This window comes from Strongylocentrotus purpuratus, unplaced genomic scaffold, assembly GCF_000002235.5.
Source record: "Strongylocentrotus purpuratus isolate Spur 01 unplaced genomic scaffold, Spur_5.0 spur5_scaffold_1, whole genome shotgun sequence".
Taxonomy (NCBI): domain Eukaryota; kingdom Metazoa; phylum Echinodermata; class Echinoidea; order Camarodonta; family Strongylocentrotidae; genus Strongylocentrotus; species Strongylocentrotus purpuratus.
The window spans coordinates 5,796,502-5,867,979 of record NW_022145594.1 but is presented as its reverse complement, the minus strand read 5'-3'; the positions used below and the strand labels follow the sequence as shown (position 1 = coordinate 5,867,979).

Here is a 71,478-nt window from a genome sequence, read left to right as displayed (position 1 = left end):
CCTCCTAAAATAAGTTCGGTAAGGAAGTTTTCATCATTAAAATAATTACATGTTATTTCAAATACCACAAATAGAAGGCCTACCTGGAAAATATTCCTCAGCAAGACCTTCAAATCCCGCCATTATGAGTGCTGCCCTCAATGTTGAAACCTGCCGAGCCTTCGTTGTGTTCTTTTTCCAGTCAAAGAGGAGTTTCACCGTCCCTTTGGTGCCTACCCGGCCACCGCTATAGTTTGTCTCGATGTATAAACTTATCTGCGTCTGGTTAAATCCCAATTCTCGGCCTAACTTTGGAACATTATCGTGGTTTCCGAGACCTTCCTTGCCCAGCTTAGCTAGCAGCTTCTCATCAATACCGGCCATGTGTTCCACCTGAAAAAATAATTAAGCCACAGCACTAATAAATGCTGTGTGCATGGACATGCAAGGCACTCCAGCAAAGCATAGAGAGGCAATACTAATGCATATTGACCTCTAGACAGAAATAACCGTCTGGTATGGGCCATTCTTTAATAAAAACTGATATTTGTCGTCATTCCATAATCGGAGGTCTAGTGGAGCCAGACGTAGTCTCAGTGGAACAACCGACGATATAGAGAGACTGAATCTTTTGGTCTAATTAACCTCTAGCGCTGCACTACGTGTTACCAGGCAACATTTGAATACCCGGTACATGAATAGTCAATACGCTCATACAGGCGCGTACACAGGGGGGGGGGGGGGGGGGGGGGGGCGAGGTTGAACCCCCCCCCCCCTTCATTTTTTTGTATGTGTGTATTTTGGAGCAAAACCCCACCCTTTGATTTTTTTATTTTTTTTTACTGCACTCATAACACACAGATGCACACAACCATGCCGATGCGGCTGAATGGCAAGTTTGACTTAGAGTAGACTCACAATTTGAATTTTTGAATTATTCTTTCTAGCTAACATCGGAAAGGTGAAAAATTGTATTTTAATGCTCTTTAGGTACGTGTCATCAATCGTCACTAAAGTAGTCTAGGTCTACTAATTTTTAGTGAAATCGGTTGATTTTTGTATAGTTGTACATGTGTTTGAAATGTTGAGAATCAATAGCACAGCTAATTAATACACAGTTAGGATTGTACTGTAATGCACATATGTGTGGGACAATTAAGGCAGCAATTAAATACTTCTCCTGGCGCTGGCTTCACACCTTTCAAATATGTGAGAAGCCAGGAGAAGGTGATCGAATGTGACGTGGTATCATAAGGTTCACTCTCACAAACACACGACAATCGACATAATGTGAGAGAATGAATTGATAGACTATGTGTAGACTCTATCACTCTATATCATATGGTTATTTCCAGAGAAACTAAGTCAAACATTTTTAAAGTGGACAACAAAATGAACACTAATAATCAGAGAATGAATGTTATTGTTTGCCCTTACCCCCGCCATAACTCTTCAGCGTCAGAAAATGATTCACATTCAGGATCGACGGATTAGCAAGAAAAACGTACACGGTAAAATTCAACTGTACAAAATCTAGAGTAGAGAAGTTGATTATATTACCTCGATCGCCTCGCGTACTCGTGTCTAGTCTGCACGGCCCACTGATCATTTCAATCGCGGTCGGGGAATTCCCTTTCGTTGAGCCTCCTTCTGTTGACGCTGGTGGCGCTATTCATTGACCGATTTTATCTAGATCTCTATGAAAATGTATGCCTATATATCATGAATATTATTAGAACAAACCTTGCACATAAAATGACCAACATTTCCTCCTATAAAAAATATGATTGGATTTGTTCTTAATTTTCAAACAGTAGGAGGGGGAGCTCCTCTAAATTCTCATGCGCAACCAGATCTTTTTCCTATAATGCTTGCCATATGATCCGGGGCCATGATCAAACTGGGGAAGTCAAATGCCCCCCCCCCCCCCCAAAAAAAGGGAAATTAAAAATAAAATATACTATACCGTTTAAATAGCTAAAACTACAACACATGCTTATGGCTCTATATTTCCCTATAATCCAAAGGTTTTCTTGTTCGGTCGATTATATGCTCCCTCGTTATTATAATTATAATATTTACCACACCGCGGCTAACGAGACAAGTTCTGGGTTACTTATTCAACGCGAGTGTGTACATTGTTGACATGCATCAATAATATTTATATCAAAGCAAATACATGTGCACATATATACTCAAAGTTATCATGTATGTATGTATGTGTCTTTTTTGTTTAGAATGGGTTGAGATGTGCAGATCGATCGAAATGGAAAAAAAGGTAAAATAATAAATTGACTTATATACACAAAGGCATGTATGAAGAATGTGAAAGGAGAGCTGACAAAATATAATAGAGATAGAAGATCAAGAGATTCAAGAGGGGAATGCTACATTACATGCGAGACGAGATGGGTAATGAAAGTGTAAAACTAGAGAATTATGTGATTTAATGGAACTAAAGAAAAAGGATGATGAATAAATATCACTCATGTCAAACGTCCTCAACATTTAAGAATCTGTTTTCTTGACACACATCTCTTCCTCTCTTCTATAGATTTGCTCGACAGGATCTCTTACATCACTCTCTTCTATACGTTGCTCAACAAGTCACAATTGTGAATCAATTCAAAGTTTCTCTCCAAAACACCACTCATTTCAATAGCTTCATCTTTAATCTTGGAATTGGTAACGAGTAATTGAGACATTTTCTCTCCTATTTTTCCTCTTCCTCCTGCTTCTCTTCCACGATTTACAAAAATGTCCTAGACAACAGAAATAAAAAGATACAAGAACATACTTTTAAAGATTGTATAAGATCTGATTTCCTTGTGTTATTTTCTCACACAACTATGGAAAGCAATGAATCATTTGAACAATTTACATATCATTAAAAAAAAATTCTTGGTATTGCCATCAGTAAGATGTAGTTATTCAACCTATACATGTATAGTTTACAATCAATTAATCAATGTCAATAGAGAGACTAGATGAGACAATCAAGAGTTAGAAGACTAGCAATATAGCCATCAATGAGCATGGATCTTGTTTTTTCAATGAAAAAAATGTCTTCTTTTTAAAATTTAAACAATTTCTAGCTCACAACGATTATTAAAACTCTTAAAATCCAATCAAGAAAGACTACTGTTCAGCTGGCAAGCAATCAATGCACATAATTCAGTTACTTTGTATTACAATGAAACAAGGCTTCTTTAAACAATGAAGATAATTTCTATAGTTTGAATGACTAAAGACCCTTTCTAATCAGGACAGAGTACTCTTTAGCTGTACAAGAAAATATATGGGGGGTGTCTGACACTTAACAAACATAAAGCCTTCTCATTCGCCTATGGATTGAATATTCATCAAATGGCACTTACTATCATGAATATTTTTCTCGTTTAATATTGTGAAGTTGTCCAACATAAGTCTTAGACGATTTATGAAATAATGTTTGTAAACTTCTTCAAATTGCTGTTTTATTGCAATAAAAATTGTGATAAAAGAAATATTGAAGAGTTAATAATATTGTGTTGTACATTAAAAACAGTTTCAAGCCACGCCTAAAAAAAAAGCCTGGAGGCGTGCTGTCCTTTTGGAGGAAAAAAGGGGGCAAGCTATGATCTCTTTAGTTTAAAAAGTTGCAGCAAATACAGGATTCCATTAATTATGAAATAATTATAAAATAAAAGCAGCAATCACAACTTGCAAATACATTTATATACATGTACCTGTGTAGATACCATCATATAGCAAATTCAACATGAATTCCCTTGTATAAACATTGACAGGAATGTGAACTTTGGTTTGGTCAAAAGGCACATTAGATTTACATGTATTAATATTGAATTCTAGTACTTCAGTTAAAAGTATGATCGCAAAAACTTTCAGATAATCAACATAAGACAATTTTATTATTCTTGTCCATCGGATTGAAGTGTGTGAACATTTGAATGACATATTACATAATATGAAAATGGCTGTTTCTATGGGCAATAGAAGGGGTGTTAAAGTTGCTCTTGAGTTAATTTCTACCGAGTTGATTTCTCCAAATTATTTGTGATCATGTTTTAAGTACTAACAAGTGAATTATATCATCTTAGATCGGGCTTATTAAAGTACAGAAGCATGCATGATACTTTTGAAGCCAATGCAATTACTCATGACTTCACTTCAAAGTGCAGCAATGTTTAATTTCATATTAATAATTCATATTTCAGAAGAAAAAACGTATAAACACATGTATATATAAAAATATCTATAAAGCATCATGTTGAAAATATTTTCCTACAAATAATACACTACATACAAATTTATGCAAAACAAAATATCATTAGAATAGCAATCGAAATAAACAAACATATTAATTCATGAGCAACATGTAAATCATCGTCTACTGGAACCAAGTGGTCCCTGTGTTAAGCGTATGGGAGGCAGTGAATTTCAGTGAATTTCAGTGAAAATCAGTAGTTAACGGGTAACTGCATAGGTTTGAAAGAATGTACCGGTACTGAATATAATGTAAAGGGTAGATATTTAAAGTTTGATGTGCTATTTTAGATCCTAGAAATGTTACTTTGTACATCAAGGCACCAATGGGGAACTTTGATTAAGCTACACAGACATTATACTTTCATATATGTTAAAGCATATAATTATATTTTTATGTATATGGAATTATTTTTACCTTGTAAATTCACTTGTATCAGCCTCCAGCTGTATTGTTGAATATTCGAATAAAACCTTATCAAATCAAATCAAATATGTATATATATCATTGGAACAATGTAGTCCTCAATAAAGAAGCATAATTCACATCTCATAAAGTACAAAATAGCTCATCAGCGAGACGAATTTGACCAACCTTCCTTAGAATATCCTTCAAGGCTTCACACTCTGTTGCCTTGGTTTGCTTCTTTCTCCAGTCATGGAGCATTGACAGTGTACCCATGTATGATATATGTTGATTCTTCACGTTTGTGTCGACATAACGTTCAATATCTTCTGGTTCAAAGCCGAGACCCTTCCCGAGTTTATATATCTCTACATGCTTGACAACTTTTCGAGCAACAGTGGTCAGCTTTTCGTCAAAGTCTTCCTGTCTACCTGAAATGTTTCTTAAATAAATCATATTAAAACAAAAACATTTAAGTATAATACATGTACTGACAACAGGAAGGGAGGGTGTTATGGAAAAAATTGTAGCCAATTGCTATACACGTGATATCTGTAGTGCTTGGAGATGTTTTTTGTATTAATTATTAGCACTATATGAATCCAAATTATTATTGTTACATTTTCTTGCCCAATTTGAAATGTTAGGATTTCGATTTTTGATGTGTTATCACGTGCACCATTAGCAAAAGCGATATCCAATTATGGTTTTAATTCATAGCATACTGACAGATTTCAATTATCTCTATTTGGCTTTAAATACGATATGTGAGCCCAGTTTTCACCCTTCTCTTCATTTATTCATATTTTGTTATTAATTGCAAACTTACATTGCAACCGAGCAAAAAATATTTAATAACATAATGTCAACACTCTAGGCATGCAGTGTTTGCAGCAATTTGATTATCCTTTACCTTGCAATAATTTATATATGTAATATAGCTGATTATTATTCTTTCTTTTTTTCAAATTTGTTGGGGGCCAAACTGCCCCTTGCCCGTCCCTCCTCCAAATACATTAGTGATTTCAGGTTTACACCTGCACATGTTCTGATCTCAGTCTGAGTCTCCTAACCATGCTGATAGTATTACAGGTGAAAGAAATTATCATAACTTACTCTAGAGTTTCCACAGTACTTTGATGTGATGCTTGCTGTGGCTGTGAAGTTGATGCACCCTGCAATGGTTCTGCAATTTTTCAAATCAGGAAAAGAGTACCAGTCAAATAACAAATTGCTGTATAAGGAACTTGAAAGTGATTCTTACTATCAAAAAGGTGATCATATTTTACAGTGCATATAAAATTAGATTATGACAAATAATGCTCCTTGGCTTTTTATCTCGCAAACATTATGAAGTTTCATAAGGATGGAAGAAATTTCCTTGAAAATTTTTCAAGCCTGGTTTAACTCCCATATTTAACATAGATTGAACACCTTCATGGCTCCAGACAAAATACATGTATCTGATGTAAAGGCTGATTTGCTTTATACAAAAATATATGAAGGACGAAAACAGCTTAAATTGATTGAAACTAATCTTGAACTCTGGTATGGGCATCTTATGTTGAGAGAACATGGCTATAATTCATTCTGGTTTGTTTATCCTGCAGTAGATTGATTGTTTGAATCAGTAACATAAAAAGTAACCTCACAAAAACTTGTTGGAAATGACCTTCAATAAAAATCACAACTCTCATTTGCACATATAGTGACATGTGGTGACGGACCTTCTTAATTACCTTGATTCCAATATCTTCTTATGCTCTGTTCGACACATGTAATTTATTTGTAATCTTGAACATTCAGTGTAAGTTTTGTTGGATTTTGTATGAATATATTTTCCAGCATTATCAGTGTGGTATTGGACCATCTAGATGTACTGAGGAATTTTTCCTCCCCAAATCTATGATGAACAAATCACAAATCACCTTTCATAGCCAAAGAGAACAGAATCCATTACATACAATAATATTGCACTGGGGGAATATGACTACATATTGCATTAATAGCTATTGTTAAAAATCATACCAGCTTTGTCACACAAATATGAATACCTAGGCCATGAGTTGGAAGACTGGTCGATCTGTGAGGAGTTGGAAACTTTAACAAACAAAGTAGTTCTTTCAGTGATCGTTCTTTCTGACCTACTTGCAGGGGCACTACTACCTCTACATCTGTCTGGCTTCTCAGGTTCAAGATAAAGGACTTTATCCAACGGTGTCCTCTGCGTATATCGTCATACTTGACAGTCTGGACAGTCTTGAAAGAGCAAAGAATTACAAAAGTTTTTTTCTCCTTTTATATATTAAATTGAATTGATTTATTTCCACATTTCCATACAAAATAACAAAACACTATACACGATACACATGGTAATTATTCAATACATTAATTATATATGTGGGGGGTAATAAAAGGTGAGGAATTGACAACATAACCCTATATTTGTATTAATAAATGTATAATTCATATAGGAAAGGAAAACAAAACAAATTAATAAATAATAACAACAATTCAATATAGGTAAATTAATTAATGGAAGTATTAAATATTGGGTAGAAGGTAATTTTTAAGTTTGGATTGGAATATATTAAAGGATTAAGAATTTTAAATATTTTCCAGTGAATTATTCCAGAATACAGGGCCATTGTGAGATAGTGATTTCCGAGACAAGGAGGATTTCCACATCCAATAGGATAATCAGATTTATCCTTGTATTATTATTGTGAATGTAGAAATTTCTACTAAACAAAAAGTGAAAGCTAAATGGTAATAATTTTGTATACGGTAATATGAATACATAAAACTACCTGGATTATAATCATATAGTTCATATATTAAATTTTGAAATAGTGTGGTAATATGTGCCCTTAAATCAGGATGAGAAATCATTCTAATTCGTCTTTCCTATAAGATAATAATTCTGTTTAATACAAATTTATTAGAAGATCCCCAAAATTTGAGGCAAATATGGTAATTTTAAGGTGTTATAAAACTGTAGCAATGTATTTTAGGGGTACAAATTCATGTAGCCTATTTAATACACCAATGTTTTTAGAAATATGGGAAATTATTTTATTGACTTGGCTTTTCCATTTTATATTATCATCTCTATAAATTCCAAGAAATTAAATAGTTTCAGCTTTCTGTACCTCAGTATTATCAATTAATACACTTAAAAGATTTGTTGTCAATATTATTTCTCCTGATAATCATAGTTTGTTTTCTGAATATTTAAAGCTAAATTATAAACAGAGAACGACTCCTGGACTTTACTAACTTCAATGTTTGTATTGCAATGCAAATAACCTAAATCTTTGTTACAAATAAATATATTTGTATCATCGGCAAAAATACCAAATTTTGAATTATTCGAACATAGACAGAGATTTGCAGACGATATTGTCATCATATCTCACAACTTAAACGACCTCGAAATAATGCTGCAAGAACTGGACGATGCAAGCCGACTAACAGGCCTCAAAATGAACATGAAGAAGACTAAAGTCATGGCAGGATCAGCCAAAGATCCAAAACAAATCCAAGTGAACGGTACCAAAATGGAGCAAGTAGAGGAGTATATACTTAGGGCAACGTTTCTCCCTCCAAGACAAAAATCAAGACAACAAAATAAGAAGAAGAATCAAAGCTGGATGGCGAGCCTTTGGCAGGTACAGCACCCTTATGAAAGGCAAACTCCCATTATGCCTGAAAAAGAAAGTATATAACCAGTGCATCATCCCAGCAATCTCATATGCTGCAGAAACATGGACGCTAACTTCAAAAAGGGAAAGAAAGCTAGCAGCCTCGCAACACAACATGGAAAGAAGTATTCTAAGCATCACATACAAAGACAGAAAAACAAACAAATGGATCAGGGAACAGACAAAAGTCCAGGACATCCTTGAAACAGTGAAGAGAAGGAAATGGAATTGGGCGGGCCACATCAGCCGTAGGAATGACAATCGCTGGAGCTCAGCAATCACTCACTGGACACCATATGAGGGAAAACAAAACAGGGGACGTCAAAGAAAAAGATGGCGAGACGAGCTGCAACGGTTCTGGGGACAGACAAATTGGCACCAACAGGCGCTGAACAGAGGCATTTGGAAACATCATGCTGAGGCCTTCATCCTGCAGTGAATTGACAACGGCTGATAAAGAGAAAGAGAGACGGAGATCATTAATAATTTTTTTTTTTAAAGAGGGCCAAGTAGGGATCCCTAAGGCACTCTACAGAACACTGTTTCAAACCCAGAATTGCATGAATTATATAAATATCATTGTATAAAAAGATTCATGTGTTGTACTTGTATGAGGACCAGAATAAGAGTATCATTGTTACATCTATCCAGTACTTATGTATGGTAGTGAAACATGGACTTTAGCCTCTGATACTAAAAAGCGTTTGGAAAGTTGTGAAATGTGGTTTTTAAGAAGAATGATGAAAATCCCCTGGACTGACAAATTTAGTAATGAGGAAGTTCTTACACGAGGTGGAGTGCAAAGGAAAATGAAACATGAGATGTTGATTAGGCAGTTGAAGTTCATGGGTCACATTATACGTAAAGAAGGCCTAGAGAATCTTGCTTTGACAGGAAAAATTGTGGGAAGAAGGAGTAGGGGAAGAAGGAGGATACTTTGGATGGACAGTCTGCAAAAATTGTTGGAAGAGAGAGGAGTGAAAGAACTGGGAGTGGTACTAATACAGAAGGCTAGGAGCCGAGGGTTGTGGAACAGCATGATCACCAAAGTCAAACGATATGGCACTTAGAGAGAGAGAGAGTTGTACTTATTTGAGTTTGGTAAAGAAATCAAATCAAGTCAAACCAAATCAAACTAAATCAAACATATGATCTCATCTCGTCTTGATTTTGGAAATGCCCTTTTATTAAATTTGCCTCACTATCAACTTTTCTGATAGCAAAATTGCAAAACTTTGCTGCTTGTGTAGTGACCCTCTCCAACAAACACAGTCACATCACACCAGTTCTCAAAGCTTCTCTTGGAAAGAAAACCTTCCGGTTATAGTTTTTCCCGGTATTCATGTGACTCTCTCCAAACCTTCACGTTGTTTTGTATTCACCGTTTTCTTGATTTTGTCTCTGCTGAATAAAAAATGAATAAAAGCACTAAATTGGTGGGCTAAAAGTTCACAAATTGTTTTCCAAATTCTTTTGATTGGATTTCACTGTGTCCCTGGCTCTGCTTCGTAAAGTATTACTTTGATAAATCATTGCATTCCGTCCACATTGTAATATGTTCTCAAAACTCTGGATGACTCGTTGTTCCCAAGTTAATTACACATTGAGTATGAGGGGCTATTGCTCATGCAGGGCCTTTGCTGTGAAATGCTCTCCCTCAAGGGATTAGAAATTGCAGGTCAGTTGAAGAGTTCAAAAACAATCTAAAAAGAAAATATTTGATTTGGCTTCTTTCTCTTTTTGCTTTGTTGTTAATTATGTATCCTAATTATTGGTATTTTTGTTTAGAGACATGAATGTTGTTTTATCTTTTACACTAGTGCACCTTGACCATTTGATTTTAAGTGGATTTTGTGCCTTAAACATCTTATATATTAATAATATATTATTATTATCATTATTATTATCATTATATTCATTAGAATTTATTCTGTTAATAATAATATTATTATTATTATAATTATCATTATTATCATTATTATTTATCATCATTCATTACTATAAAAGAGAACTTACGGATTCTCCAATTGAATCACCCTCTATGAAACAAGTCATTATGATGTCAACTTCTGCCACATTGATAAGAACTTCTACTTCAGGATGAATACAAGCAAAACCTATGTCTTGTTCCTGGCATACCATCTGTCACAAAAAGATTTAACAATACAAAAATAAACTAGACATGTAATACTTGTTTGGAACAAGTATAGGTGGGCTGTTCTAACTAAAATTTGAGACAAAATAGAGCAAAAATAAACAAGCTACTGGTAACAAAAAAAAGTCATGAAGATTCATGATGTGAACGAAATTCACCTTCCATAGGCATAACTCACGAATTGGGAAATTTCTGACATGTGGCCTTTAATCGAAATTTACACTATGATGACGTCATCAAAATGAAAAAATAATGTCGACTGAGCTTGTGGAGAGTTGTCTTAATAATAATTATATTTGCTTATATAGCGCCTAACACTTACTTTATCAGAAGTCTCTAAGCGCTCTACAATAATGCAGCATAATTACCCTGGCTTTAGCAGTGCAGCTGTTATGCGCGCTGCGTTTCAAGGAATAAATTCCTACCAGGTACCCATTTACTTCACCTGGGTGGAGTGTGGCAAATGTAGATCAATGTCTTGTCAAAGGACATTAGTGCGGCGGCGGGACTTAGCTTCAACATATCGAAATTTGGAGGAAAAATATGATCAATATTTACAGAGATACAATAAATTTTCCATAAATATGCTGACGTCATAATATGCAAATTCTTTTTTTGAGTCTGAAGGCCATTTTGTTGACGTCAGAATATTTGTAATGGCAAACGGAGACATAAAATCATATCCCGACCCATACTCTATCAAAATATGAAAACAAATTTGGAGTCCAGGTGCATCCCATAGAGCTACTATGGATTTTTGTATAGGCATGTTTTTGCCCATAGTTATTTATTACAAGAGCTCGCGCGCACGGACATTTATCTTGAATGTACGCTCATCTTTAATGGTCATAAAGAGATAAACGTGGTATATCAAATTGTTCGCAAAAATATGGGAAATATCTTGAAAGAGAAAAAAAATGGTGATTCTATGTTGTGTGTGATGGTGTTACGCGCGAAAACGAGTTAAGTTAACAAATATTTCAAAACAAAAGAGAAAGACAGTAGTCTTGTAAGATTATTTTCCATCTTTGTGACACAAGATTTCAATGGACCAGAGATGTTTGATAACATTAAATGATAGAGCTTGTGATATTCTAGAGAGTTGATAATTATTCTTAGGCTAAAAGTTGCTTTGAAACACAAATTTTTATATCAATTCATTTCTCAAGATTTGCATCAACATAGTAACATTGACTATGCTTTTTTAAATGCCAAAGACATTTAGACAATATTCTTACCTCCTTGCTCCCTTTCATGTCATCATAGAGATGTGCACGTAAGACGACAGGAGTTCTCTCCTCTGGTAGTAGCTTTTGGGCAAATGGCAGGCAACACAATCGCTTCCCTCTAAAGAAGAAATTTTTAATCTTTAATCTGATGTACGCCCAAGAGAAGTGATTCATCTGCAAGCTAAGTATATCTCTCTTGATGTTGCAATTGGGTATTCCAGACTGTGTTAATGGAATTCGTTCCTTTACTTCTGCGTCTAGTGTGAACAGATATGTAAGTATATTTATTTATATACTTGTATATATGTAGTATACATACACCATCATTCAAATTGAGCTTTCTAGTGTATGCATAATGTTGATAATAGAAACTACAGTAAGTTTTTGCCTATTATACAATTTCATTACATTTATATGAGAGGTAAATTAAGATTACAGTCGCTAACTTAACACACGCGCGCGCCCGCACCGACCGTCGGGACGGTATGTAATTATTGTGCCTCAGTTTGCTATGAATCCCGTGAGAAAGTGCATATTATAAGTCTTCGTTTGTAGGAAAAATACTCTGAAAAAGATTTTAAAAGTTGACACGAAACAGGTAACAAACATAACGACTTTTAAATCAGGACCTTTATTTGGACATTTGATGAATATTGACTTCATTTTTGGTATGTTTTAGTAGTTATAGAGTTTTAGAGTTACGGGTAAAATTTTGGATAGACTTCTGAACTAGCGCCTTATCCCTATTCGAATAAGAGCAATTCAATTCTAACAAATCAGTGAAGTCTCTAATAGCGGTGTAGAATATAAAATCACTACGTTTGTTTACAAATTGGAATTATTTTTTTTTATTTTTGCAATTTTCTTTCACAGTGGTTCATTGTATATACTTTTTCATATTTTTCAAACTGTGAGGGAGTGGAAATTGTTTAATCAATTGTTGCCGATTTGAGGAGGGATAATGATAAATTTAGAAAATAAGAAATCTATGAAATGCATATTTACAATTGAGATTAAATGTGCAGGAGATGATTGTATGGCCGGAGTGTTGGCTCAGTCAGTAGAGCGTCCGCCTCACAACCGGGAGGTCGTGGGTTCGAACCCCGGCCGCGTCATACCAAAAAGAAAAAAATGGGAGTTGTTGCTACCTTGTTTGGCGTTCAACAATAAGGGATAGAGCAACGTCGATCTGGCGCTGCTCAGTGGCTGCCGGGCTCACAATCAATTGGGCGATACAAATTTCTGTTTCGGTTTAATAAAATTTGGAGTGGACTATTAGGCTATTATTATTATTATTATTATTACTATTTTTTTAATCCATTTTTCCTTGGCTAGTATTTACACATAACTTATTTAGATTACAGATATACAGTGTATATATATATATTTTTTTGGTACTAATACTATAGCACAAACTAAGAACTGGCTTACGTAATATTGGGCATATGTTAAGATGTACTTACCGGTTGAGTATTCTCCCTCTCCCGTGTACAAGACTGCCTCCACACTGGAGTATCGTGGAATCACAGCACAGTGAGGTATTATGTAAGTCACCGGTAACTTGAGGACTAAGTCATCAGGGGCTAAACACTGTACACCAAAGCAGACTGACATCTCTTCTTTGCTGTTGCCAAGATTAGGAGTATCTGTCAGGACACGAAGAGAAATGTCCTGCGGCGCTTCGCTTTCAATTGCACCAGGAGGGATCTCAAGTTCAATCCCAAAGGTATCTAGCTGAAGTTTGCCACCGTCAACTCCAACTCTCCTACAACATTCCATCTTGATTCGTTTGACTTTTATTTCATCTGGTAAAAGTAAAATCAAAGGAGATATTTCTATACGTTATAGTATTATTAATAGTAGTAGTAGGAATAGTAGTAATAGTAGTAGTAGTAGTAGGAGTAGTAGTAGTAGTACTAAGTAGTACTAAGTAGTAGTAGTAGTAGTAGTAGTATTAGTATACCCATGTAAAAAAAGTACTGCAAGTACTGGGGTACTAATGCAGTACCGGTAGTAAGCCTACTGCAGTACCTGGCTTTAGACTTGTACAATTTGCAGTACCCATGGTACTACTGCAGTACTACCCTACATGTAGTACTCGCAGTACAATTTGCAGCACCCATAGTACTAAAGGTGGCGGATCCAGGGGGGGGGTCCCAGGGGGCCCGGACCCCCCCCCCCTCCCCCCCCCCCCCCTTCGGCAAAAAAAAAGAAGGAAAAAAGGGGAAAGATTTTAATTATGTTTTTGTTTTTGTGCTAAAGAAAGCAACAACTAAAAAAAGTGTTCCTTTCCAATTTGTGTCCTGCCAGTGTCACAAATAAGGTATCAAAATATGCTCATCTGACCGTAATTTATTGCCCTAAACCCCTGAGCTTCCGGGGTTCCGCCCCCTGGACCCCACGCCAATTTGTGTCCTGCCTGTGTCACAAATAAGGTATCAAAATATGTTCATCTGACCGTAATTTATTGCCCAAAACCCCTGAGCTTCCGGGGGCTTTGCCCCCTGGACCCCAGGCCAATTCGTGACCTGCCAATGTCACAAATAAGGTATAAAAATATGCTCATCTGACGATAATTTAATGTATAAAAACCCTCTGGCTTCTGGGGGCTCCGTCCGCTGGACCAAACACCAATTTGTGTCCTGCCGGTGTCGCAAATAAGGTATCAAAATATGCTCATCTGACGGAAAACTTTTAAGACCCCTGAGCTTCTGGGGGCTCCGCCCCCTTGACCCCACACCAATTTATGTCCTGCCAGTGTCCCAAATTAATAAGGTATCAAAATATGCTCATCTGACAGTAATTAAATGCCTACAGGTATAACCCCTGAGCTTCTGGGGGCTCCACCCCTTGACCCCCGCCGAGAAACGTTCAGCGAGGCCTGCATCTAAGAGTAGGGTGATGGGGATTTTTTTTGTCTACCCCCCCCCCCCCCAAAAAAAAACGTTTTTGCCACTGCCGGTGTCACCATTACGTACCAATATTTGGCTCGCATAATTTCAAATTTGGGCCCCCCCCCCCTTATAAATCCTGGATCCGCACCTGCCCCTAAACCTCCCTCCCCCCCTGATCCGCCCATGTTACCATATCCTGTCACAACATCTTTGGTCTTCCTCAATATTTATTTACTGGTCGAGGTTTATTATTTGCTGGTCATTTGGAATCACCAGATTTCAGAGGATTCACACTTTTCACAACGAAAAACAACTTTATGACCATATGGGGTGGCAGCATGCACACAAACCGGTACTAACTAGTGCTATAACATCACGTATATCTCCAATTCCGTTTAACCATGTTTTTCTTGGCTGACTCGATCTGTCGGCAGCAAGCCAGGTCCGTGTTAAAAAACCCATGCCGGAAGGACTTTCATTTAACTGCAAGGTGCAGTTGAAGGCGCTGATTTGTGTTTGTGAACTTGTCACAAATAGTAACAATGTCGTTTTTAGAAGAATGTGTAAGATCATTGATGTAAATTAAAAACAGTAGAGGACCTAGGATACAACCTTGTGATACGCCATGTGTAATAGAAGAAAAATTGGAGGAAGTATTATTATAAACATCATATTGAAATCTATTACAAAGATTACTTTCAAGCCAAGGTGACAGACAAATTGGAGTGCTGTTCTAGTTTCCAAGTGGTGAGTCAACACACCAATTACTGAGCTGGGAGACATTGCCAGGCATAGTGCCAGGTGGAGGGGCATAAATCAAAACTTTAAAAAAAATATATTATTGAAGAAAAAAAAAATAGGAAAACGAAACCGTCCAATTGAAAACAGATAGTGCCATGGGTGGTCGGATACCGGACAGTTAAACGTTTGACTACAGCACTAGTACTTACGGCGCAGTATAGCCACTGCTGACGGCCGCACTGCACTGCAAGCTTCCGTTGTTTGTATCAGTAATACTCATAGAGATGGGAGAATATGGCGGCCTTTACTCTCTAGACACCGATAAATTTGAGCGAGAAATCTTGCACACTAATCTAAGTTTCATTTCATTGGTTTAAGGTTTAAAAATTGAAACTCAATATTGTGTTGAAGTTATAACAGAAAAGATAATATTTATTTCATAAATTTTTAATTTTGCAATCGCCCCCGTGAGCAACCTGACGGGGGCTATTAGGTAGCTCACGGGGGCGAATCGCCCAACGCCCCCGTGTATTTGGAGCACTGCATGTTATCCATAATATCTCTGAGTAGCACCCCAAGGGAGAAGGTAATTTGGAGAAAAATAAATGTAAATTTATTAAAATGAAAAACAGGAGAGTTCACCTGTCATCATTCTATTTATCTCATTTTGCTGCTTTCATACAAATTAAACACACATGGATCAGATAAAGGCTTGAAATAGAACTTCTGCCTTTTAACAAAATCACCAATTTCCCTAAGTCAAGTTCAATGTAAAAGACAAATCTTTGAGATGTAGAAGTACAAGTAGCTCAATGTGAATATAATATTTCTTACCTGAATATGCCTTCTCTGTGCTTGTTGCAGAATCTTCGTCCACAGCATCCTCTGGCCCACATTTCTCTTGTCTCATTGATACATGAGGTGCCACTGAAGCAACTGCTCCGGGTGTTGCCAGAGGAGAACTACAAGCTAGGAGACCAGAGTTTCCTTCCTCTTGATTGAAAACCTGATTTCTGACAGTGGCTTCAGGGACAACTGGGTGTCCTTGTTGGGCCATGAGATCTGACGATGATGTTCTGTCTTCTTTCAATGCTTCCCTATTCTCAAAATCTGTTGACAGACTAGTGCTTGGAGGGATCGGGTCAATGACTGCATGTGAAAGTAGATCCCAAGCACCACTTCCTTCAAGCACAACATCTAGAACGATGTCCTCTAGAACTTGCTGCTTCGTTTTTTCAGAGACGAGCACCTTTCCAAGCTGATGTCCGATGCGGCCGCTTTGGACATCACTTTGAAGCCAACGTAGCCCTTTGATGGTGTACACCTTCACATGTAAATGAATAGAATCTACAGTCAGTCCAATGAGCTTGTAGAATCCATCTCTCCCTATGCTCCTCTTCAAGCACTTCACTAAGTCTGAGTGACGCTTACACAAGTTGCTGAATGTCTTCAGCCCTTCTAAAAAATCTGCTGCTACTCCTGTGGATGGGACCAAACTGACCTCTGAGGAACTGGCATCTTGGAGAGCTTTTATTTTACCTTGTGCTTCTTCCCTTATCAACTGGTTGGAATGGGTGACATTGAGCTGAACTTCTGTGGAAACAAAGACACAACATGAACCATTCGTGAACAAGAACAAGGTATAAAAATAAGCTTAGTTGTAAGAGGACATTGCTTATGTCACAGTTTAATTCATATAAACTGTCTTTTTACGCTAACAAAGATTCATCACCAATACATAGTTATGAACAAAATCATTGCTTTATTCTTCTCCACAAAAAAAAAGAAAAGAAAGCTATGGCCCCAAAACAGAGACAGACACAAAAACTAGAATATTGATGGGAGTCATTAAAAATAGCGTAGAAGACTATATAATGTATATCTTATCGGACATGCAACAGAAGCAACAACAATTCTGCTAGGTGAATAAAACATGTACAAAGTACTTCCTGACTTGGAATCCTCACTGAAGTGATGGAGAATATAGAATGTCTTACCTGCATCACCTTTTATAGGCTGATATTCATACATTAGCAATGTTTTCCCATCTTTGGCGATGGTGACCCGACATTTGCTAGCACTAAAATTGCTCTAGGTTTTACTACATCATATTTACAGCATTAGGGTTAGGGTTGCAAGTGGGTGTTAAGTTAAGTTTAGGGTTATAGGGGCAGGTATATCATGATGTTGGGTCCAGGGATGAAGTTAAGAATTTGGTCAGTGCACTGAGCAATTATTGTTGCAGGAGCAAATGTCGTACACCGAAGCTAGAGTGAATATAAAATGTCTTACCTGTCACTCCCTCCATAGGCTGGTCTTCACTGATAAGCAATGTCTTCCCCTCATTGGTGACACCCAAGTGATTCTGGCCTGTAGATTACAAGACAAAGCTTTGAATTAGTTTCAGGTACAGTAGATGCCAATACAATTCCCATCTCCTGTATTATCTTTTTCCTGTTTTGCTCAGTCTAATTCAATTACTCTGTCCACTATGAAGAGAGGAACATATTTGTCTTTTTCTGTCTAGGTCGGTCCAAACAAAATAGCTACATGTACCTAGAGTTAAATGTAGGTTCTCTGAGATATTTTGATCAAGTCTAAAATGAAAACATGAATTACATCTGTGCTCTTGATGTTGCACTTCTGAAAAAAGAAAGAAAGGAAACATCGGAAGAACATGAATGTACTGAAAACTTACGGATCATGTATGCTATTCTTCTCTCACGGCATGCCTCCAGAATCCTGGCGAGAGTTTCGACCTGGTCGATCTGAGCTGTTTGTTTCTTTTGCCACTGAACCATGACGTTGAAGCATACATTTACAGAATGACTGTTGCTGTCCTCTCGAATACTGCAGATCGTTGCATAGGTCAGACCTAATCGAAGACTCAATGGGATCAGCTTATCCAGATGGAGTTCTTCTGCTATTTCCCACAGCTGCAAATCCTGGAAAGATCTTCCAAAAAGGCTTGTGCATGTGTGCTGCTTCTCAAAAACTGAAAGAAACCAAAACACAATGGATTATGTGTCACTTTCAATCTAAATACCAAAGCAGGGAGCTTTGTTTGTAGAGTTCATACATGTAGATGACGATATTTAACATGACATTTGTACCAAAATATTATCATCATTCTCATGCTCCCTGTTTGGTCCATCATCACATCTTTACAGTATTTCATAAATACTTCCTAAATAATCTAGTTACTCTTTGACCCCGGCCCCCCCACTCAGTGTTATTTAGGGTACGCATATGCTTGTTACCTCTTTTTGAAAGCACCCCCTATCTGAGGACTGCCAACATTTCCGAACCCCCTTTCGCGTGCTTTTCGCGGGCCTTTCCTGCCTTGGAGACCCCCCTAAATCAGGAAAAATGCCCAATGTACCCCCCTAAAGTCAGAATAATTCCTCAGGAGTCCAAAGAGATGAGAGAAAAAAAGAAAAAACACCCCCTTTTTAAAGAAATCTCCGGGTGAAAAGTTAAAACACCCCTTTTTTTACAATTCTCGGGCCGGACTTTGTCGCACGAAAAGTACCCCTTTACCGGACATTTTGGTAACACGCATGGGGTCCGACCGTTCTCGGAGAGGGGGGGCCGGGTCTTTGACTTACACAATTTGAGGACTTGTTTCCAGTGTATAGGTCCTCAACAGTCATCAGGATCACCATCACCCATTCACATATTTAGCAACGTTGGTTCTACATACCTTCTTTACATTCTAGGAACACCATTCGATGCCCTGAAGAGGAACTTGTTACCCCCATTCCCTGTTTAGCGAACTCTGTCCTACATCCATTCTTTACAGTATCTACCCTTGGACTTACACAATTTGAAGACTGGTTCCTGGTCTAGACCCTCGTCTGTTGTCAGAACCTGGAAGAGGAACTTGGACGGGTCACCTATTTGGTCAATGTACCACTGGTAGAGCATCTTGAAGGTTTTCTCTTCCTGTTGGCACATGGTGCTTCTTTCATCAAGCAGAATCTTCAACTTTATCTGAGGTAGACCAAGCTTCAGTGCCAATGGCATTAATCTGTGCGGTGAAATGACCTCACTGACCTTCCACAGGGTGAGTTCGGTGAGCTCTGGATGTTTAAAAACAGAACACTGATTGATCTTAAAGCTAAAACGAAAGGAAAATAAGACACAGAGCTGATGATATTTGTAATTATCTTTTTGACTGCCAAAAAAGGAACTTTTAGGAATCAAATCACTTGTTATCTGTATCTTTTAATTTATGCATTTTATTCATATCAAGCTGATAGCCTGATACATGTTTCAAGATAGGCTTGCAACGAACAGTCACGTATCACGTATCACGTTCACGTTTTGCGCTGTTTCGTAAAATAGGTGACTGTAATTTACGAAGTATAGGGCCTACCATTCGTTGTTTTCCATGACGGTAAAACACAAATGATCACGTCTACCGAAACGTGACGCGAGTGTTTAATCAATATTTTAAAAATTGCAAATGCTTGTTACTAAGACTAGTCATGACGTCACCATAATATGTATGATTTATGTATGTACGTACGTACAGTATGTACGTATCGCTTGCGCCTAGCTAGCTGACAGCGCGTCGCGACAATATCGACGAGGACAAGGCCGGCAGGGTTTGACGACGTGACGATCGAGGCTAGCCAGCGCTCAGCGAGATTATCGATGATACAAAGTGAGAACCTAAGTATACTTTGGGATGATTATAAGTATAACTTTTCAGCTGTTGGGATTTCAGCTAGTATAGACTCGGTAATGACGTGCGATACTATTTACGGCTACGCGGCCACGGCTCAACACGGCTTTGCCACTGCAGTGGACTTAGGGCATGCATTGGCCTAGCTACTGGCCTAGCCTGGCCGAGCTTCCTGGGTGACAATGAGTCACTGAGTGAGACAGAGTGAGAGTAACGACTAGAGCTCAGGGGGTATAGGCATTTAATTACGGTCAGATGAGCATATTTTGATACCTTATTTGTGACACTGGCAGGACACAAATTGGTGTGGGGCCCAGGGGTTTTGGGCAATAATAACAGTCAAATGAGCATATTTTTATACCTTATTTGTGACACAGGCAGGAAACAAATTGGTGTGGGGTCCAGGGGACGGAGCCCCCAGAAGCTCAGGGGTTTTATACATTAAATAACTGTCAGATGAGCATATTTTTATACCTTATTTGTGACACTGGCAGGTCAGGAATTGGCGGGGGGTCCAGAGGGCGGAGCCCCTTGAGGTTTAGGGGTTTTAGGCAATATATAACGGTCAGATGAGCATCCAGGGGCCCGCCTTAGGGCCATTGGTTGGGTTCAGGGGGCAGAGCCCCGGAAGCTCAGGGGTTTAGGCATTTAATTACGGTCAGATGAGCATAATGATACCTTATTTCTGACACTGGCAGGTCACTAATTGGCGTGTGGTCCAGGGGGGAAGACCCCGGAAGCTCAGGGGTTTTAGGCAATTAATCACGGTCAGATGAGCATCCAGGGGCCCGCCTTAGGGCCATTGGTTGGGTTCAGGGGGCAGAGCCCCGGAAGCTCAGGGGTTTAGGCATTTAATTACGGTCAGATGAGCATAATGATACCTTATTTCTGACACTGGCAGGTCACTAACAGCGTGTCCACACACAAAACAATTTATCCCGAAACTCTATAACGATACGTCGTATAAAGAATCATCGTATAAATTCCAGGATGTCCACACACAAGAAACGTCGTCACTAAAGAATCATCGTATAAATTCCAGGGTGTCCACACACACAAAAAAGTTATCCCGAAACTCTATAACGAAACGTCGTATAGGTGCGCAGTTTGCTACTGCGCAGTCGAAACCGAAACAGAAACACATGTGCAGCACCACTAGTACTAGTATTTGCATTGACTGTGCCACTGGAACAATGCATGCAGTATATTTATGTATAATCAGCTGGCTGCGCAGCGGTCAGCTGGAAGCAGAAATGAGAGCTCATAATCTCCTTTCGCTCGAGGTCACGTTAAGCCCCGCCCAGTTAAGACTAGTTCCGTCCACACACAAAATGTCCGTGATTAGGCGTGATTCTTTATCGAGTTTCAGTTCGAAACGATGCCCAAACCTGCGTTTCGTTAGACTAGTTTCGTTATACGACGTATCGTTAGTGAGCATCCACACCTACAATTTTGGTCGTAAAACTATCGCGAAACGGTATCACTATCGCGAAACGGTATAGCTAATCATGACTAATCACGGAAAATGTTGTGTGTGGACAGGGGGTAATTGGCGTGTGGTCCAGGGGGAAGACCCCGGAAGCTCAGGGGTTTTAGGCAATTAATCACGGTCAGATGAGCAAATTTTGACACTTTACTATATGTGACAAAGGCAGGTCACTCTTTTTTCTTTCTTTCTTTCTGAATTTGCCATTTTCCGACAAACGTATAAAAAGTATAATTTACTAAACATTGAGGAAAATGAGAAATAAAACATGTTTGAATTATATTTGGGGGGCATCTGTTCCCCCCCCCCCCCGATCTACACCCTTGTTGGCGGGGAAAATCGTAACTGATCTCCCCTACCTTTCTTCATTCTCTTTTTTTCTTTCCCTTTGTCTCCTCTTTTTCTTTCCTTTCCCTTCCTTCTCTCTGTTTCAGGTTTGCAAGGGGGAGGCAAGAGCCTTTCGGCCCCCCGATCCACACGTTGTTGGCGGTATTAATCGCAACTGTTCTCCCCTTCTTTTTACCCTTTTCATTTCTACTCTCTCTTTTTAGTATCCCTTTTAGCTCTCCTCTTTTCCTTTCCCTTCCTTCCTTCCTTCCTGATGTGGGGGGGAAGGGGAGGTAACAGCTGGGAGGCAAGGCCCTTTTGCCCCCCCCCCCTCGATCTCCTTCTTTTTCCCCCATTTCTTTTCTTCTTCCTCTTCTTTTTTTCCCTTTCTCTCCTTTTTCCCTTCTTTCTCTCTCTATCTTTCTTTCTTTTTTTTTTTTTTTGCGGGGGGGGGGGGGCCAAGGCCAAGGCCCGCTACGTGAGCTTTCGTAGATTGCATATAGCAAATCGACAAATTGTTGGGTCACGTAACCCAACACTTTGTAGGTTTTGGTGACCTGTTTCACGAAAAGGCGCAATACGTGAACGTGAACATGATATGTGACTGTTCGTTGCAAGCCACTTCCAATGGACCTCCTGAAAATTTCATGGTGTCATTTCAACCAAAACAAAGATAAGAAATTCAAAATCATCTCGTTATCGACTTGTTTCATTTTTTATACAACTGAACAGTTCAAGAACTCATGTTGAATTTCAGGAAGGCAGAACTGCTTTTCTTGGTCTGCAAATATTTAAATTCAAATATGGAGGGTTTAAAAAGTGTTGAAAAACAGTAGTCTATACAATTCAGATGTCATTAACATTATCATTCAATTAAAAAAATGTACGTTCAAACAACATGTTTGAAAATAAGTCAAAACTTATTGAATGAAACCCACTTCATCATTGCACAAAGTACCACAAGCATACTAAACTAGAATGTTTGAGTATTCGCCATAATTTCTATGATATATAATGGGAGTAAAGAGGCCATAAAGTACGGTATAGAAATTATTCTTCTTGGTTTGGACCTGTATATAGAAGGTACTTAGCTACAGCTCCACGTCATCTATATCGTTACTATTAATATTATCATCTATATTATTATGACAATGTTATCATTAGAAACAGGGAGCTTAATAGTGCTCTGACCATTTTCTAGAGAATTGCTGAAAAACTAGTCTAATATGACAAGCTCGAGCTTGTTTCGATGGATGGAGAAGCAATTACTTTCATAATACTTTGGTTGCTTTCTTCGCATCTATGAACAGTTGCTCATTTGCCACACATACATTTTGCACAGAACATTAACACCAATTGACTAAAGGATTGCTTTGTGTATTAGCTCCATGATTACCTTTTAATCACTGGTAAAGATTAATCTTGCACTGGAAACAGTTAGATAATTATGTAGCCTTCAAATATACTCTATCTATCCCATGACGTTGCACAGGGAGATAATCTGTGTGGGATATAAAGGGAAAACTAAATCAAGGACATACCTGGCAGATTCTCAAGCCAGCTCTCTTGTACTTCCACATCACCAGAAGGTTGGTCAACCAGGGGGCTGCTCTTTTGGAGTAGAGCCATACTGTCTTGTTGAATGTCCTTCTCTTCAAGTCGCATTGCAGCTATTGCTTTGAAGAAAGAATTTAAAAAGAAATGAAAATAGCTACTCGGCATGGCAATTAGCACCTCACGGAAAACTACCCAAAGTTTCACTGACTATATGATGCAGATCACTTTTTTATTAGAGGTGTATTGATCTAGTGATTCAAGTAGGACAGGGTTTGGCAGGACATTAAAGGGGGTGTGGCATGACCGTATTGACGATACTACGTGTCTTTCCCTTGGCCTGACTCGGGGCCAACCCGGTATAAAACGACTACAGACGACGCCACTGCAGTATTCATGTGCATGCAACATACGCGAAACTGAAGCATGAGGAGAATTTCAGTCTGTTTCGCAAATGCTAGTGTGCGCTGACCGTTAAGTAAGTCTATTCGTTTACGTGCAGTTGTCCAAAAGAAGTCGTAGATGGCGTTAACCAGAATTTGCGATGCTACACCCCCTTTAAACTCCTTCTGCCAATCTCCACCCAGGAGAGATAAGTGGGTACCTGGTAGGAAGAAATTCTGTGAATGCTTATTGCCTCATCATTGTAGCTCAGCAGAAGCGGGGATTATTCTTATAATTTGCATGAAGTGCAGGAAAATATGTTTGTATAGTACTAGTAGCTGCCCTATTCATCAACATTCCAACTAGTATGTTACAAGTCTTCATAATGGAATTAAATTGAGAAAAATTTGTAATCTGATTCCTTGATTAGTTTTCTTGTAGATTGCAGAGTCAAGGGGTGGTATTCTGAAAATAAATCCTTACTTTTGGGTCACAATGTCATGTCAAGTAATTATCAAAAAAAAGGAACTTGCAAGTGTAATTTCTCTGTAAACTTTACAAGTACATTGCGACCTACATGTATGCTCAGACATTAACCAATGACTTTCCTAATATTAGATTTTTTCATGACAATAAACATACATGTACAATGTACATGTACCTCTCGGTGTAAAATGACATACTTTTCAAATACCATCCAATTTTCGCGTTTCACAATCCTTGCGCCCTCATTCCGGTTCAGTTGCGACAGAAACTCTAGCACAGTAATTTTGGGAGATGGGTCGACAACTTTCTCGACAAATCAGCTCACTAGTTATTCATCGCACGCCGGTGAGACATCACTGGGAGCTGGCCCCGCTAGCTGCCGCTCAGTCCCGGCACATCATCATTTTGCATTTCGATCTGGATTAGATCTAGTTGAAATCGTCATCATGGTCTTCTATTGTGAAGCTGCAGAATGTTATTCTCATATGAATCTTCATTCTTTGCCATATTTTTTGTCGACCCACGGGTGCCTCTCATGGGACGACGTTGGTGGCGCATGTATTGTGAAACGCAAGAATTAGAAAGCCAATATCAACTGAAAATTTACCAATAAAAAGTAAGTTTTCTGCTAATTATATCACATACCACACAAAAATGGTACCAAACGATTCGGGATAAAACACTCCTTCATAGGATGTATAATAATTTAGTGTTCATAGATGATTTATAAAATAATTAACAATTTTCTAGGTGTAAACTTTTTTTTGGCTCACACTGTATAGGTCACTTGATCAACTACTCGATTGAAACTAACCTGTGGCTCCATCCCTCATGGACCATGCTTTCTCTCCGTCTCCTGGTGTCCCTTGGGGATCGGTACTGGGTCCTGTCATATTCTCATCTTTGGTTTTTCTTGGGTTGTGCTTTGCTGATGACTGTTGCCATTTTTTTCTATTGTGTGAAACCCTCTTCTTAGGCATGCTGACCACATGGAATGTGATCACTTCTGCTCTTTAAGAATACACGCTAAACCTTTGCTTCCTGAATTCCTAGACTTCTGGTAATTGAGAAATCCATTGATGAAGCACTTGAAACAAAGCATGCCTTGATGGCTCAATTGGCAGTCAATAGAGCTCTGCAAAGGTTTTTTAAAAAGAAGAGAAAGTCACAGGAAAGTCAATTGGTATTGGTAATTCATGAAGTACCCCTCTGTGTCAAAAATGCAAATGTATGCACTACTGCATAATAAGCTTTACTAACTCTAAATAACCTTTGAGCAGTACATTTCCTGCCAGTTCTTAAACAAATGAATTCCTTACTAGTCTGGAAAAAATTCCTTTTATGACAGACACTGAACTGCCCATGACCGCCCTTCCTATTATTTACTGATCCCAAGACGGCCTGTAAACTTTGTGCAGTGTAACAGAGCTGAAATTCTATAAATACAGCCCATTTAGACTGAAAACATGGTGTGTTCCTGTGAAAAGATTTTGCGTACACAACAAAAAAGAGTTTATACCATATTAGACGGTTTACTGAGTAGCGAGAGTGATACAATTCAATGGCCACACTCATGACACTTTCGCACTTGTTGAGCATTGATGCATGAGAATCGCTATAGGCCTACTAAGTACTATAGTACTAGTCCTACTAGTACTAGTAGACTACTACAGGAAAAATTGATCTAAAATTAATGCAAAATCATCTATAATTGACGGTTTCCTTCAGCAAGTACATACAGCAACAACCTACAGGCTACAGTGCACAAAACACGGCCGCAGTTGGTTACAAATTAAATAATAATTAGGCTAGATTCTAATTAGTGAATTAAACAAAATTGGAATTTGAAAGTCATGCATGCATGCCAATATTTATATGGCCCATACATTTTTCAAAGATTACTTACAGATTCAGAATATTCCCACCACCTCTCTCTCTCTCTCTCCATGCAGACTAGAGTCTATACATAATCATGCAGTTCCACAACTTTGACAGTCTCTCTTCACTGTCCAGAATTTTCCAAGAGGACATTTTGCTGACCAAACCATACAGATTACAGAAATCGACTCCCCGCAATAGATCAAGATAGACCTCTACTTGTTTAACGACATATCTACCTTCAAATCCACTAACTAGCAATTGTGCCATGCCGGCGCCAGTGGAGCTCCATCTATGATCTAATTCTAATTTCTAAAGTAAAAATGAACATTTAAATTTATATGACATATATGTCTTATTTACCGTTCTCCTGTTAAGCTGGATGGTTTCCGTTTGTCTTTTGCTTCCCACTCTCTTTCATATTCGTCCAGCTGATAATGTACGTAGCGTAGCAATCACATTCACATTATACATTGTAGCTCGAAGTTGTTGTGTTTGTTCATTCAATGGGGAAAACCAGCGGTGGGGAAAACCCACTTTGCATGCTACGATGTGTTCCGCGCGTGCGCGCATTTTTCCTTGAGGGCTCGCTTTACATCATCATTATCATCAACTTCAGATGGCGCTGTTAAAGGGCCCATGTCATGACATCGAAATACAAGTGTATTCCTGTTGGTGTGCAGTTCTGCATTCATCTCATATTTTGATATGTAAACTTCTGAATTTTTTTCATAGATTTTTTAATAATTTTTGAAATATTTGTTTTTCAAACTTGCTAATTAAGCTCCACTCCCTAAACCTCCAGATCTCATTCCCCTTGTGACATCATCTGTCAGTCATCAATGAGCTAACTTGAGAAAGTGGTATGTATTTTTGCCGAAGTCGACCACCTGTTACAATACGTAATACAATAGGAACATACAAGTTGCCATGTCAGACATGCTGCATAGCATCACCATGAAAACAAAGGCAATGATGATGTATTGTACACATGGAAGCATGCAATTCTATTATGAACGTGTGCTAAGCTGGGGGAAATTACATACCATTGTCTATTCTAGAATAATTAGTTTAGTCTGACATGCCTGACATAGCAACTTATATGTTGCTATTGTTTGTGGTATTGTAACAGGTGGCCAACTTTGGCAAAGTTACATGCCTCTTTCTCAAGTTAGCTCATTGATGACTAACAGATGATGTCACAAGGGGAATGAGATCTGGAGGTTTTTGGGGTGGAGCTTAGCAAGTTTGAAAAACAAATATTTCAAAAAATATTTAAAAATCTATGAAACAAATTCAGAAGTTTACATATCAAAATATGAGATGTATGCAGGACTGCACACCAACAGGAATACACTTGTATTTCGATGTCATGGGCCTTAAAGCGCTGCTGTGGTCTTCACGAGCTAGAGCACGCCATGCAACTCTTTCACCTGCCATTTGTGTTGCACCTTTCATTCCTAAAGCAGGGCTCCCACTTAGCCGAGTTGGAGCCTCGAGTTGTGGCGAGCTGGCGCGATCTTATGGCAAGCCGTTTTATCATTAAAACATATTTCTTGATATCAAGAAATCAATTCTTGATATCAAGAATTGAATTCGTGATATCGAGAATTCGATTTCGTGATATCAAGAATTCGATTTCGTGATATCAAGAATTGAATTCTTGATATCAAGCAATATGTTTTAATGATAAAACTGCTTGCCATAAGATCGCGCCAGCTCGCCACAACTCGAGGCTCCAACTCGGCTAAGTGGGAGCCCTGCTTTAATTGTCCAGACACTTTCTTGATATCATCAGTCCAAGATATTGGTGGACGACCAACCCGTTTTCCTTCGACTGCTCCTTGCAGTATTTGCTTCTCAACACCTTCAGATCTCCTAACAATGTGCCCAAAATAGTTTATTTTTCTTTCCGCATGATTCCCCTTCTGATGGTCAGTCTGTTCCAGTCTTTTCCAGGACCCACACATTTGTCTTTTTATCTTTCCATGAGACCTGCAACAGCCTCCTATAGTAGCACCACATTTCAAAGGCATCAACTCTCTTTCTGTCATTCTTTGTCATGGCCCCGGCCAGCTAGGACTCACTTCCGTAAGTAGCAATAGAGAAAGAAGTTGCTTGAAGCAGAATGAACCTTCAGACTGAGAGATAGGCCTCGGCTCTTCCTGATGTGAGACATATTCTGTACTGTTGATCTCGCCATTAATTGCCATCCTTCTTCTTATCTCTGTGGTGCTCTCTCCTTTGTTAGTGATAATTGAACCCAAGTACTCGATTTACAGCTACGGTGAAGTCAGTGTTATTATTATATCGACAACCATTATTTTTGTCTTTTGGGTGTTTAGAATAAGGTCTTTCTCGTCACTTGCCTGTTTGATGCGATTCAACAAATCAATCAGCTCTTGCTCTGCTGCTGCATAGTATGCCAGGGGCGGATCCACGTAGCGATTATTCCGGCCCGGCCCCCCCCCCCCTAGCCCCCCAAAACGATAAAAAAATAGGATAATAACGTAAAGTTAACCTTTATAAAACAAAAAACAAAAGCGCCCCCCCCCGCTCATTCGCCGGCCGGCTGAGTCGGCACTAAATTTTGTATTAAGATTTGGCTACCCCCCCCCCCCCCTTGACGCCGTCTGGATCCTCTGCAGGCGCGGATCCACGGGGGGGGGGGGGGGGCTGACGGGTCAACAACAAAAAAGAATTAAACAAACAAAAATTCTCACGAATTAGGTGAAAAAAAACAAAAATAGTGGTCTCACCCCCACCCCCCCCCCCCCGCTTATTCACCGGCTGACTGAGTCGGCGCAAAATATTTCCTGAAAAATTGGACAAAAAGTGCCTCCTACCCCCCCCCCCCCCCCCCACCGGTGGCTGAGTCGCAACTAATATTTTCTCACGGATTGGGCCCCCCCCCCCCCCCTCTTCCCGCCGGCTGGATCCGCCACTGTAGTATGCATAGATATAACTCCAGGAAGCTCCGACGCCGATGCCTTCGTCGGAGCTTCCTGGAGTTGGCAGAGATCCTGACCTATAATAAAAGGAGGAAAGTTTGAGCAATATCCGATTAAAAAAAAAATGTATTCATTTGTTAAGCTGTCATCAATTAGGAAACACTGTGACGGATGATGGTAAAAAAACACAGGTCCGGCGATCGCCACACATGAAAGCGGCGACCCCCCCCCCCCCCCCCGGGGGGTCCTCAATAGATTAAAGGCACCCAAGAAAAAAATGAAATTATCCCCTCCCCCGACTTATATCTACGTTACTTAACAATCAAGGGAGCAAAGCGACCGAGAAGTATTTTTTAAATGTATTTATGTAACCATCAAAAAAACTTTTTTTTATTATTGATATTTTTTTTTTACCCAGGAATTTTTCCTAGGGAGTGCTACAGTCGAGCGCTTTACAGTTTTGCATATGATGATAAACGACGTTCTCAAATCACAAGAAAAATGATGTTAAGGAATTTAGTAAGGCAACAGAAAGTTATGTTTTCATTAAAGCGTCGAAAATTAGCCACTGTTACTTCGATAATATTAACTACAATAATGATAATGATAACAGCTCTGAACACTAATGTTCCTAAGTGCTGTATTGGTGTCATGTTATATCTTATCATCCTTTATTCGGAGCATGATATTTAACAGCTGATAGAATATTTGATAAAATAATATGTGATAGATTTAAGCTGATGCAACTTATAGGCCCTATATAGCAATGAAACTTACATTTCATTTGTTTAAAGTTGAACCTCTTCAAGAGCCATTTATAATCTACATCATATACTGAGGCGCGAAATAACGAGATCATAAAGCACTTTTATGTGAGAGCAAAGTGAGAAAGCTTTAGAAAATGTTCACATTTCATATCGTCATAAAATTATCTATAAGGCATAATACACTATGAATTATAATGCCGAGTATAGTCATAATTTTTCTTCATTTTCTCATTTGTTTTTATTTTCTCTTTTGCGTATCTTCGTTTGCGCCCCCCCCCCCCCTCTAAATATTTTTGTATTGCGCCCTCTTCACATGCCGCCCAGGGTAAGTTTAGCTCCAGAGGGGCATAATGTTCTAACTTGGTAGGGGCACTTTAATGGGGGCATGGGACGCTAAGTTCAGGGGTGTAATCAAACATCGTATATGAAAGCCAGAAGTAGTAATAATATGTATTCATTTTTTCTATTTTTCACTTTATCTTTTGCGTATTATAAAATTTTAATTGCCCCCTCTTTACATGCCGCCCAGGCAGGGCTCAAATTAATTTTTTGTCCACGGGGGCTCTTCCAAAAAAAAGAGCCCCCGTGAGCCTTCTCACGGGGGCTCTTTTAGTACTGACGGGGGCTCTTTTTTATACAAATTTCCATTGAATTGGTATCCATGATACTCCTCAAGACTTTGCTATTTCATCATTATCATTTATCAAGGCAGCATTGACAGTCAGCATTTTCCATCGACTTACAAAATACAAGTGACAAAGCTGTTACATACTTTATTTCCTCCTCATTATTCAGAGCAACCTTCCCATTCTGTCTTTACATTAGGTCTTTACCCAGGAGCGGGTCTAGATTTTTGCTAGGGGGGATTTACGAGCCGCATAGCGGCGAGGCGATTTTTTTTAGTTGCTATTTTTAACTCCCCGTAAGTGATGTTTTCCTGGCATCTACTAACATCAACGAATACTGTGTGGGTCTGGACACATAATGTCGTTTTTCTATGCACATCACATTTTCACTTGGCAGCCCAGGGGGGGGGGGGGGGGGGGGGGGGGGGAGGGGGTTAAACCCCCTAACCCCAGGCGGATCCAGGGGGGCCGGGCCCCCTTTTTTGTGCTGAAGAAAGCAACAACAAAAAAAGTGTTCCTTCCCCCCCCCCCCCCCCCCCCCCCTCCCGCCCCCCACCAAGCCACTGAACGAAATATCTGACGACGTAATTTTCCAATTTTCGGGGCCAAAAAAAATTATAAATTGCTCATCTGACCGTGATTAAATCCCTAAAACCCCTTGACTTCCGGTGGCTCTGCCCCCTGGACCCCACGCCAATTAGTGTCCTGCCAGATTATTTGTCACAATTAAGGTATCAAAATATGTTCATCTGACCGTAATTAAATGCCTAAAACCCCTAAGTTTCCGGGGCTCCGCCCCCTCGACCCATGCACCAGGGGCCCTAAGGCGGGCCCCTGCATGCTTGTCTGACCGTTATAATGTGCCTAAAACCCCTGAGCTTCTGGGTGCTCCGCCCCCTAGACCCCACGCCAATTAGTGACCTGCCAGTGTCACAAATAAGGTATAAAAATATGCTCATCTGACCGTAATTTATTGCCCAAAACCCTGAGCTTGACCCAACAAGGAATATGCTCTTCTGACGATAATGTATAAAACCCTTAAGCTGCTGGGAGCTCCGCCCCATGGACCCCACACCAATTTGTGTCCTGCCAGTGTCGCAAATAAGGTATCAAAATATGCTCATCTGACCGTAATTCATTGCCCAAACCCCTTGAGCTTTTGGGGGCTCCGCTCCCTGGACCAAACAACAATTTGTGTCCTGCAAGTGTCACAAAATAAGGTATCAAAATATGGTCATCTAACCGTAATTTATTGCCCCAAACCCCTGAGCTTCCGGGGGCTCTGCCCCCTGGACCCCACGCCAATTCATGACCTGCCAGAGTCACAAAATAAGGTATAAAACTAGAAATGCAATCGTGTCAGAACGATGTGCGTGCAATGACGCCATGTTTCTACGTGTCAAACGAAAGAGCTTCTCTCGGACTATCCAGAGCAATTTGCACGAAGTCTGTAGCTTCTGTGATATTGGAGATAGGTAGGGCGATAGAAAGGCCTCAACAGTGACCTTGATGGGATGGTAGTGACTATGCCTACGAAGTTTGAAAGAAATTGGGATAGGGGAAAGAACCTAGAAAGGGCTCGCAAGCACTGCGTGCAAAAACCAATGGGATTTGGTGCATGTTCGTCATTGCAATAAAGATCGTTCTGGGGGCCAAAAGCGTGAACCCGATATGCCCCATAGACAATGCGTGTAATGCATGGGCGGAAAACGTACAGGATCTGTATTATGACCGGAGTTAAATTGTTTTTTCTCTCTCTCTTTACGTCTCTTTATGGGCCGTATTTGGTATCATTAGAAAGAGAATTTCATGGTTGTTATTGTAAACCACTCTCTGTTTTTCTATGATAATCCTATCGAAACACGTGATGTAAAATAGATTTATAGGACAAAATGGCGTCTTAAATGGCCCCCTTGACCAATTTCAAAAATCCGGCCAAGAGGTGCCCTGCGTATTGGAACTCGGCATGTCACTGCAAATTTTCAAGAAAAAAAAAGGACGTTTAGGGGGCGAAAAGCAGTCTGAAAAAATGACGTCATAGCCGATACGTGTTAGATTCGGGCGGAAACTCGGCGGAATTCGTATAGTGACCTATATTCAAATGCGATTTACTCACAATTTTCTGTGTGAACATATACTATACTTGGTATCATGCAAAAGAGCACTTCATTGCGGTCAGTTTGACACCATTGTTATCTCCGCGCAATGTATTGCACGCATTAAACGCGCTATTACGTAATGCATAGTAAATTCATCATTTTTGGCGATAACTTTGCGACGAGGGCATTACAATTTATTTAACTTGGCAGACAGTTGTCACGTATATGGATACATATGTGTGCCAAGTTCCATTGATGTAGGTATAAAGATCGCCATTTTAGAGCAAGTTGAAATTATTTTGGAATTTTCTTGAAAATGGCGAATTTGGAGGGCATTTTTCTGAAAGTCGGTCAGTGTTAGGGTATATAATTTTGTGTATGGCTGGAAAGGGCATATCTTCAAGTATCTAAATCCAAAAAAGGGTACGGATTTGCCAAGCCATAATGGAGATACGCCCCAGTCGTAAAAAAAATAGGAAAAAAATAGGGGAAAAATAGGGAAAAAATAGTCCCGAAAATATATTTTTTTTCTATTTTTTCCCTATTTCTTTTAAAGGAAAAAATAGGGAAAAAATAGTTTTGGAAATAGGAAAAAAATAGGTTTGAAACAATTTTTTCTATTTTTTTCCTATTTTTTTCCTATTTTTCAGACCTGAAAATAGGAAAAAAATAGGGAAAAAATAGTGTAGAAAATGGTGAAGAAAATAGTAAAAAAAATAGTGATAATTATATACCTCACTTAAGAAATCCAGCCATCTGATTGGTCGAATTGCATTCATAAACTTCAACTGTTCCTGTAAAATTCTCGGTAACCATGCTTAAAACATTTCAATATTTTTAATAACCATGGTTATTAAAAATAGTTGGTCAGCGTCCATGGTTACCCCATAGGTTTACATGTTAAAAAATGGTTTGAGCGATGGAGGACCGTATGTGTGCGAAGAATCGGTCGGTAATTTCAATACATCCCGTTACAATTTATCTGGTTTTTTGTTAGCTGTAGACTTCGAAAAAGCTTTTGACTCAATTTCACATCAATTTCTTCAAAAAGTTCTGTCGTCATTTGGTTTCGGTCCGTCCTTTCAAAAGTGGGTTAAAGTTTTATACATGAACACTCTAAGTTGTGTATTAAATGAAGGAGGGTCCACTGGTTATTTCAAAGTAGAAAGGGGAGTAAGACAGGGAGACCCTCTTTCTCCGTACCTCTTTATCTTGTGTATTGAAGTAATGGCACACAAATTACGAATAGATAAATTGGTGGACGGAATTAATTTTGGAGATAAGGAAACTAAACTAGTACTTTATGCGGATGATATGACAATTTTTGTTCGCAATAAAAAATCAATTAATAGGTTAAAAGTATTATTTGCAGATTTCGAAAAAATTTCTGGACTGAAAATAAACAACGACAAGACTAAAATATTAAGGTTAGGTTCATGTCAACGTTTAGATTGTGATTTTGCTTTTGGCGAAATAGTTGACTTTCTTAAGGTTTTAGGGATTTTCTTTTCCCTCGATGAACACAAGAAAGAAGATCTAAATTATAAAGAAATCTTAAGTAAAATAAAAACACTTTTAAATTTTTGGAAGCAAAGGGATTTAACACTTATGGGTAAGATTCAACTATTGAAAGTGCACATTTATTCTAAAGTTCTTTATCGGGCGTCACTTACTCCTGTTCCAAAATGGGTTTATGATTCACTGGATGAATTAACTTTTGATTTCATATGGAAAGGAAAAACAGATAAAATCAATAGAAACACCATGTTCTTAGACTATAACCAAGGGGGGTTAAAGATGTTAAATTTTTCTGCACAAGTTAAATCGCAGCGAATTATGTGGATTCAAAAACTTCTAAACAAAGATGAAGACATGAAATGGAAACAATATTTTAACTTTGTCACTGAACACGTGGGTGGAGATTTGATATTTTCATGTGACTATATACCAAGTTTATTAAAAGTGACAGCTCCACAATTTTATATGGATTTATTAGAAGATTGGGTGAATACGAGACATATAAGGAGTATAGACATTGGTGATGTGGTAATTTTTAATAATAAACTTATTTGATATAAAGGAAGTTGTATATACGATAAGAGGTTGTATGACAAAGGAATTTACAAATTAAAACATATTCTGGAAAACGATGGTAAACTAAAAAGTGACAGGCATTTTATCGATTTAGGTGTTGAAGTAAATGAAATTGAAAAGATCAAGCACTTTTATACCTGTTTACCAGTTTGTTGGAAAAATAATTTTAGAAAGGGAGAAGAAAAAAATAATTCTGGAACTGATTTCACTTTGGGGAAGAAAACAACTAATATAGCTGATTTAAAATCAAAACAAATTTATGTACAATTAATAAAGAAAGATGATTTTAAACCTTTGGTTTTTGAGAGAATTGGAAGGAACTATGGTTTTTCCTGTAAGGAAATAGAAAACATATTTTTAAGACTAAGACAGTGTACACTTAACAGTCGATTAAGAGAGTTTCAGTTCAAACTTATACATAATATATTATATACAAACCATCACCTCTTCCGTTTTGGTCTTGTCTCGACTAACTTATGCTCATTTTGCGAAAAAGATGAAGAAACATATAAACATTTATTCTATACTTGTGAATTTGCACAATCAGTGTGGGAAATGTGCACGAGATTTTTAGACTTTGAAATACATAACTGTAGTTTGGAGGAAATTCTGTATGGGAAAGAGGAGAGAAATAAAGGAAAATATCAATTAATGAATCATGTTTTAATTCTTGTTAAATATCTGATTTATAGAAATAGAGAACTTAAAAAACCACCCTCTTTTAATGAAATAAAGAATAGTATAATAGGGGATAAAGTAGAAGAAAGGAAATTGGCAGCAATGAGGGGAACTCTCACTATTCATTTTTCTAAATGGGAAAACCTGAGTATTGGACAAACAATTGGAACCCAGAGCCAGTCGTCCACCGGTTAAGAGGGGGGGGGGGGATGGGGATAAGGGAGAGGTCGGGTAGGGTAGGGTTAACAAAAAGAGAAAACTTTTCTCTCAGGACAACAGTATAAAAAGAAGTATAAGTTGCTACATTGTTAAAACAAAAAAAAAATTGGATTATACAACTGCATGTTTTCTTTGAAAATATGAATTTTTGTTTCAAATATGATGTATAGGAACTAACTATGTAAGTTTCTTTTGAAGCCGTTTGTAAGACAAAAATTTATACTGATTTATAATGTCATCACATTTGCAGTGAGAGTTATGATGATTGTAATTTGTACTATGATTATAATTTGTTTCAAGAGAGAAAAGAATAAAAACTGACCATAAAAAAAAAAAAAAAAATACAATTGAATCTCGATCGATCTTACCGACAATTTTATCTTGCATTGTTGACATGAAGACGAAAATAAACTTCCAAAAACAAAAAAACAACATCTGCCGATAGATCTTGATATAATTTCGTGCCAATATGCATTGCAAAAGTAAAAGAAGGGTCCGTTTAATGAAGCTTTTGCGAAGCATTCATCACGCAGAGCCGGTTTCAATCCATTTTAATGTATATATTGTACAAAACTGCCAAGCATTGTAACATAACGCGATGGCCGAGTGGTATGAGGCGCTGGTTATAGATGCATCACTTATTTGTACGCAAGAGTTCGAGTCCCGTCGTCGAAAAAAATTTTAAAAAAAATTTTGTTTATTTTTTAGTCTTTTTTTTTTCGGCATATAAAAGTATTAATGACTGCTTTAATATTCGAGAAATAGTTGTTTTCATACGCTCTCGGGAAGGTTACAATTGGGCTATTCCCCTCGGCAAGCCTCGGGGAATAGCACAATTCTAACCTTCCCTTGAGCGTAATAAAACAACTATTTCTCTCAAAGCAGTCATTAATACTATACTAGGTGCTAGTGAACAGTGAAAAATAGTGAGGAAATAGGAAAAAATAGTGAGGAAATAGGAAAAAAATAGTAAGAAAATAGGAAAAAAATAGTAAGAAAATAGGGGAAACTAGTAAGAAAATAGGAAAAAAATAGTAAGGAAATAGGAAAAAAAATAGTAAGAAAATAGGAAAAAACTAGAAATGCAATCGTGTCACAACGATGTGCGTGCAATGACGCCATGTTTCTACGTGTCAAACGAAGGAGCTACTCTCGGACTATCCAGAGCAATATGTAAGAAGTCTGTAGCTTCTGTGATAGTGGAGATAGTTAGGGCGAAAGAAAGGTCACCAAAACGGAAAAAATGGTGCCTGGACGGTGACGCATGAGGGTTTCCGGAGAACGAAGAATTGAGTGACCTTGAAGGAATGCTAGAGACTACGCCTACGAATTTTGAATGGAATTGGAGTAGAGGAAGGGATCTAGAAAGGGCTCGCAAGCACAGCGTGCAAAACCAATAGGACTTGGTGCATGGTGAACATGTTGCGACGCGTGCTTTGGCACGAACGGCCGCCCATACTAACACAACCGAATATATAACAGTCTTAAAAAATGACGTCATGGCCGAAGCGTGTTATAATAGGGCGGAAACTCGGCGGAATTCGTATAGTGACCCTTGTTCAAATGCGTTTTACTCACAATTTTCTGCGTGAACATATACCATACCATACTTGGTATCATTCGAAAGGACACTTAAGTGCGATCAGTTTTAAACCATTGTCATCTGCGCAAAACGTACTGTACGTATCAAACGCGCTATTACGTAAAGCATAGTAAATTCATCATTTTTGGCGATAACTTGGCGAAGAGGGCATTACAATTTACTCAACTTAGCAGACAGTTGTCACGTATATGGATACATGTGTCTGCCAAGTGTCATAGATGTAGGTATAAAGATCGCCGGTTTAGAGCAAGTTGAAGTTATTTCTCAATTTTCTTGAAGATGGCGAATTTGGAGGGCAATTTTCTCAAATTTGGTCAGTGATAGGGTATATAATTTTGTATATGGCTGGAAAGGGCATATCTTCAAGTATCTAAATCCAAAAAGGGTACGGGTTTGCCAAGCCATTATGGAGATACGGCCACAGAGAGAAAGCCAATTCCCAGAACTTTAGAGGGCGCTATTTATGTTGTGCAAAGCCATTGGAGCGTGAAATTTGGCATGGCTATGTGCAATTATGAGACAAACATACTGTGAGATTTTAATACAAAACGGACATTATATGAGAAAGTTATGGCAGTTTTAGATTATTTAGGGGTCCATTTCTCAAGAATTTGAGAGATTGTTGACGGAGTCGGTTTCAGATTTGAATTTTGAGTATGAAGATGGCATTTTGAAGGGCAGGTTATACGTAACAGATTAAAGAACATCTCTTAGACTATCTAGAGAAATTTGTTAGAAGTTTGTAGGATCTAGGATAGTGGAGATAGGAAGGAAGATAGAAAGGCCTTAAAATGGACCAGAAACGGACAAAATGGCGCCTGGACGTTTACGCATGAGTGATTTCAGAAAACGAAAAAGTAGGTGACCTGGATGAGATGCTAGAGATGATGCCTACGAAATTTGAATGGAAATGGACATGATGAAGGCACCTAACTAGGAATAACAAGCACTACGTGCAAAGCGAATGGGATTCCGGACGACAAGAAGAGGAAGAAGAAGTAAGAATATTAATAATGTGAACGAAAACAAGGCAATGACGAAGGGTCGTCATTGCAAATAGTAAGAAAATAGAGAAAAATAGTAAGAAAATAGGAAAAAATAGTAAGAAAATAGGAAAAAATAGTAAGAAAATAGGGGGAAATAGTAAGAAAATAGGAAAAAAATTGTAAGGAAATAGGAAAAAAAATAGTAAGAAAATAGGGGAAAATAGTAAGAATATAGGAAAAAAATAGTAAGGAAATAGGAAAAAAATAGTAAATAAGTGAGGAAATCAGAAAAAATAGTCAGGAAATAGGGGGGGGATCACTCATCCCTTTACTTTCATGGATTTCTCAAGCACTACCATCTCACACATCCAGTCAACGACTCTGTACATTCAATTAAATCATACAGTGCAAACTTGATATAAAGAGATCAGTTATACCTGAAATGACAAGGTAATTTAACAGCTTTTGGGGGTTAAGATTTCTTGGTTGCACATGACCTCATTGTCAAAAGTTTCCACTGTAGAATAGTCACCCTACTCCTACAGCTCTTTTCTCTGCATCGATGCACCTACTCAGTTTGCCAAATTCACTTCATCCTTTCAGTCCAATCCATTCAGTAGAACATTTAAAATAGTCAATGGGTATATGGGAAATGTTATACAGTCCACTCCTATTATAACGAACATGGATACACCAAGATTTTATTATCAGGCAATTCTCATCAGTCCCAATTTTAAACAAACCAATGTGTTCAGTAACTTGAGTATAACATGATTTCATTTTAACAAGGAAATTGGCTTGGTCCCGAGCACCTCGTTATAATGGCAGTGGACTGTAACAAACAAAAAGAATAAAAGGGAATGTGTCAAATAAAATACATGTACTTTATTTTCGAGAGGTAAACACAATGACATGAGTTTAGTATAGTATGTGTGTTCATATGAGCAAATAAATAAAAGAACTTAACCGATATTTACAATCTTTGGTTAAAGACCTTGACCGGAGCAGAGCATTATATAGACAAATTATATACCTACGGACTCGTGAATATTTACTGAATATGAAAATGCAAACTTCTCGAGATTCCACGGCCTCTGAAAGAAGTATTTAGCATCCGAACCCCAGGATTCACGGATTTGAGAGGGGCACCCCGGAGATTTAGTTTCGGCTGCGCTAGCCGGTGGCCGTTTCTACCCGTTTCTGATGACGTCATAACGTGTAGGTTATTTGGCCACTCGATATTGCAGCTGGTTCTTCGCATGGTGGTCGGTATGTGAAGTTTTCTTCTCTCTTTTTTTGTTGTTGTAAATATCAATGTCGAAGCTGTATTTGGACATTTTACGATTAGAATGTTGACATTTTATATCTGTATTAATTTCACGCTACGTAATATGGAATATCAACCCCAAATTTCCACTAAATTAGATTGAAACGAATCATTTGCCCGCGCTGCTGGCTGCCTGCCTCGGTCTGCGATTGCACAACTTTCAGCAATCTATCGCTGAGCCTCGCGAGAGCACTCGGGCCGCGGCCGGCCCGGCCTGACTTGCCGCGCCGTGTCATGCTGGTGGTCGTGGAATATTTCTCGAACAAAACTAAGTTTCGCTCGCTTTTATCGCACAGATAGCCTTTCCTTTTGCATGGTTTACCAGCATTAAATCAAAGAATTATTTAGATCTACATTGTTTTATTGTCTAGAATATAGTCTGTAAACAATGAAAAATAAGAAGAAGATGAAATGGAGATTTTGAAGAAGAATTGGGCCTAAAAAAGAAGAAAAAGAAAACTAGGTAGTTGGTAGAATCTAGGGCTTGGACTCGTGCCGCCCAGTGGCAGTGCACTGCAGTACAGTGAAGCCAGGAACTAAATTATTTTGAATTGATGTCGGAAATCACATGGGTGCCTCTTCTTGATACTTTCTCGTGATGAAAACACTGTTTTTATTCAAATCAAAATGGTCTAGAGTCTAGATCTAGTGTTGTTGCCAGGGATGATTATTAAAACAAAATCATCGGTCATTTGTTGTTGACTTTGCTTCTTTTTTTTTATCCGACTACAGATAAACTTTGCTCTTTTTTTTTCTATGAAACTAGCCTCAAGTTGTTCTTTTTGTTTGGATGTGGGTAAAATCCTTATTTATATGCATACGGTGTAATAATACTTTGAAGATGTTTGTCAAAATGCGAGCAAAATATTTACATTTATTTTAATAATGTACATTCAAGTTTAATTTAGAATCTAGTTCAATTTTGATCATGACATTCATATTTTTTTTTTTGCAATTTTCTAAATGATTAATATTCATTGTGGAATGAAAAAATAGTTTTGGCGAAGGGATGAGATGCTTGGAAATGCCGAGATCATGATTGCTAACTATTTAAATGAACTCTCCTTCACCTTTACCGCATATATTATATTCCCAATCTTATTACAGGTACAAAGGTGTACGACAAGCTTCGAGAGGAATGGCTGAGGACCAGACTGATGAACGACATTGGGATGATGTCCCCACATGCCCAAACCAGCAAGGTTGAATCATTCCACAACATCCTCCTTCACTTTTGCCCCAAGTTGCTTGTATACTCATATCAAGGGATGAAGTGCAGGTAAATTAGGCAATTAATTCATCAACATTATGCTCCCCTAATATAAATTTAACAAGAACGTCACAGAGGGCAGTGTTGTTTCTTCTTCTTCTTCTTTTGAATTTGATTTTATTGGTTTTATGTTTTAAAGTTATTATTTTCTTTTTGTTATAGCCAGGTTCTTTCTATTTCATATTTTGTTGTTTTTTTTTATTTTTTTTTTATTTATTATTTGTAACACATGCTTTTTACACTAACTCTTGCCTTCACTTATTGGAGAGTAGGTAACGAGTTTATGATGATAGACATTACATTACCAAAAAGATAAAATCAACTGTCACAAGTATGTTATTCATGTGACCTTTATTTTTAACTTCACTCTTTTCAGATTATATTTGGCTGTCCTACATTGGAACGAAAATTGTGATAGAGCCCAGGCTGTTGATGCCGAAGGGAACCCAGTGTACAGGTTGAAGTATCCACGCTCGAAGGAAGGAGGCCACACAGTGGAGAGAGTGCTGACAGCTGGCACATGTGGTAAGTAGCCACATGTCTAGTGAATGATATCAATATTCAACAAAAGAGCTCAATTATATATAGAAATCTTTTATTACTTCATGATCAATAGAATTCAAATTAGTAGATTCTTGTGGCCTATATGCCCTTAACTTAATCTGTTGATTAAATTGATAATTATAAACATGTATTGGGTTACTTTCTGCAAATGTGTAATATTGAATAGCAAGCAGAAACAGGCATATATGTCAGTCCCCAAGTCAGTGAACTACCTATTCAGCAAAGAACATGTGCATGCCATTGGTATTTGATTGGTCATCCACCTACAAATAGTGTGTAAAATTAGGTAATTCAATATTTGTGAGAAAAAGAGTTTTCTCTTCTTATGTTCTTATTTTTCTCTTTTCCTTTTTTCCTCTTATCAAAATGTATTTTTTTAACACCGTATAGATGAATTTTCAAGGTATAGTTTTGGATTTTATCTTGTAGGTTATGTGAAAGCCCTGATGAGAGTTGTCGTAGAACTGGTGGAAAACAGGGAGCAGCTCAGAGACAACATGGAGGAGCTACAGCCTCAACCAGCACGGAGTGCCTCTCATCATCACCCCGACAATGGAGAAGCCGTGCAAGCTTTTGAACAACATCATCGCTTTGGCGATAGAAACTAGTTCTTTTGGTGATAGAAACTATGATGAATGTGTCAGCTACCTGAACATTAACCACTGATTGTTTTATTTCAGTACAAGACATGTTTTTCATAGACCCTAAATTATGTTTATGCCAGTATAATTATGGAGAGTAACATGGAAGTACTCTATGCAAGTGAGTAGTGGATTCCGATTCTATGTGAGTGTAAAGCACTAGAAACTTGTCTGTAAGCTTGTACATACTTACACAAGCCAAAGTCCATGGTACACATCAATAGTCATTGGTTTTAATAGGTAAAATACTTATTAAATTTGTAAAACTTACATTTTTAGTTCAATTAAAAACAATTTCTGAAGCATATGCACTAGATTTTCATAAACACTAAGTAAATCACTGTTGATCATGAATTTGGCACCAAATATAATCTGATTTTTCTCACAGTCCTTCATCTTGGCCAATGCTTTTTGCTTCTTATTTGCAAAAAATAAAAAATTAAAAAATGCATTTTTTTTCTTCATCTAAACTGTTCTTATTCAAGAACCATTTGATGTATTGCACCAGATATGACTTTATTTTTTGTTGTTGATTTTTTCCCTTTTCTGCCGAGGTGAATTGTGTTATTCATTTTCAAAGTTAGTAGTTTTAAAGATCATGCCATATTATCACAGAAGAGGAAACATTGTGATGATACTTCATCGCATCCATACTTTTTTTCCTAACGGCGGTTTCCTGTTTGTCCTAAAACCTGGTTATAAAAGATTGAAAAATAATCATCCTTGCAGATATAATAAAAATAGTCATCTATCCTGTAAACTTTACATAAAATAAGGATGAATGTAATGTACATGTTGCATCAAAGTTTTTGTTCCAATGGTGCATCATTTTGAAATATATTGCACAAACAGAGAAGAAAATGATTGGAGGGAAAAACCGTCAATGGGATGTTCTGAGAATATTTTGAGCAAAGGTAAACAAAAATTCATCTAAAGGAACACAAATCTTGTTTGTTTATTTCTATTATAGGTGTCTTGTAGGAAGCTTCATAATTTAAAGATGGAAATTGCTGTGAAAATGAGAGTGAGATAGAGAATGTGAAGGAAGAAGAGGGATAAAGATAGATACCAATAGGGATAGAGTGAGAGATGTGAATGTGAAGGAAGAAGAGGGATAAAGATAGATACCAATAGGGATAGAGTGAGAGATGTGAATGTGATGGATGGAAGAGGAGAAAGAGAGATTGTGAAAGAGTGAGAGATGGGAATGTGATGGATGGAAGAGGAGAAAGAGAGATTGTGAAAGAGTGAGAGATGGGAATGTGATGGATGGAAGAGGAGAAAGAGAGATTGTGAAAGAGTGAGAGATGGGAATGTGGAGGGTGGAGGAGGAAAAGAGGGGCAGAGGGAGAGAGTGAGAGATGGGAATGTGGAGGAAGAGGAGAAGGAGGGACAGAGTGAGAGATGGGAATGTGGAGGGTGGAAGAGGAGAAGGAGGGACAGAGTGAGAGATAGGAATGTGGAGGGTGGAAGAGGAAAAGAGGGGCAGAGGGAGAGAGTGAGAGATGGGAATGTGGAGGAAGAGGAGAAGGAGGGACAGAGTGAGAGATGGGAATGTGGAGGGTGGAAGAGGAGAAGGAGGGACAGAGTGAGAGATAGGAATGTGGAGGGTGGAAGAGGAGAAGGAGGGACAGAGTGAGAGATGGGAATGTGGAGGAGGAGAAAGAGAGGAGGGACAGAGTGAGAGATGGAAATATGGAAGAGGAAACAGAGAGAGGAAGTGGGATAGAGAGATGGGAATGTGGAGGGTGGAAGAGGAGAAAGAGAGAGGAAGAGGGACAGAGTGGGAGATAGGGTTAAGGTTTATCCTTTTTGGGAGGATAGATTTGATGCAAAATAAAGGATTTCCTGGATTTATTACGATGCTTACCATTTATCACACATTTGAAATTTTGTCAACCGCAATTCCCTTCTCTTACTCTCATTATTCCTCTGTCTATCTCTGTTGTGTCCATGCTGTTATTTCTCTTTCTCTCAATTTCGTTTTCTCTTTCAATTTCATTTTCTCTTTCTCTCCCCTTTTCTGACTCGGCAGGTTGACTGTATATGAAATGCTCAAATTATTAAAACAAATTACATTGCAGGGTGTATAACAAAAGAGAAGGAACAAGGCATGTTGTGTTTTTTTTTTTTTTTTTTGTTGTTGCTTGTTTATATAGATTTCAACATTCTTCCTCATAAGAAATCGTTGCTTGATCACAGTTTTGCAAAAGTTCGAATATCAGCTCTGGGAAATTAGAATCAAATGTCGAGATCAAAGTTCATAGCAACCATACCATCATGAGAAGTTCAAACAATAGTATTTGTGATGAATATGAAGATGAAAGCCGATGATCACAAATAACGTACAGAAGATGGCTGACAATCACATAGAAGATGACAGTCATTCAAAGTTCGCAAGACAATAGTTGATGTTACATCCTCATCTCAACCGACGCAGGATGGTCCCTTTGTACTGACCACGTCCATCAGGATACGCTTCCATTATTGAGGCATGGACACATGCTGGCAGTTGCACCCTGATGTCCTTCCCGAGCCAGCCCCAACACCATCTCACGACTTTCCTGTAGGCCACATACCTGTATTTTCTGTAAAATAAAAAGCAATAAAAAAATTTCATTATTTTTCTTAGGATAGATGATTTGATGTCAAAATATTAATTCTTTATTAATTAATTCAGGAAAATAAAAATGATTAAAAAAAACTAAAATGACCAAGGGTTAGTCATTGTTTGTCGGGCGGTGGGGGGCAACATTCAAAATCGCATATAAAGTTTGTGTTTCATAACTACAGATTATTGGGGGGGGGGGGGGGGGGGGGGGGGGGGGGGGGGGGGGGTAACATGCTAAAACTCACAAACCGGTGGTCATTCTTGCCTATTTGTATACATTTCCTGAAAAAGTGCCCCGAAGCACCTGCAGATAAGGCAGCTAGTACACCAGTGGTCACCAGGCAAGAATTTTGGTCAAAACTAGTAATTCATCTTGCGGTGACTCAATTCGTTTTGAAAAGTTTCACCCAATAAACTTTCAAAATCAATCCATTTATTTTTTTGCCCTTGCCAAAATGATGAAAAGGAGAAACATAACTTACTCATTGTTCCTGTCCCCAAATGCTTTGGCTGCTCGGCGCCACCTATCTGTGTACTCCATCCATCCGATGTACAATGTTGTCGCATTTAGGATGGCCGGCTCAAACTCCTCAGAATCCACCAGACAACTTGAACCCTGTCGATCAGCCTCTGCCTTGACCTCTGCAATTTCCTGACAACAGACACAATCACCTTCATTGAAAGATGGAGGCACACGACATCTTCCACATGTACACCTTGAAATACAGAAAGATTCAAACAAAAATCAATACACCTACTATAATTTTATAAATATTTTATTACAGCTTCCTGATAAATATAAAAATGACATCGTTCTCGTAGTCGTAGTATGGTAAGAGTGCCCAAGGCAGTGCCTATGTCTGCGCACCCACGTAAATGCGCGATATTTATAGAACAAAACATCAAACTGACACCAATTTTCAATCTTAACCTCAACAATTCATTTAGATACCAAAATTTGTGAAAATAATTGGGAAGATTAAAAATGAGTTTTAGCAAGTTTCATTTGCCACCCTGAAAATTTCAATCATTGTCAAAAAAGAAAAGTCTGAACAGGGGGTTGTCCCTGGTATGAAACTTCACTGTGCTTGATTGAATTGCGTGCAAAATAGTGAGTGCGCAGACATGGGCACTTTTCAGTTTTGCTACACAAAATGACGAGCCCGTCTGAAATTCGTTAAAAAAAATTGTTCTTGTGAATAATTTGTCGAGTTTTTTTGTTTCAGTAATCATTAGAATATGAAGAACGGAATAACAATGATGATTCTAAAAATAATATCTTACTGTGTAATGAAATCGAGGTCGAATTTTAGGTGCGCAGACATAGATCTAGAGAATCATTTTAACAAGTTAACTTTAGAATTAGACATGCCATTTATGACCGAGTCTAGAGATCTACGGTATTTGATTTCAATTTTGGGGGGGAATAAATATTTAGAATGCACAACAAATTCAATAAGCTTAAAAGTCTTAATTACCAATCCTCGACATTTTCATGAAGCCGATTTGCGTTGTTGGCCCTTTCAGCATCGCCAACATTTTGCCCAGGTTCACCACGAGGTAAAGGCTCATACTCCCACTCGACGATACGCCCGTGTTCTCCGGCGTCTGCATCACTTGCATCGCTGTCGGTATCACTGCTGCTGCCAGTACTGTCCGGACTGTCACTACTACCACTGACACTGTCATTTTCACCGCTTTCCCCGCAATTGCCATCCTCCTCACACTCAAATTCCATAACTAAATCATCTTGTGCATCTGCCCTGACGACTGGGGTAGCCATTCTCTTTAGAAAGACTTCTCAAAACTTCTCAAACTTCAATCGATAAAAAGCAGAAAGGATTCACGGTACGCAAAATCAATGTAGATCTCGAACATCGCGCGGCCAAGAATTATAGCAAACAATTCGAGTCTACACGAAATGACGTCACCCAAGTCCGTGCGGCGCGGGGGCTCTTGACCGAGGCGAATTTGGGAGGGGGCGGCAGTTGTACTGTAATTTTCATTTTTCTCAGTAATGAAAGGGTATTTAATTTTTTCTTTCTTGTATTTGTATTTTGTGTTTCATTAGCCGTCTGTGGATGTATGGTTGTTTACGCTCCGGTCAAGGTCTTTAAGTACTGTAGTGTACATGTTGTAGTAATAGAGTTGTTCATGGTTTGCTATGATTATACTCTAAAAAAAAACAACAAGACAAATGCGACTGCGTCTCCTATATGCCCCCGCCTTAAAAAAATATCATCCACCTAGAATGTAGCTTTCTATTTTTGTTCAAATAAAGTATTCAGGTGAGTTTCAGGACTATTAGTGAGCCGATGTGGATATGCCAGGCGATCACAAGCTCTCTCCCTCACTAGTAACCAAATAAAGCAGTATTCTGGACATGAGAGTGTTGTTTTCTGTCTCTTTTATTACAATTTAATTGCAAAGTGCTCTTAACAATGTAATCACATTTTCAAACCTCAAGAAAATCATGACAAATAAAAAAAAAATTCTCGTTATTTACAAAGATAACAAAATAAAATAAATCATAAAACAGATTTTTCCACAATGCATGCATGCTCTATAGTACAGTTGACATGTTACATAATTTTCTCAATCTCAATTGAACTGTCAAAATCTTAATACAATCATCATAATCTAGAAACACTTACTACAAAATCAATGACATGTCATGTCATTGAGTTGAGATATATAAACAAGAAAATGACAGACTTACATGCTACTATTTTCAAATAGTTTTACGAAGTATACCATGGTCCTTTATCTTCACAATATGCAGGCACTCATTGTGTACACATACATGTTGTACTTGCCTATGAATCTCAATGATTAGACATAAGAATTACATAATAAAATGGAAACAAATACTAATGTAAAGGATACAGATGTTGGTCATGCTGTTCACAGGCATCGAATGGTGGTTGTACGTTACATGTACATTGTAGCTTGATTAGTTTCAATGGATCTGTAAAGATATAAATGAAATGTGAGTTAGGGGTTAGAATAATCATGCATTGGTACATTTATGAACATGCAATTAATACTTAGTACAAGTATTTATGTATTTCATAATGAAAAATTCAAAGGCACAGAACATGTGTGTACAAAAGTATGATAGCAAAAAAGATGCCAGGCTGACGATGAACGGATGGTGAAACAACGGAGTCATCAAAGAGCTGTCAAGGTGCATGAAATGTAAACCACTCAGGTAGGCAATTAATTAGAGTTATTTTATTCTTAGATATATTGGGTGAACATACATAAAATAAAACATAAAACACAGAAAAGAAAATAGTAAAGGAACAATTTGTTGAAGAAAAAAATAAAAAGGAAAGAGAAAAATAATGTAGATCTAGATCTAGGTAGAACTTGTGCTACCTGCAAATTATTGTTCTAGCATAAGGCCATGTAAAATCGATTACATGTTGATCGTCCGGATTTTTTGAAAAGAGGAGGAGGATGTACCATGTTATTTGATATTTGATATTTTTCCCAAGATGGCTGCCGCGTGTACAAATAGTATATAATTGAATATGTACATCAACCAACGTTGCTGTAGTGAGTTTGATTTGCCCTAAAATATCAATTTTGGCTTTCTTCAACAGGTTTCTTTTTGTCTATTTTTAAATATTAAATGTTGCCTTTATTTTAAATATGTAATTTGTAAATATATTGTCATTTTTGTTTTGATTTTGTAATTGTTGTTTTAACATTTATGTAGATCTACATGAATGACATGTTAGCGCTGGATTTCAGACAGCATGCATGCATTTACGCGCATGCATGCTGTCTGAAATCCAGCGCTAGAGCGCGGCCGCGCTATCGTGAGGTATCTGCGATGCGATGATCAGTCGACTCGATCGACTCATCTCTAGCTAGCTCCTCGACTCAAGCATATACATGCGATATATGCATGCGCAGCGCATGCATCATCGCATCATTTTTTAGCGCAGCTTCACTTCAGCATATCGCCGATCATATAGCATATCAACCACTCTACATTTCAATACAATTTTTTCTAGAGTCTTAGTATGTTTGTACAAGAATATTTGAACAGCGTATTTGAAGAAAAGGTGGAAAAGATGCATATGGTAAGTATTCTGTGTTGTTTTCTGAATAAAAAGAAAATATATCAAATATAAGGAGGCGGGCGGAAAAAAGGAAGCGGGCGGGGACGATCAACGTGAAATCAATTTTACATGGCCTAATGATGAGGTAAACTACTCTAATATTTTGATGTCAGATCTTAACTAACAAACATGAAATAAATAAACCAAACAAAATTATCAACAATAGATTTAGATTTCTACTTAGTAAGGACATACCTCGCAGACACACTCTCGGACTTGGAAGACTTGCTCTTCTTCTTGCGTGGTGCTTTAGCAGGTTGTGTTTTCTGATTCCTAGAAAAATAATTTGAGATACAATTTAGCCTAAAACCACATCAAAACATTATATCATGCAAGGCAATATAATTGACAGACGTAGTAATGGTACAAAATCTGAAATTTCTACGTGGATTTATTGTAATCACGTTTGTTTACATTCACTAACAGACACTACACTGCACTTGGAGATTCACTACACTTCACTGATCACTCCACACTACATGGGAATATTGATACGTAAAATAACATTCTATAGGCCTACTATGTCTATGAAGTAGCATTATATTCAACAACAGACACAATACAAATATATATATCATAATATAATTAAGTTTCAGAAATAAACGTACCTTTTCAGCTGTTTTCTGGGGCCAGTTCCGCTCGTCGATGATCCGTCATTCGACAACAAACTAGTTTCTCTACGAGTGGGACTAGATCTAGTAGTAATATTTTGAACATTTGTCGGGCTCATTTTCGTGGGAAGAATCACTAAAATGGGATAAGGAGGCATCGGAGTATGAGGAGTCACTATCTCTTGATGAAATTTCATCGCTAGAATAATTGCTGGAAGACATTTTGGTGTGATTTGGAGACGTTTGATGAACGAAAATCAGCAAAAGTCCGATGCGCACAGCAGTGGGGAAAAATATAACGGGGAATTTTCAAATTACATACAGTACTTGCGTACTGTCCTCTACGTTGAAACTTTGCACACACATAGAACGGGAATATCTCGATCGAATCAAATGCTTTTTTTTCTATTAATAAAGGAGATTTTTTTTTTGGTTGAAATTTCTATGTGTACATTTTCTTTTTACACATGGTTTATGTATGGTTATCTTTGAGTGCACTAGTCACTACTATAGTTTGTAAATAAAATCAAGAATATTAATAAAGGAACAAAATTGAAATTTCGTACATTTTCTTTTTACACATTGTTTATTTATGGTCATCTTTGAGCTCACTATTCAATATGTGACCCCACAGCTAAAAACCACCAATAAGTCGCAAAATGAACAACAGAGATAATGGCAGGAGAAGCGGGCTTTTTGAATAGGATGCCAGTCATAAACAATGAAAATATGCAAGTTTAGAAAATAGACAAAAAATAGTTTACAAATTTGTATCATGTCATAAAAACTTTAAGTGCAAAAAATAGGAAGAAAATAGTACTCGCAAATAGGTAAAAAGAAGTCTGAAAAAGATAAAGGTGAAAAAATAGGGGAAAAATTGTCTGAAAAAGATTAAGGTGAAAAAATAGGGAAAAAATAGTCTGAAAAAGATTAAGATGAAAAAATAGGCAAAAAATAGTCCTATTTTTTCCATATTTTTTTGGAGAAAATAGGCAAAAAATAGTCTGAAAAAGATGAAGGTGAAAAAATAGGGAAAAAATAGTTTGGTACTCGAGAATAGGAAAAAATAGAACTATTTTTTTCCTATTTTCTTTTAAAAAAATAGGAATAAAATAGTCCACAAAAGTTGAAGGTAAAAAAAATGGGGAAAAATAGTTTGTGCTTGAAAATAGGAAAAAAAATAGGACTATTTTTTTCCTGTTTTCTTATAGGAAATAGGAAAAAAATAGTCTGAAAAAAAATATAGGTGAAAAAAATAGGGAAAAAATAGTTTGTACTTGAAAATAGGAAAAAAATAGCCCTATTTTTTTCCTGTTTTCTTGAAGGAAATAGGGAAAAAATAGTCTGAATTTCCAGAAAATAGGGAAAAAATAGGAAAAAAATAGGGGAAAAATATATTTTCGCAACACACAAAACTACTAGGGCGGCCACAGAAAGAAAGCCAATTCCCAGAATTTTAGAGGGCGCTATTTATGTTTTGCAAAGTTATTGGAGCGTGAAATTTGGCATGGCTATGTGCAATTATGAGATAAAGATACTGTAAGATTTAAATACAAAACGGAATTTATATGAGAAAGTTATGGCAGTTTTAGATTATTTAGGGGTCAATTTTTCAAGAATTTGAGAGATTTTTGACGGAGTCGGTTTCAGATTTGAATTTTGAGTACGAAGATGGCATTTTGAAGGGCAGGTTATGCGTCGCAGATTAAAGAACATCTCTTAGACTATCTAGAGGAATTTGTTAGAAGTTTGTAGGATCTAGGATAGTGGAGATAGGAAGGAAGATAGAAAGGCCTTAAAATGGACCAAAAACGGACAAAATGGCGCCTGGACGGTTATGCATGAGTGATGTCGAAAATCAAAGAATGTAGTGACCTTGATGAGATGTTAGAGACCATGCCTATGAAATTTGAAAGGAAAAGGACATGAGAAAAGCACCGAACCAGGAATAACAAACACTACGTGCAAAACGAATGCGATTTCCTGACGATAAGGATAAGGATAAGGAAAAGGAAAAGGAGGAAAAGGAGAATATTAATGGGGCAGAATGTGAACGAAAACAAGGCAATGACGAAGGTCGTCATTGCAAATATGCTCATCTGACATTAATTTAATGTTTAAAAAAAACCTGAGCTTCCGGGGGCTTCGCCCCCTGAACCCCAGGCCAATTCGTGACCTGCCAGTGTCACAAATAAGGTATAAAAATATGCTCATCTGACGATAATTTAATGTATAAAACCCCTGGGCTTCTGGAGGCTCCGTCCCCTGGACACAGCACCAATTTGTGTCCTGCCAGTTTCACAAATTAATAGAGTATCAAAATATGCTCATCTGACAGTAATTAAATGCCTATACCCCCTGAGTTTCCGGGGGCTCTGCCCTTGGACCCGCGCCAAGAAACGTTCAGCGGGCCTGCATCTAAGAGTGGGGTGATGGGGATTTTGTTGTTGTGTGTACTATTACGTACTCACTATTACGTACCAATACTGTATTTGGCTCGCATAATTTCAAATTTGGGCAACCCCCCCCCCCCCCCCCCCCCCCATAAGAAATCCTGGATCCGCGTCTGGGTACTACTACAGTACTACTCGCAGTACAATTTGCGGTACCCATGCTTTCCTTTTTCTTCTTCCCACAGGGCCAGGGCCCAGATGTTGTGAAGGACCACACCCTGAATGAGTAGATCCACCAAACTATGCCTTGTTGACGTACCAGATACTCGAACGAGACAAGCTCTGGGTTAATTCTTCAACGCGAGTGTGCAGTAAACCATCGTTGGCGTCGACGATATTTATATCAAAGCAAATACATGTTCATCGAAATACATGTACACATATTATAAACACAAAATTATTATGTATGTGTCTTTTTGTTTAGAATGGTTTGAGATTTGCAGATCGAAATGGAAAAAAAGATAAAATAATAAAATGACTTACACGAAGGCATGTTTTAGGAATGTGAAAGGAGAGCTGACCAATATAATAGAGATAGAAGATGAAGAGATTCAAGAGGGGATGCTACTTTACACGCGAGACGAGATGGGTAATGAAAGTGTAAAACTAGATAATTCTGTGATTAGAACTAAATTAAGAGAACATAAGATGAACAATTATCTCTCGATCATGTCAAACGTCCTGAATTTTTAAGAATCTGTTTTCTTGACACATATCTCTTCCTTCTCTCTTCTATATATTTGCTCAACAGGATCTCTTCACTCTCCATTACTCTGCTCAAGAAGTATATCTCTTCCCTTTTTTAATTTCTTCTTTACGTTGTATAACAAGTCACAATTCTGAATCAATTCAAAGTTTCTTCTATAGCTTCATCTAATATCGGAATTGCTAACGAGTAATTGATACATTTTCTCTTTTTTTTTTTTAATCTCTTCTTCTTTATCTCTTCCTCCTGTTTCTCTTCCACAATTTACAAAAATGACCTAGACAACAGAAATAAAAAGATACAAGGGCATACTATCAAAGATTGTATATTGTCTTATTTTCTTTTTACTCACACAACTATGAGAAGTAATGCATCATGTGAACAATTTACATATCATAAAAAATAAGTATGTTTCATACAAGATTCTTGGTATTGCCATTATAGTAAGTTGTGGTAATTCCACCGATACATGTATGTAGATTTTACATAAGTTTACAATCAATTCATTTATGTCAATTGAGAGAAAATCAAGAATTAGAAGACTGGCAATATAGCCACCAATGAGCATGAAGCTTTTTTTTCTCAATGAAAACACTTCTTCTTTTACAATGAAAACAATTTCTAGCTAACAACGATTATTAAGACCCTTAATTTCCAATCAAGAAAGAGTACTGTTTAGCTGGCAAGCAATTAATGCACATAATTCAGTTACTTTGTATTACAATGAAACAAGTCTTCTTTAAACAATGAAGATAATTTCTACAGTTTAACAACATCGATTAAAGACCCTTTCCGATCAAGACAGAGAACTGTTTAGCTGTTCAAATATATATGGGGTGTGTCTGAAACTTAACAAACATAAAGTCTTCTCTTTCGCCTATGGATTATATATTCATCAAATGGCACTTACTATCATGAATATTTGTCTTGTTTAATACTGTGAAGTTGTCCAACATAAGTCTTAGACGATTTATGAAATAACATTTGTAAACTTCTTCAAATTGCTGTTTTAACTGTTTTTGTTTTATTATTAATAAACATAATCTACAAAAAGGAAGAAGAAATGGAGAGACATATTATTGATCAGGAATTTTGCCCTAATGTACAGTAAATCAGAATGACAGAATCCTTGGTGAATTCTGGTCATAATAGTGCTTTTCCTCACTTCACCTTTGGCGAAAGTTTCAGTGACGAAAATTATCATCATAAATATAACAGTTAAACAGACATTTAGTTATAGTCCTCTGGAATACCTCCTTGAATCTTTAATTTGGATTTCTATATTTTGCTAAAGTTTCAAATATAATTACACTGCCTAATTTCATCACGATTCATATGATTTATACCCTGTAATGTAAATTTTGTATTTCTTTTGAATCTATGAGATTGGTTCATAGCAAAGAGTATAAATGTATCAGATTAGAGAGCATGTATATTTCAATTCATTTCATTTCGTCTCCATTTTACAAACCATGATAAAATGATTGTATGAAAATAACCTACCTGCATATAAATCTGATGGAATAAAAAGTACAAAATTGCATAAAATGCAATAAAATAATACATAGAAATTTTGATAAAAGAAATATTGCGGGGTTAATAATATTTACAATAAAATAGTTTCAAGCCACACCTTAAAAAGCCTGGAGGCTGTCCTTTAAAGGGTTAGCTATGATCTTCAAATTTAAAAAAGTTGTAGCAAATACAGGATTCCTTTATTATAATATAATTATAATATAAAAGCAGCAATCACAACTGGATTTGCACTTGCAAATACATTTATATACATGTACCTGTGTAGATACCATCACATAGCAAATTTAACATGAATTTCCTTTTATAAACATTACCAGGAATGTGGTCATTTTTCTGAGGCACATTTGGCATGTATCAATATTGAATTCTAGTAATGTTAAAAGTATGATCGTAAGAAATATGTGAACATTTGAATGACATATTACATAATCTGAACATGGTTTCTATGACCAATAGAAGGGGTGTTGATATAGCTCTCGAGTTGATTTCTCCACAATATTTGTTATAATGTTTTAAGTACCGGTACTAAAAAAGTGAATTATATCATCTTAGATCAAGCTTAAGTACAGAAGCATGCACGATACTTTTGATTCTGTTTTGATGACTTCCCTTCAGAGTGCAGCAATGTTTAAATTTGTAATCATAGGTCGTATTTCAGAAGAAGAAAAAATATATATGAAACATGTGGAAAATATTTTCTTACAAATTACATAAACATTTATGCAAGACAAAATACTATTACAATATCATTAGAAATAACAAACATTTTAATTCAAGAACATCATTTAAATCATTGTCTACCGAAACCAAGCGGTGGTCCCTGCGTTAAGCGTATGGCAGGCAGTGAATTTCAGTGAAATTCAGTACTCAACAGGTTACTGCATGGGTTTGAAAGAATGTACTGAATATAATGTAAAGGGTAGATATTTAAAGTTTGATGTGCTTTCCTAGATCCTAGAAATGTTACTATGTACATCAAGGCACCAACAATGGGGAACTTTAATTAAAGGTTACCGGTATACAAAGTTTTGGGAAATTTTGAAAATTGGGTGGATAGTGAATCTTTACAATTTTGATATATTAGGATGCTCCTATGGATGTTTATAAGCACTAACAAAATTAGCCCCTAAAACACTTCTGTTTTTCAAGAAAAATTGAATATAAAATTTATTGGTGCATGCTCCCGTTAAATTTTGATAAATTTCAAATAGCGTCTATGGCCGTGCAATGGTAGCTGCGACCATGAAAATCTCAGGATATGTAGTTGTGATATATACTTTCCAAACGGGAATAGCTAATCGGTCGATTTTAGTCAAGAAACATTGTTTCATAGCTAAATTAATATCTTGACCTTGAGAGGGAGCTATACAACTTAAAGAGTTAATAGCTAATCGGTCGATTTTAGTCAAGAAACATTGTTTCATAGCTAAATTAATATCTTGACCTTGAGAGGGAGCTATACAACTTAAAGAGTTTATTATTTATAATTTCATAACTTTATACTCGATTTCAACCGCGACAACGATTAATGAATATTGTAGGAACGCATATGCCTCCAATATGTTAATTTGAAAGAAAATCATGACCCCATACCGAAACTTTGTAATACCTTTAAGCTACTCAGACATTATACTTTCATATATGGAACAGTGTAGTACTCAATAGAGAAGCATAATTTGCATCTCATGAAGTACAAAATAGCTCATCAGCGAGACGAATTTGACCAACCTTCCTTAGAACATCCTTCAGGGCTTTACACTCTGTGGCCTTGGTTTGCGTATCTCTCCAGTCTCGGAGCATTGACAGTGTACCCATGTATGATACATGTGCACTCTTTATGTTTGTGTTGACATAGCGTTCAATATCTGCTGGTTCATAGCCGAGACCCTTCCCGAGTTTTATATCTCTTCGTGCTTGACAATTTTTCGAGCAATGGTGATCAGATTTTCGTCAAAGTCTTCCTGTCTACCTGAAACGTTCCTTAAAAAAATCATATTAACAAAAACATTTGAGTATATTACATGTACTGACAACAGGGACACCAATGGCTACACAGCTAAACGTGATATATGTAAAGCGCTTTAGAGATGTGTTTTTTTGTATTAATTATTAGCACCATAATAATCCAAATTATTATTGTTACATTTTTTTTTCTCCATGTCCTCTCCATTCAAAATGTTAGGATTTTGATTTTGATGTGATTTCACTTGCACCATTAGCAACAGTGATTATTCAATCATTATTTACTTGCGGGTGAGCCTCAGAATGGTTTTAATTCATAGCATACTGACAGCATTCAATTATCTCTATTGGGCTTTAATCATAAGACTAGTAAGCCCTGTTTCTCCCTACTCTTCAGCTATCTACATTTTGTTTTTAACTAACATTGCAATCAAGCAAAATATTATTTAAAGAAATAATGTCCACACTCTAATCATGCTGTTTTTGCAGCAATTTGATTACCATTTACCTTACAATATTTTCTATATGTAATATAGCTGTTTATTTTTTTTCTTCAAAATTTGTTGGGGTAGGGGGCCAAACTGCCCCTTGCCCTCCCCCCTCTAAATACATTAGTGATTTCAGGTTTACACCTGCACATGTTCTGATCTCAGTCTGAGTCTACTAACCATGCTGATAGTATTGCTGGTGAAAGAAATTATCATAACTTACTCCAGAATTTCCTCTTTACTTTGATGTGATGCTTGATGTGGCTGTGAACTTGATGCACCCTGCAATGGATCTACAAAAAAAATCAAATCAGGAAAAGAGTACCAGTCAAATAACGAATTGCTGTGTAAAGAGAAGAAGTAGTAATAGTAGTAGGAGTAACATTTTGTTTTGTTAATGATCTCTCTCTCTCTATCTCTCTTTCCTGTCATTATTGTTATCATCCTATGCGTTTAGAAATATGGTATGAAGTGCTTCATAAATGTTGCATGATATCATTTTTTTGATTAAATATATATCTTGATGGTATGTACAGTTTATGATGCAAGATGATCTTAGTCATCTCCAAATTAAACTAGACTGTACAGACATAGATTGACAATGTCAGTCTCATGAACACTCAGCTGTCAGACTGCCTGCCTGACCAAATTTATGCAAAAACAAAGTATCATTAGTTTAGCAATAGAAATAACAAACATTTTAATTCATGAACAGCATTTAAATCATCGTTTACTGGAACCAAGTGGTCCCTGGTATATGCGTATAGGAATGAGTGAATTTCAGTGAAAATCAGTAGTCAATGAGTTACTGTATAGGCTTGAAAGAATGTACTGAATATAATGTAAAGGGTAGATATTTAAATTTTGATGTGCTATCCTAGAAATGGTACTACATGTATGTATATGTACTGGTCAACAACCCCCTGGATAACCACCCCTAGGATAACCACCCTCTAGGACTACCCCCAGACAACTACCCCCTAGTACAACTACACCCCGGACGACGTAGTTGTCATAGGGGGTGGTTGTCCTAGAGGGTGGTTATCCTAGGGGTGGTTATCCTAGGGGTGATTATCGGGGGGGGGGGGGGGGGGGTGGATGTCCAGGGATAGGTGTCTGGATACGCTGTCATATATATTTCATTGGAACAAAGCAATCTTCAAAAGAGAAGAATTTGAATTTGCATCTCAATACGTACCAAATAGGATATCAGCGAGACGGATTTGACCAGCTTTCTTTAGAACATTCTTCAGGGCTTCACACTCTGTGGCCTCAGTTTGCCTATCTCTCCAGTCTCGGAGCATTGACAGTGTACCCATGTATGATATATGTGCATTCTTCATGTTTGTGTCGACATAACGTTGGATATCTTCTGGTTCAAAGCCGAGAGCCTTCCCAAGATAATCTAGATCTTCATGCTTGAAAACTTTTCGAGCAACAGTGGTCAGTTTTTCGTCAAGGTCTTCCTGTCTCCCTGAATCGATCCTTAAATAAATCATATTTTAAAAAAAATTATGTTAGTATGTTTCTAATTACGGCACATGTACTGACTAAACGGGGGGGGGGGGGGGGGGGGGGGGGGGGGGGGGTGTGTCAGGAAAAAAATGTAGCCAATGGCTTAACGAAAAAATCTTTCCCAGACCCTAATTTGCTTGGCGGGATATACACTGTAGTGCACCTGACATGGAATACTCACCAGGGAGTGGAGATGGTGCACATTGTGCGTAAATAAACCCAATGACAGGATTACTATTTGTAAATCGCTTAGAGATGGTTTTTGTATTTATTATAAGCACTATATAAATCCAAATTATTAATATGGTTACATTTTAGTTCCTCCATATACATGTACATGTACTATTAATCTGAAATGTTAGGATTTTGATTTGTTGTTAATTGCAAACTTATATTGCAACCAAGCAAAAAAAATTGAAGGAAATAATGTCCAAACTCTTTCACAGCAATTCGATTATCATTTACCTAACAATCATTTTGTAATATAGACGGTTAATTTTTTCTTCAAATTTATTGGGGGGGGGGGCAGACTGCCTCTTGCCCTTCCCTCCTCCAAAGACATTAGTGATTTTAGTCTGAGTCTACTAACCATGCTGATAGTATTACAGGTGAAAGAAATTATCATAACTTACTCTAGAATTTCCTCTGTAACTCGATGTGATGTTTGCTGTGGCTGCGAACTTGATGCACCCTGCAATGGTTCTATAATTTTTCAAATCAGGAAAAAAGTACCAGTTAAATAACGAATTGCTGTATAGAGTATCGAAGCTGTGACGTCATAAAAATCTATTTTTAGAATTTTTCATTTTTTTCTTCATTTTCCGAAAGAGCATCAAAAATAATGTCCAAACGTCAAAAACCAATTTAATACATGTATGTTAAGTATTGACTGAGATATGACCATCTGAATAAAAAGATTGCCTACACGTACAATGTATATAGGAACTCAGTGTTATATATCCTCTGGCTCCTAACCATTAGGAGCCAGAGAACATAACACTGAGTTCCCATAGGATATATATTTATTCAGATGGTCATATCTCAGCCAATACTTCACATATTCAATTGGTTTTCGACATTTGAACATTATTTTTTATGCTCTTTCGGAAAAAATGAAGAAAAAATTGAGAAATTCTAAAAATTGATTTTTGATGACGTCACACTTCACCATTCTTTAGAGTAGTAGTAGTAGTAATAGTAGTAAGAGTAGTATCAAACATGTAGTACTTAGTAGAACTTAGAAGTAGTAATAGTAGTAATAGTAGTAGGAGTAAAATGTTGTTTTGTTATAATGATCTCTCTCTCTCGCTCTCCCTCTCTCTGCCTTTCTGTCTCTGTCTCTCTCTCTCTCTCTCTCTCTCTCTTTCCTGTCATTATTGTTATCATCCTATGCACTTAAAATGTGGTACGAAGCACTTCATAAATGTTGCATGATATCATATTATGATTAAATATGATAAACAAGCGACAACCTTGTCAGTCTTGTGAATTGTTGAGGGCATACAAGAACAGTTATAAAACTAAATCTGCAATTGTATATTAGGATGATATGCATGCATTGATGCCCATGTCTATGTCCCAGATGAAAGAGCATCTCGTGGAAAATCTAGAGCAATTTGTTAGAAGTCTGTAGCATCTTGCTAAGTGGAGATAGAAAGGCAGAAAGAATGGCATGAAAATGCACCAGAAAATAGCTCATGGACGGTCACCCATGAGTGATTTCAGAAAAAAATGTTCAGCGACCTTGATGGGATGCCAGAGACTATGTCACCAAAGTTTGCAAGGCACTGGGATAGAGGAAGTGACCTAGCTAGACCCAGGGGGGGGGGGGGGGGTGTTGTCAGATTTGGTTTGGATAGAGGTGTGCTGCTCAAGCCTCAAAACCCCTACCCATCTTTAAGGGTCATCTGGGGGGGGGGGGGGGGGGTTTGCTGTGCTGTGGCCCAAACGGCCTTTCATACAAACATAATCATGCAGGCTATAAAATGGGCTCTAAAATCCCTTCCCCCCCCCCCCCCTTCCCTGCTAGACAGATTTTCAGAATCTGGCTTTGAGATGCCATGCGTTTTGGCAACCCAGAATAAGCTTGCAAGGAAAAAAGGCCCCTGCAATTATTATAAACCCAGTAATTGCCAGGTACCAATTTAGATTAGTGTTTTGCCAAAAGATGTAAGTGCCAGGGTGAGATATTGGAACACCTCCATAAACAAGAGAGTTAAGTCATGAAACTCACCTGAACCTGAGCGGTACTCCTCTTCTCTTTCCTTCCTGATGTTCATATCAATACTCTTCCTCAATCTTTCTTCGAGCGCTTCATCGTGAATGTTTGCTCCAGTCAAGCTCCTCAGTTTTGGCGAGACGAAAGATGTATCGCAACAGAACACAGGAATAACTCTGCCTCCTAAGCCCTTGTCTGTGAGAGACTGGAACGCCATCTCAATTGTCATGGTGTGATTTACATTTTCATGCTCACCATCCTCTTTTGTGATAAGATAAACCACATGTGAACTGTTAGAGACGTCCTTCTCAATGCTTTTTAATACCGGTTCGCCAAGTTTACTATCAAAAGGAGTTGTCATCTTCCACCCATTCCCATGAATAAGATTCTTCATCTTTAGAAAATATGATGTTTTATTTGATGCCGAAAGTAGATAAATGTCATAGAACTCTTTTGGGGGAGGGGAGTACCCCTTAAAGGATTGACGGTCTCCATTTCCTCAGTTCTGCTAGGTATATCCATATAACCTAAAATGAAGTAGAAAAAAAAGAAAGATACATAAGTGTCACTGATAAGTGGGTCATTGCTTCAAGCCCCCAGCACTGCACTTATTTCACTGAGCAAGGCATTTAATCTGGATTGCTCCTCTCCACCCAGGTGTGTTAAATGGGTACCCCGTAGGATGCAAACTTCATTGTGATTGGATTAGCAAGTGCTTGTCTGTCAAGAATGCTCCCCAGGGAGTGGATAATGTGCACTGTAATATGCAGAATATTAATTGAATCCAGTGACCGGGGTAATAATAATAGCTACTGTAAGGACTTTGGTCAGTTAATGTTAAAGTGAAATATAACAAACCTGTATTATTATTATTTTCATTAATAAGTGAGGCTGCATGTTACCGGTAATACACACGCAACAAAACAGGACTTTCTCCACGACACAGTTCATTTATACTTAAGAAAGATAGTTATGTCACTGGAAGTTTTATCTGATTGATCAGCCATTTCATGGACTTCTTAATAGTTTCCTCCCATATGAGATTTATAAGGTGCTGAATCCACCTGAAATCAAATACTGAAGACGCACTTGTGAAATGAAAACAAACCCCAAAATGAAATCCCATAAAAACAAAGGAACCGAAGGTATGACAGAACTTACAAAAATGTACAGAAATGACTATTAATTATATGCTGAATCATGTGAGATAATAAGAGATTCGCAGTTAGCTTATTCAGAAGGCCAAGCTTGTGCAAAACCATCTGCATTTACACTCATTACTAAGATCTAGCTCATTAGGCCTGTCCTCATCAGCTCAAGTTTGCCAAATAGCCTGCTATTTCTGATCCGGGATATAAGCTCGAAGTTACAAATTGCGGCTTCATTAACTCCAAACTTAAGCTCAAGAAATTTGCTCAGTGTTCGCACATTCGAGCTGGTGAAGACGCACTGGACAAATAGCGGGCTATTTTGCAAACTAGCCCAAGATATCTTAGGAAGATTTCCCCGACCAAATAGCCCATTATTTGTGTCTTCACTTGCCAAATAGCCCACTATTTCGTGTTCAGGCTAACTTCCTGAATAAAAAATAGCAGGCTATTTGGCAAACTAAAGCTGATGGAGACAGTCCTGATGATCAGGTACTTGATTGGAATGGTGGTTGGAAGGGTTAGTAAGGGAAGGTTTTGCAATAGGCCCCTGGAGTTTTTGTTTTATTGCCGATCTCATCATACACATTTTTTCAAGAAAACAAGCAGATTAGCTGAAAGTAAGTCACTATATTTTGATGTTTAAAGGTAAAGACCAGTAATGGTCATGCGATTGCATTGTGAAAGAAACGTTGTGGAATCGATCAGAAAAGGTTGATCATCTAGCATCTAGCATCTGCAAGGTTATGGAATCATCAAAATGATAAGAAATTTGGCCCATTCTTCGTAAAGTTACAAGCACTATACACAAAAAGATGTATATGGGACTACCCTATATCTCTCACACGACCATGAGAGAAACAAATTTACCAAATATATGAATTAGTAGGCGGTTTCCCGGCAAATTTTTTATCATAATGTATTAGTCAAAACATATTCTTTCACATGATTGGTAATGAAAGCTTCCATTTCATTTTTTGAAATTGGGGCGTTTCCAATACTGGTCTTTACCTTTAAAGATAAACTCCAGTTCTGGTAAAAAAAAGAAAATTAATTCTCACAGAATCAAACGAAACTTACACTGAATGTTCAAGATTACAAATAAATGACATGTGTCAAACAATTTTGGAAGAAAATGTATACTGGCTGAGTAATGAGCATAGAAAGACGAAGAAATCAAGGTAGTACTAGCCCCGACACCATGTGTGTTGTCCCATATATAGCTTTCTGTGTACAGTGCTTGTTACTCTACCAAGACTCGGTCAAATTTATTATGATTTTGATGACTCCAGAACCTTGCAGTGCACACCAATACTTACATGCTACATGATCAACTGTTTCTGATCCTTTCCACACCTTTTCTTTCACAATGCAATCGCACTATCAGTACTAAAGTTTATCTTTAACAATGATTTTCAACATTATTTTGAAATTATATAAAAAGTAGATCTATTTTCTTCCAATTATATTTTTTTAATATAAAACTGTTAAGTCTAAATAAAGAAAAACTAATTTAAAAAAGAATTCCCCATAGGCCATACCAGATGGTTATTTCTGTCTAAGAAAAGACTTCCATAACAAGCTGAGGCCTAATCTAATCTGTAAACACCTTCCAGATGAGATCTTCCCCCTCGACCAAGGGTGAAGCATTCACAAAATCCACATTATTACCCAGCTCGATCCCTACTCCTCCCTTCTCAGATGATGAACTGAAAAAAGCAACACTCATTTGTATCTACAAGATCTTGTAAGATTCGTGTAAACCATCCCCTCAATAATGACTAGATCTAAGCGATCTGCTGCTAGTTATATATGCCGTATTTATGGACATATCTACACCTAACTTCAGCTCCAGGGAGCTCCACCGCCGAAGGCGTCGGCATGGGCGGCGGAGCTCCCTCGGCCCTCCCTGGAGTTAAAGATGAAGTTGAGTTCTGGTCATGCGATTGCATAGTGAAAGAAACTGTGTGGAATCGACCAGAAAAGGTTGATCCCCAGGTCAAAAAAACAGTTGAAACCAGTTGGATTTTCAACTGGTATCTAGTGGAATCAACTGGTACCAGTTGAATCCAGTTGACGGAACTGGAATATGTGCCAGTTTATTCTACTGGTTGCAACTGGATTCAACTGGTACCAGTTGAAACCAGTTGACACAACTGGTAATTTCACATGCACCAGTATATCCCAGTTGAAACCCATTGACCTTACTGGCACGTGCTGAAAACAAACCAGTTGATTCCAGTTAAAACCAATTAACTATACTTGTAAATTGTTACACCAGTTGATACCAATTAAAAACAATAGGCCTTACTGGTACATCTGCCAGTTGATTCCAGTTTAAAACCCATAAAACCAAAGTGGACAATGAGACCAGTTGTTTCCTGTTGGAACATATTGAAACCCAACTGGGTGTAGTTTACAAGTTGATTCCATTTGAAAGCCACTATAGGCGTATAATTGGTATATTATTAGACCAGTTGATACCAGTTAAAACCAATGGGCTTAAAGGTATAGTTGAGTATTGGTAATTTCCAAAGTGCCCCTCCAAAACAGATTTGGTTTATTTCAGTACCATATGAAAGATCATCGAAAAAAACATGGGAGATGGTAATAATTCCAAATCAAATGCTCTAATTGATGTGCAATTTGCTTTCAAAACATTATATAAAAGTGTTTGACGTCCGGACATCACTTTTGACTTTCGACGGTTTATTTTTTGAATTTACGTGTTTAGCTCCCTCTATGTCATTTAACAACCAGCGTATTTACAACGAGTGTTTGAGTTCGTTGGTACGTACAGTACAGGTAGCTAGCAGGCGGGTATCCGACCGCGCGCTAGTAAACAGTACAGCTGATCAATTCCAATACGCTGCTTTCACGTAAAGTATAACACACACAGCTCGGATCATATTATCACCGGCGCCGATCGAACGCTAGACAGCTACAGACAAGATTGAAATACGATAACGAGATCGAGATTGGAAAAGGAGCTCGAGGTCACGGACGATGGCCGACTCGGACTCAGCTAGTGCTAAGCCTAAGGACAAGGCTAAGGCTACGCTAAATCGGAATAAGACTAAGTAAGACGGTAAGAGGAAGGAGAGAAACAAGCAATGGCAGCTCGACCATCCGGCCCAGAGGAGGCGCGGGAGTGGCTGTGAACAAGGCCAGGGTACGGCGGAGAAACTTCGCGAGCTGCAGGCGGCCTTCTCGTTGCCGAGTCTAGAGGATGCAATAGACCCTATGGCTATGCCAGCTCACTGAGAGGTAAGTTGAAATGATATACGCCCCACTGCATTGGGTAGGCCTACCGTTTTAATTTGATCTAGTCTAGAGACTAGATGCATGGAATCGGCAAATTTAAGAAATTACGTTTGGTTATCTCTTGGCTCTTGCCTTGGATTTTTAATTCAGATTTCATGAATCATATGATTATGATATTGATAGTCTAGCCTAGGTCTACAGTAGACCGAAAGCTTCAGTCTCTATATCGTCGGTTGTTCCACTGAGACTACGTCTGGCTCCACTAGACCTCCGGATGAATTTGGTTCAAATGAAAATATTGGAAGCATATTGCCATATGCGATCCTACAATATTCAGTGAACGTTGTCGCGTTGAAATCGAGTCTAAAGTGATGAAATTGTAAATAATAATCTCTTTATGGGGTATACTATAACTCTCTCTCAAGGTCAATATATTAATTCAGCTATACAACAAGCTACAATTGACCGATTGGCTATTACCTTTTTGAAATTATATATCACAACTACATATTCCGGGATTTTTATGGTAGCAGCTACCGTTGTACGACCGTAGGCGCTATTTTAAATTTATCAAAATTTACCGGGAGCACCGGTAAATTTTTATATTCAATTTTTTTCGAAAGCAGAACTTGTTTTAGGAGCTAAATTTTCTAGTGCTTATAATACTTCCACAGGGGCATCCAAATATATCAAAATTGTAAAGAATCACTATCCACCCAATTTTCAAAATTTCCCAAAACTTTGTAATAGACCCTACCTTTAATGTCCCTCGTTACAACTGCAGTTTTCTTTGTAATGATGACGTGCAGGGCTAGTCAACCGGGTAAACATCCTGCTCTTTTTAAAAGTCGACAAGGTTATACTATAGCTTGCTTGAGATGTGACTGTCTCATCTATATTTATCTCTACCAAAGAGTGTCTCAACTTCACATACATGACAGAGAACCAATGCATCAGTTATTAGTCAAGCAAATTCCAAATCTGGCTAGCTGTGATAATTATTAGAGAATGCCATCTTCAAAATAATTTCTTTTGGTGATTTAAAATCTGAATGTTTTTTACTTTGTGAATGACTTTCATTTCTTCACTTTTTACAGATATGAAGAACAGACAACACAATCCATCCCCAGCGAAGAAATTCCAAGCAGCAGTAGGGGAATTACATTTGTAGCAGGTGAATAGTACAAGTCACCTTTGACCGCAAATTCATGGAGAACTTGGCCTACTCTGCTGATTTGCTCGCTTCAGGTAGGATTCTGTATACATGTACGAAAGGCTCTGTAAATTGAGAGGAATTTAATGAGAATGCGTTCATTACGTACATGTTTGCAAGATTGAGCTCTTTTTCGGTTATGACCTATAAAATCAGCAGGTCAAGATAATGCATCTTATTTGCTCATGTGTATGACATGGGATTTTCAATATTGATTTTGTGGTATGAAAATAATGAAATGCCCTATCATTTATATCATTTATATCAGTTTTTATTTTGTTTTCATAATTCCTTAGGCACACCAGCATGCTCGACTGTTTCCACAACCATATACTGATGTATGCTTCCAAGCGGTATTCCTTTGAGTAAGTATTTTTAGTATCATTTTGTATGTTTGAAGTAAGATTGTCTGTGGAAAAGTTGAAACATATCATTACAGTACGGTTACAGTTACAATATCATATTTTGAAGCAAATAGCAAAGTTAATGAGAAATTATGAATGACATCTAAATGCTGAAATCACTTTTGGATGCATGCAGAGTCTTGAAACAGCAGACTTTGTATCGTACTTGTGTCGGTACCTGATGTTAAGTCAAGTTGGAGTGGTTGTAGCAGGGAAATGTAACTACCTTTAATTAAGAGTCAATAATTTACAACACAAATCCAGAACTGAAGTGAATGGCTCGTATTCACAAAGGAGGTTTGTACAAACCATGGTTTGGCCAAGGTTTACATCTATGGAATGCCATTTGTAAACTGATGGAGAAGGAATGTAAACTCCATACTTGTTAACAATGTTAATTTACAATTTACGGTATGCGAGCAGCATTCCATAGATGTAAACCATCGTCAAACCATGGTTTGTACAAACCTCCTACAAACCTCCTTTGTGACTACGGGCCAATGAGTCTGAGATTTGTCTAAAGCATTTACTATTCATTCATCATGGTAGTGGTAATACCAATTGTTTGTCTTATCCATCCAGCTACCCAGCAAACCGGGCAAGGAATTTGCTTGCGGTCATCGACTACATGGCACACAAGGACAGGCCCGACCAGATTGATGAACAAGGCAATACAAAGTGAGTGGAAATTAGAAAGAAAGAAAAAAAGGTTTTCTTTTCTTTCTTGTTTTTCCTATTTTTATTTGTACATTTTTTTTTAGATGGACAAGGCAATCCAAAGTGGGTGGAGTAAAAAAAAAAAAACATGATTTTTTGTTTTCCCTGTGTAGTTGGACAGGGCAATCCGAATTGGCAGTTCTTTCCCATGAAATTTATCAATTTTGGGGAAATTATTAAATATCTAATTGTCCTTCCTGGGAACGCCCCTTTTAAATCGCCAAAATATGACGTCATCTAAAAAAGTTGTCCCTGTACACGACGCACATCTAAATTATGTAGATGACGGACTGTAAGCTGATGGTTTGTCAATCATGCTGCTGATTTTGGACCCTAAATGCGGACTTGGATTCAGTGTAATAATATACTTGGTGTGTAATGCAAGGTTCTGGAGTCATCAAAATCATCATAAATTTGGCAGAGTTTTGGTAAAGTAACAATCACTTACACAGAAAGATGTATATGGGACAACACACATGGTGTCGGCCTGTCGGGGCTAGTACTACCCTGATTTCCTTATCTTTCTATGCTCATTACTCAGCCAGTATACATTTTCTTCCAAAATTGTTTGGCACATGACATTTATTTGTAATCTTGAACATTCAGTGTAAGTTTCGTTAGATTCTGTGAGAATTCATTTTCTTTTTTTACCAGAACTCAAGTTTATCTTTAAGAGATATGAATCATTTCCAATTGACAAGAATGAGTGTGCATATAATGCAACTTGTTACATTTTGCATGTTCTTTTATTTTATGATACAGATATGTTGCAGTATGGTCAAAGCGTGCCAACAACTACGTGGCCCGGAAGGAGAAGGTCCCCAAGACCTACCCCTACATGTATGTACAAGGACTCATCGGTGCGATACTGGAACGCAGAGAACAGGACCAAGGACCACTGTTCTCGAAGGCTGTTCTGCTCCCTGATGACCCTAGACACACAAGGCCCCGGCTTGCACCATTTCCTCCACCACAAGTTGATGTGATCCTAGCCAGGAGACTAGGCCTATTAGAGAAATCCATGTAATCCTCTGTAGTGAACATTTGGGATTGTCTGACTTGAGAACTGCTTTTTTTCGAGCAGAGACTAAGGGATCCAAATGTCGTCCTTCCGTCCATCCTCCGTGACTGTACACAAATTTGAATGAAGTCTAATGTGAAATCTTACCTGCAAAAATCAATTAGGGTTGCTAACTTTCCAACCCTGCATCTGTTTGTAACCATACTTGATTGGTAGATGCCCTTTATTTGCCTCCATGATATTCTGGAGTTGAAGGTCACATAAGTAGGTCAAAGGTCAAATGAGGTTCATTGTTGCATGATTGCATGCAAGACTCTTAATCGCCTCGATTTAATTTGTCCATGTGGCATGTTTTTAGGCTATCTTGAGGATTGGTTGGAACTTAACATTTTGGACTCATTTGGTTGCTAATGATTTTGTGGTCCGGAGGTGAAAGATTGCATGGCTTAGCATTACGAGCATGTATTCTTGATATGTCAGAGACCCTTTGACAAAATACCACCAAACTTGATACTAGAGTGTCCCTGGGGATCATGGGGATGTGGTTATCTATCAGTATAAAAAAAAAGTCACATAACGCATGATATACATGTACCAGAAATAAATTGTTATTGTTGCTAGATTAGCCACCATGCTTGGCACTTGTATATTGTATTGCAATAAGAGGTTGGCAAGTTTACAAATGGAAGAAATGTAGAAATATAAAAGACAAATTGTGACATCAGTGTATAAAAGCTCTATGTGATTTATACAATTCATAATTTGTGATAAAATCAGTGCTTGCTCATGTGGAAATGGTGGATATTTCAATTTGTATCTATTTGGCAACCTATATTCCTTGAAGAAGTTACGGTAGTAATTATAAAATTTACAGCCAAGAGGTCAAACCATGAGTCAACAATGTGTTTGGTTTTAGTGACTGTGCATGTAACTGAGGTGACAGTCGATCATGAAAAAGACTATACTTCGGAACCTGTTGAAAATCAACATGGACAGAAGAAAGATTTGTAGAATATCTTATTGTAAATAGTCTTCATTTTTTGTTTAATGCAATCAATGTGACTAAAATAATGCAAGCGAAAAGAGAAATGATCACAAGACAGCAAAACAGTTGGTTTCATGCATCATTTGAATCAATGAACGTGAATCAGCTCAACGCCAAAGTATTGCGGTTCAAGGTTATACCATCAAGAGATATGCTGCCTGTAACTACTTTGTAGTTTGAAAGGGTGTATAAAGGAATAAGGATACAGTTGGGCAGGCGAGTCTTTCTGTTGGTCTATTGTAAAAAACTGGGTCAAATTTTTTCCAATTTTTACGCAAATTGTAATAAAACTTGGTATACCGATTGACCCGAGGGTGTGCAAGACACATTTGTTGTGTCTGTCTGTTAAGGTACCTCCATGGTAACCAAGCTTTGCACAAAGAATACAATTTTGTTTTAATAATCTTGTGGAGCATATTCTTTCCAAGTTTTAGCAATTTTATAGTTTTGGTATCTTTGATGAGGCATTATAATAACAGTATAAAACTCAATGCATGTGCAGTGTGTAAAATAAGTATGTGAGCAAACTATTGGAAGTAGTTTGATCGATTCATATGAAACTCAGTACACACAACGCAGAATTGTCTTTTGTGTGCGTATAGGACATGACCAGTTTTGAAATGTCTGTGCTATTTTTTTGAAAAACCTGATGTTGGATGTTAATCACTTGAGGTGATATTCATAGTCGAGCATTAGGGAAGATGAAAGACATATATGTACCTAACTATACTTAATTTTGTGCTGAAACTGATATGATTCAGGATTTGAGATCGATATGGAGTATGTATACATGTATACTCGTACACATTAAGGAAAAGAATCACTCAGACAATTTTTAAAGCATTTATATATAAAGTAAGAAGTGAAACTTAAAAGATAAAACCAGTTATGGTCATGCGACTGCATTGTGAAAAGATTGTTGTGGAATCGATCAGAAAAGGTTGATCATCTAGCATATAAGTCTTGGTGTGTACTGCAAGGTTCTAGAATCATCGAAATGATAAAAAAATTGGCCCAGTCTTGGTAAAGTTACAAGCACTGTACACAGAAAGATGTATATGGGACTACGCACAAGTGCGCGACACATGCGTTATATCTATCAAGTCCAAATAGATATAATAATTTACCAAATATATCAATTAGTAGGCAGTTTCTCGGCAAAATTTGTATGATCACGTACTAGTCAAAACATTGTGTGCGGGCAAGCACTGAATCAAATGACCGGGGTAATAGTATATTTGTCAAGCGCGTAGAAACATTACTGTTATAGATACTTTTCTTTGGTAAACTTATCTACACATTGCCTATAGAGAATGTCAAGTTTTTATGAAAGACACAAGATAAGATGTATATAAATAAGCAGTAACTAATAAGTAACAAGACATGGTGGTATACAAATAAAGTATATTGCTCCTTCTTAATGACGACGGTTAAAGTTGTCATAGCGATAGATGCTAAATAAAAATGTGCCTTTTTTAATACACATGATCTGTTTGTATGCAATGGTTGGAATCAACATCACGTTTAAATATTGCCTTCAGTACAGCAAGTATAATTTGTATTCATCTGAATAATGTTGTGTAAATTTAACTGTTAGTTATGGCCGAATAAAGCTTTCAATGTACACCATACAAATATGTTATGTATCTTCATTTTAGCATTACTATAATTATATTAAAATCTTATGTCTTTACACATTTACACGTTATCACGTACTGACGTAGGTCATGCAATACACAGGCACTGTAGAACACAACTTATTTACAAGAAGTTACAATCACTTTTTTTTTTAAACTTTACAATTGCATGCAGTACCAAAATAAGAATACTGAAAAACACTGCATTATGGACAAGTATGAATCAAGTAAGATGTTAAATTAATTCACTACTGTTATTCATTATAGTATACTGATACAACAATTTTTAATATTTTTTTTAATTTATTTATTTTTATTTCTCCACTTTCCCTTTAGCCATGTCCCTTCATGTTGTTATATATGTTAAAGGTGTCGCTCTGGACCTATAACATATGATAAGACAAAAAAATCCACCAGTTATTTCTGATTTCTATCAAATTTTTAGATTTTGTGTTGTTGTTGTTGTTTGGTATTATCGGCGTTTCATTCTTTTTTAGAATATTTACGCCTTTCACTTTATTTCTTTTTTCTTCTTCTATTTTTGGTACTATTTGTCAATTCATATTCATCTCTTTTTTTGGGATAATATAATCTCAGATCTACTGGTCCATGAAAACCCCTCACCGCAATTGGCACCTTCCTGCCAGACCGGCGCGGTACATTGCGCAATCTTCTCGGCCATCATTGGCCTAGGCAACTCTGGTGCCGGTGAGAGGATTCTGGGGTAGATCTTTGGAGTCTCTTGTTTGGGGTTTACCGTCCTCAATCCGTCTTTACTCTTTCTTACCTTTT

The 71,478-nt window shown here is 37.6% G+C and overlaps 6 protein-coding genes and 1 long non-coding RNA gene across 8 annotated transcripts in view; 2 read left to right on the top strand and 5 right to left on the bottom strand.

Annotated features, from left to right (window-relative positions):
* The window catches only part of LOC586797, a 7,599-nt gene extending 6,055 nt beyond the window's left edge, over positions 1 to 1,544 (bottom strand). The window contains exons 1-2 of the mRNA XM_030977573.1: positions 1,417 to 1,544; positions 84 to 372 (exon numbers count right to left, since the gene is read on the bottom strand). Of these exons, the coding sequence (XP_030833433.1) occupies positions 84 to 372; positions 1,417 to 1,425 (298 nt within the window). The 5' untranslated portion in view covers positions 1,426 to 1,544. The remainder of the gene's footprint in view (positions 1 to 83; positions 373 to 1,416) is intronic.
* A 3,251-nt stretch (positions 1,545 to 4,795) lies between these two features.
* Positions 4,796 to 26,824, bottom strand: LOC105438624. The gene is made up of 13 exons (XM_030978442.1): positions 26,543 to 26,824; positions 25,116 to 25,436; positions 23,419 to 23,553; positions 19,196 to 19,456; positions 18,073 to 18,369; positions 17,667 to 17,744; positions 16,209 to 16,967; positions 13,203 to 13,544; positions 11,749 to 11,996; positions 10,372 to 10,497; positions 6,706 to 6,910; positions 5,787 to 5,837; positions 4,796 to 5,082 (listed from the first exon to the last, which is right to left on the bottom strand). The coding sequence occupies exons 2-13, from the start codon at positions 25,279 to 25,281 to the stop codon at positions 4,796 to 4,798; spliced, it is 2,955 nt and encodes a 984-aa protein (XP_030834302.1). The 5' UTR covers positions 25,282 to 25,436; positions 26,543 to 26,824.
* A 12,397-nt stretch (positions 26,825 to 39,221) lies between these two features.
* LOC115920870 lies at positions 39,222 to 42,945 on the top strand. The gene is made up of 4 exons (XM_030977572.1): positions 39,222 to 39,471; positions 40,637 to 40,808; positions 41,176 to 41,324; positions 41,793 to 42,945. The coding sequence occupies exons 1-4, from the start codon at positions 39,462 to 39,464 to the stop codon at positions 41,969 to 41,971; spliced, it is 510 nt and encodes a 169-aa protein (XP_030833432.1). The 5' UTR covers positions 39,222 to 39,461; the 3' UTR covers positions 41,972 to 42,945.
* A 1,187-nt stretch (positions 42,946 to 44,132) lies between these two features.
* LOC115920869 lies at positions 44,133 to 46,711 on the bottom strand. Its single transcript, XM_030977571.1, has 3 exons — positions 46,094 to 46,711; positions 45,098 to 45,331; positions 44,133 to 44,592 (listed from the first exon to the last, which is right to left on the bottom strand). Exons 1-3 carry the CDS (start codon positions 46,396 to 46,398, stop codon positions 44,427 to 44,429), a joined length of 705 nt encoding a protein of 234 aa, XP_030833431.1. The 5' UTR covers positions 46,399 to 46,711; the 3' UTR covers positions 44,133 to 44,426.
* A 674-nt stretch (positions 46,712 to 47,385) lies between these two features.
* Positions 47,386 to 49,647, bottom strand: LOC115920871. 2 transcript variants are annotated; one of them, XR_004062584.1, is made up of 3 exons: positions 49,357 to 49,647; positions 48,944 to 49,021; positions 47,386 to 47,583 (listed from the first exon to the last, which is right to left on the bottom strand). It is a non-coding gene; the product is annotated as an uncharacterized LOC115920871 (long non-coding RNA). The 2 variants fall into 2 exon arrangements; XR_004062583.1 differs by lacking the exon at positions 47,386 to 47,583 and having other exon boundaries at positions 48,905 to 49,021.
* Positions 49,648 to 55,598: 5,951 nt separating this feature from the next.
* LOC100892377 lies at positions 55,599 to 60,728 on the bottom strand. The gene is made up of 5 exons (XM_030977570.1): positions 60,253 to 60,728; positions 58,652 to 58,721; positions 57,703 to 57,989; positions 56,728 to 56,797; positions 55,599 to 56,034 (listed from the first exon to the last, which is right to left on the bottom strand). Exons 1-5 carry the CDS (start codon positions 60,629 to 60,631, stop codon positions 55,953 to 55,955), a joined length of 888 nt encoding a protein of 295 aa, XP_030833430.1. The 5' UTR covers positions 60,632 to 60,728; the 3' UTR covers positions 55,599 to 55,952.
* A 5,095-nt stretch (positions 60,729 to 65,823) lies between these two features.
* LOC115920868 lies at positions 65,824 to 69,856 on the top strand. Its single transcript, XM_030977569.1, has 4 exons — positions 65,824 to 65,897; positions 66,159 to 66,227; positions 66,849 to 66,944; positions 67,746 to 69,856. The coding sequence occupies exons 2-4, from the start codon at positions 66,169 to 66,171 to the stop codon at positions 68,008 to 68,010; spliced, it is 420 nt and encodes a 139-aa protein (XP_030833429.1). The 5' UTR covers positions 65,824 to 65,897; positions 66,159 to 66,168; the 3' UTR covers positions 68,011 to 69,856.
* Positions 69,857 to 71,478: the final 1,622 nt, after the last annotated feature.

Coding starts and splice junctions, on each gene's coding strand:
- LOC100892377 (XM_030977570.1), bottom strand. CDS start 60,631: ATGAAGAATCTTATTCATGGGAATGGGTGGAAGATGACAACTCCTTTT. Junction 56,798..57,702: donor TCTCGCTGATATCCTATTTG/GTACGTATTGAG, acceptor TTTTTTTTGTAG/ATCCATTGCAGGGTGCATCA. Junction 56,035..56,727: donor AGTAAAGAGGAAATTCTGGA/GTAAGTTATGAT, acceptor GATTTTTTTAAG/GAACGTTTCAGGTAGACAGG.
- LOC115920869 (XM_030977571.1), bottom strand. CDS start 46,398: ATGGCTACCCCAGTCGTCAGGGCAGATGCACAAGATGATTTAGTTATG. Junction 45,332..46,093: donor CATGAAAATGTCGAGGATTG/GTAATTAAGACT, acceptor CTGTATTTCAAG/GTGTACATGTGGAAGATGTC. Junction 44,593..45,097: donor TTTGGGGACAGGAACAATGA/GTAAGTTATGTT, acceptor TTTATTTTACAG/AAAATACAGGTATGTGGCCT.
- LOC115920870 (XM_030977572.1), top strand. Junction 40,809..41,175: donor TATCAAGGGATGAAGTGCAG/GTAAATTAGGCA, acceptor CACTCTTTTCAG/ATTATATTTGGCTGTCCTAC. Junction 41,325..41,792: donor GCTGACAGCTGGCACATGTG/GTAAGTAGCCAC, acceptor TTTATCTTGTAG/GTTATGTGAAAGCCCTGATG.
- LOC105438624 (XM_030978442.1), bottom strand. CDS start 25,281: ATGCCTAAGAAGAGGGTTTCACACAATAGAAAAAAATGGCAACAGTCA. Junction 23,554..25,115: donor CATGAGGGATGGAGCCACAG/GTTAGTTTCAAT, acceptor CTTTCTTCAAAG/CAATAGCTGCAATGCGACTT. Junction 17,745..18,072: donor AAGAATAGCATACATGATCC/GTAAGTTTTCAG, acceptor TGTAATCTACAG/GCCAGAATCACTTGGGTGTC.
- LOC115920868 (XM_030977569.1), top strand. CDS start 66,169: ATGCTCGACTGTTTCCACAACCATATACTGATGTATGCTTCCAAGCGG. Junction 66,228..66,848: donor TCCAAGCGGTATTCCTTTGA/GTAAGTATTTTT, acceptor TTATCCATCCAG/CTACCCAGCAAACCGGGCAA. Junction 66,945..67,745: donor GATGAACAAGGCAATACAAA/GTGAGTGGAAAT, acceptor TTTATGATACAG/ATATGTTGCAGTATGGTCAA.